This window comes from Amblyomma americanum, chromosome 5 (assembly GCF_052857255.1).
Source record: "Amblyomma americanum isolate KBUSLIRL-KWMA chromosome 5, ASM5285725v1, whole genome shotgun sequence".
Lineage (NCBI taxonomy): Eukaryota > Metazoa > Arthropoda > Arachnida > Ixodida > Ixodidae > Amblyomma > Amblyomma americanum.
The window spans coordinates 111,991,634-112,063,228 of NC_135501.1; the positions used below are offsets into that span (position 1 = coordinate 111,991,634).

The 71,595-nt window shown below is 47.3% G+C and overlaps 2 protein-coding genes and 6 non-coding genes across 8 annotated transcripts; all 8 read left to right on the plus strand.

Moving 5' to 3' along the window:
• Positions 1–11,463: 11,463 nt before the first annotated feature.
• Positions 11,464–12,174, plus strand: LOC144134934 (uncharacterized). Its single transcript, XM_077667734.1, has one exon. The coding sequence runs from the start codon at positions 11,480–11,482 to the stop codon at positions 12,101–12,103; it is 624 nt and encodes a 207-aa protein (XP_077523860.1). The 5' UTR covers positions 11,464–11,479; the 3' UTR covers positions 12,104–12,174.
• Positions 12,175–19,498: 7,324 nt separating this feature from the next.
• Positions 19,499–39,893, plus strand: LOC144134122 (uncharacterized). The gene is made up of 2 exons (XM_077667099.1): positions 19,499–19,728; positions 39,482–39,893. Exons 1-2 carry the CDS (start codon positions 19,499–19,501, stop codon positions 39,891–39,893), a joined length of 642 nt encoding a protein of 213 aa, XP_077523225.1.
• On the plus strand, positions 32,259–32,330 carry TRNAP-AGG (transfer RNA proline (anticodon AGG)). Its single transcript has one exon. It is a non-coding gene; the product is annotated as a tRNA-Pro (tRNA).
• On the plus strand, positions 32,403–32,474 carry TRNAP-AGG (transfer RNA proline (anticodon AGG)). Its single transcript has one exon. It is a non-coding gene; the product is annotated as a tRNA-Pro (tRNA).
• Positions 32,548–32,619, plus strand: TRNAP-AGG (transfer RNA proline (anticodon AGG)). The gene has a single exon. It is a non-coding gene; the product is annotated as a tRNA-Pro (tRNA).
• TRNAP-AGG (transfer RNA proline (anticodon AGG)) lies at positions 32,691–32,762 on the plus strand. The gene has a single exon. It is a non-coding gene; the product is annotated as a tRNA-Pro (tRNA).
• On the plus strand, positions 32,834–32,905 carry TRNAP-AGG (transfer RNA proline (anticodon AGG)). Its single transcript has one exon. It is a non-coding gene; the product is annotated as a tRNA-Pro (tRNA).
• Positions 32,978–33,049, plus strand: TRNAP-AGG (transfer RNA proline (anticodon AGG)). Its single transcript has one exon. It is a non-coding gene; the product is annotated as a tRNA-Pro (tRNA).
• Positions 39,894–71,595: the final 31,702 nt, after the last annotated feature.

The following is a 71,595-nucleotide window of genomic DNA, read 5'->3' on the forward strand; positions in this document are numbered from 1 at the left end:
GTTCTCATCGTGCAGGTGAGAAAATATTTCGGATATTGCATACACTCAAGTTACCCTTTTCTGCTAGGGCTGCCGTGCCCACCGTTTTGTATCCTGGTTCTTGATGTCGCCTTGGCATTTAAATTGCTGCTATGAGGTGGTGACATTGAAAATAACCCGGGTCGTGATCTATCCCAAATTTCAAAACAGCTTAAGGATATTGCAGTTTATATCAAAGATATTAAATAAAAACGCTTGGTAGACATAGAGAACAAGCTTGACCTCCTCACAGTCCTAGAAAGCAAAGTTGAATCCTGTCAACAAGAAATAGCTTGCATGAACCAAGTCATAGACACACTTCAACAAAAGATTGACGACCTAGAAAACCGCAGTAGGCGATCCAACCTAATTATCAATGGCCTACCAGAAAAAGAAGATGAAACTAGCCAGTTGTTAGAGCAAACTGTGAACAAAGTCTTTATTGAAGGCACTATAGAGCTAGAAAAGGTTGCAATCGAGCGTATACATAGGTTCAGGAAACCCGCTGCAGACAAAACTCGACCGGTAATAATGAAGTTACTTGAATACAGACAAAAATTTGCAATCATAAGTCAAGGATTCAAACTCAAAACAAGACTATTCAATTGGTGAAGACTTCTCTAAAAGAATACGTGACATACGGAAGAAACTTTGGGATAGTGCAAAATAAAATCGCGAAAAAAAGGAGAAAGTATCCCTTCGTTATGACAAGCTTTACATCAACAAACGCGCATATACTTGGGATGAAGAAAAGAACGAGAAAGTACCGATGCAAAAAAAACGACCCAGAAACAAGCCGCCGAATAACCCGTCAAACCACACAAGCTGCGCACTATCAAAAAATTGAGATTGATAAATGTAAATTCCCGCAGTGTTCTAAATAAAACGGAAGACTTAGAAAGCCTTCTAGTCGACTACGATCCCGATATTGTGGCCACCATGGAAACATGGCTGTCACCTGCTATATTCGATCACGAAATTGCCCCGCCAAACTGCACAATCATCCGGAAAGACCGGCCTTCACGAGGTGGAGGCGTGGCCTTACTGATAAAAAATTCTCTTCACTTTGTCCTTCTTCCTGAGGTGGACAACGCTGAAGCAGTTTTCTGAAAACTATTGTGCGATGGGATTTCGGTTATAACTGGTTGCGTTTATCGAAGCCCTTCCTCTGACAGTGCATGTCTTTCAGCAATTCAACAATATATGCGGCGTCATGTCCATCAATACAGGATTAATCTTGCGGGAGACTTTAACCTTGCCGATATAGACTGGCCCACAATGCACTGCACATCAGAAGCTTCAAAAGCGCTAATAGACATAATGCTAAATTTTAACCTTCATCAACTTGTCACTAGTCCAACTCGCATTCAAGGCTCAGCAAAAAATATCCTCGACCTCATATTTCTTAGTGACCACTTTCCTATAGGTGAAGCAAAAATGTAAATTATTGAAGGGATAGCTGACCACAGTATACCTATGTGCACACTCCAGCTCGATCGTTCCATTACTAGCCCGTCTACGGTAGGAAGTTTTTTCAACTTTCATAGGGCAGATGACGCCAGCATACTAACTCATCTGTCGCATGAATTCAATTCCTTCTTGAAAAAAGCTTCTCAAGAATCTACTGACGTAAATACTTTATGACTACATATTAAAAGAATCGTCCTGCACTGTGTAACACGTTTCATCCCAATGATAAAAAAAACAGCAGCTTAAGAATCCGTGGATTACACGTGAAGTCGTTCATGCTAAACGGCGCGTAAAACGGCTTCGTAGGGATAACAAGATCAGCCAAAAATTATCCACAACTTCAAACAAAAGCTAAACAACAGTTCAAACAAAAGCTAAAGGAATAGAAGCAATACTACTACACTGTCACTTTACCTAGCTTCTTGAGGAACAGCCCACAAAGATTCTGGAAACATCTGCGCAGTACCCAGCCAACGACAACCAAGCTAACCAAAGAGGAGAAAATTACAATGGCCAAGCAATACAACAATTTCTTCCAGTCAGTTTTCACGAAAGACAACGGTTCACTCCCCCCTCTCCCGCCACCCCGTGCCTCGGTGCTTGATCCCTTAACAATAACAGATGCCGGAATTCACAGTCTTCTCCTCAACATTGACCCTAAAAAAGCAAACGGTCCCGACGAAATTCCAAAGGAATTCCTAAAAAAATACGCTGAGTGGGGCAGTAGCTATCTAGGACAGATCTTCCGAAAGTCACTATCAACTGCTAATCTGCCACATGATTGGAAAAAGGCGAAAATAGTGCCGATCCACAAGAAAGGAGACAAAAATAATGTTGCTAATTTCAAACCTATATCGCTCACCAGCACTTCATGCAAAATACCAGAGCATATCATTTTAAAACACATAACAGAGTTTCTAGAACGCGAAAATATACTCTCGCCCCACCAGAATGGTTTTCGATCAGGCTTATCAACCATCACTCAACTAACAGAGGTAGTCCATGACCTTGCTTTTTGTGTTAATAATCGTTCTCAAATTGACATGATTTTACTTCATTTTTCTAAACCCTTTGATTGCGTAAGTCACGTCAAGCTCATCGCAAAACTGGAACAAGCTATTGAGAAGGGAGAAGTTTCTGCTTGGATTACAGATTTTTTAACAAACCGCTCTCAGCTTGTTTTGTTCGATCATACGCCATCTGATATCGTACCTGTCACATCTGGAATACCACAAGGCTCAGTTCTTGGGCCACTGCTATTTATTATATTTATTAAAGATATAGCCAATATTATAGGGTGCAAAATTAAACTCTTTGCTGATGATTGTGTGATATATAAAAAAATTAACAGCCATAGCGACCATCTTGCTATTTCTGGTTCTCTTAACACGCTAGCCGAGTGGTGCTCCAAGTGGCAAATGTTTATTAATGTAAATAAATCAGCGTCAATGACGATAACAAGAAAAAACAGCCATCTCACTTCACCTATACAGTTAATAACATGCCTCTTTCGAAGGTCGATCAACATAAATACTTAGGCATAACATTTACATCAAACCTCAAATTGGAAACGCACATAACTAATATTACAACTACTGCACTGCAAAAGCTATTTTATCTAATAATACGCCTAAAGCTCGCTCCAATGTATATTAAGCTTCTCGCGTACAAAACATTTGTAAGACCTATTTTAGTATACGCCAACACAATTTGGTTTCCTTTCACAGCAACTAACATAGCTAAACTTGAAGGCGCACAAAGAAAAGCCGTAAGGTTCATTCACAGCAAATACCGTCCTACTGACTCACCTTCGCGTCTCTTAGCCTGTTCAGGCCTTAATACACTATCGACGAGAGCAAAACAAGCTCGAATGAAGTTCCTTTTTCAAATTCTGCATCGTCAGTATAAAAGGGATACCACCTAGTACATTTCATATTCGCAAGCTAGAAAAAGAGGGCATCAACACGAGCATATGCCAACTGAGTATTTTATCTCTAACGACACATGCAGGTACTCATTTTTTCCTCGCGTGATCAGAGAATGGAATGAACTTAGCTCATCATTAACAAAGACAAATTCATTATCCGGGTTTGTTTCACAGTTACAGTTAATCACAAAAGATTATTAAGATCTTCTAATGTTTGTTCCCGTTTCTATTTTAAGTAGCACTCTGAATAAGTAGAACTGAAATGCAGTTGCTTCTTTAAACTTTCCCGTTTTTTGCTTATGACTATGACGTGCACCGCTGTTGTCATTATATTCAACGTTGTTTTCTAATGTATGTTTCTATTACCTTATCGCTTGTATTTTGATGAATTATGTCGTTTCTTCGTGATTTGTGTCACTCACACGTATACTTGTACACGTGCCAGAAATCATTGTTCATGCCCTTCTGCTAGGCTCTCGGCTGAGAGCGGCAGTATTGTAAAATAAATAATAAATGAATATATTATAAGGTTTCATAATTACAATCAATATACCCGCAGATCTTCCGTCGGCAGGCTGGATTTTATTTTTTGCTATTAACGTTTTTGCCGTCGCCAAAAACTTTCCCCATCGGTTTTCTATGGCAGTCTTAATTGCGCGATGCCAATGATGGAAACATTCTAACAGGGACATTTTGCTACACTTCGGAAGAATGGACGGTTACCTTCAGTATTTTTTATAACAATACCTTACAATATTACAATATTCAAACTTTTTGTCCAATAATGTTGGACATGGCAGTGTCCGACTGTAATGCGTTTTTGCATGCATTGTCACTTTGTACTCACGCAGGGTCAAGTTAATTCTTCCAGGCAGGGTCAAGTTTATTTTATTTCATTTCATTTTTGAAAGGGGTGTTTTGCAATATTTATGGGTGAATTCCCTCATCCCTCCTTTCACGCCAACTATATTTGAGGCATTCAAAAAGTCTCCTTGGTGTGTCCTGTACTGGTTCACCTGCTGACACCAAGTGCTGACTCCTCCTGACCTACATCACCAGCAGAGGTGTGGCTGGCCTTACGGACTGTTCATGCAGCTGCTGATAGCGTGATGTGGCAGGAGCTACACCTGACGAGGCGGCACTAACTGCGCGACGAAAGTCGGCGGGGAAACGCAAAATTAGTGATTTTGCACATCAAGCCACGCCTCTTGACATCAGAGTGACAACTTGCCGAATATTGAACACCCTTTGCGATATAGCACATATTTTGAAAACGAAAACCATCGTTCACAAGCGGCATTTTCTCATTCTTGTTAGAGAAAGGAGTGGGGCAATGCCTATTTATCAGTACCAGAGGGAGGTTGTTGAAAGGACTCAACAGAGTAGCTTTCCAGTGAATCCAAAATTCCCACTGACATTAGCGCGTCACGGTTACATCCCTTACCAGAGCTCGTCTCTTGCTTATCCACAATAAATACTCGCTCTATCCCCTTTTCTGTTCAGAGCAGGGGCGCGAACGCGAAGAGCACGTCAAGAAGGTACAATGGTGTAATAGAATGCACCACTGTACCCTTCTGACAACTGACCTTCGCACTCGACCTCGAAAGCTGGTGGTAAAATCGACGGGGCTTCAGGTTCAAGCAGATTAATAGGCATAGCACTCCCTCCTTTTCTAAAAAGAATACAACGGACGGCGCCTGGCCAATCTTCTCTCGCTCTAACCCCTACTGTTGGCAGAGCAGGAAGTGAAAGTGCTGACTGTGAATGAAGAATTTCGGTTTCAAATTTTTTCTCTTTAAGTAAGCTTTCCTGCAATTCTGCAGGCTTTGCGAATGCGCAGGACGTTACTGGAAATAGTTCCGTGTTTACAACAGATATTGGTCAGCTTACCTGACGGCGCTGGCCATAAGGAACGTGAAATAAAGCAGGTGGATGTGTTGTACCATGTCGTCGGGGCCGGCGCAATGTGCTTCTGTAACTGAAGAACGAAACATCCCTTAAAGGAGACCCTCCAGCCAATGGCGCCGTTCTGTCTTTCCCCTCTCCCCCTTTACTGATCCTTTTGGATCTACTAGCGGAAAATCACAAAGGGGTGGCTGATGATCGGAGAATAACCACGTCTTCAATCAGACTAACCACGGTGTCAAGTAACTCAATCGACCCCATTGGCTGGAGGATCTCCTGTGAGGGGCATCTGCGGCCTCGTCCTTGGGTTGTATCCGACTGCAGTTACTTAACGCGTGTGCTTCACTACTCTTCTTGTAATTATTTTCCTAGAAATTTTGGTTCACAGTATCCTCATCACAAAAGGTTCACTTAATTGAGTGCACAGTTCTAAGCTGCATCGCCGGGCACAATGTCGGCCGGCCATCAGCGAGCCTCCACAGGCGTGACGAAAAACTTTGAAATCTGGTAGAAAAACCCGACCAGCGGATATATTTTTCTCGCTGGAGCTTGATATTCACCCGATTTGAAAGAAATATAACCAAGGTAACCCGTAGTAATGCGCTACACTCGAGACTAATCAAAAAATACGTAAGCGGATATAAAGCGTCAGGCCGTGAACTACGGCGTTGTCGTCGATCGATACACGGGCCGTCATTACGCCAGTCTTCTCTAACTTGCGAGCTTTAGCGAAGCCTCCAGCAAATAACTCGCTAGGACTGTGGTGAAACATATGGATGCAAGCAGTCGAGCAACAACCATGGGCGTGGGGAACACGAGGAGCACTTCCTTACGAGTTGACACTCCTGCATATTTGTTTCTTCAGGTGATACCGAGCCTTGGACTATGATCTGTTCACCGGATAGCCCTGTTCAACTTTTCTAGTCGAGAAAATTGGGGATATTACGGTTTCCCCAAAGGAAATATCTTTCTTCAAAGGGGCCCCCCTCCCTCTCCCGTTAAATCTGTCTCTTATGTAAGTACATATACTCCAAGTTAAGAGCTACCCTGTCATAATTATCGCAAAGGGTTTAAGTGTTTCAAAAAGCAGGAAACAATATTTCATTATTTACATTTACTGATTCTGGTTTCCTGACAACAGATAAAAACTCAGGGGGGGGGGGGGGGCATTTTGTTTGGCTAAATTGAGGGGAGGCGAAAGTCTTTAGCGCGGTGTTGCTGCTTGTGTCGCTACGGTGTGGTGAGAATGTTAAGACTACAAAGAGTGTTTAGACGCCATCCTTCAGATCGGCATTCAGGAAGCGTCTGGATTGGGACGCGACAGCGTGTTGCAGCGGTGCTAACGAGTTCACGGAACGCCATTGCCCGTTCGGCGCGACGCCTTGCCCGTTGGACAACTTAAGGAAAGGAAATGACGCCTGTCTCACATAGCTCGATGGACACCCGAACCGTGCCATTGGCAACTAAAATGAAATGAAAATTCGTTTTAAGGAAAGTAAATGACACCTGTCTCACATATCTCGGTGGACACCCGAACCGCGTTTGATTGACAGCTATAGTGACAGATTTCGCGGGCAGACGGACGGACGGACGGACAGAAGGACAACGTTGAGCCAATAAAGGCTTTCGCCTTAATAAAGCAGAATAGTGCTAGAAAGCAAGCAAACGTTGCTTCCGCAAGCTGAAGCATCTATAATAAACAGATTTGTGTTTATTGCCCTCAAAGTTTGAAACAAAGCGTGGTGTTCTTACAACTGTACATGCGAGGAGTGATCTGACTATATTAGAAAATACATGCGCGTCGTCTGAGTGCTTCCCACACTGGTGGAGTGGGATCTATCAATCAACATCTTTTGTTGGGAGGCTTTCACGTTAGGTGGTTCAAATTATTATGTTTAATTAAGGCTAAGGAGCTAATAAAGTAAGCCCATCTGTTTAACGCTATTGGCATTCCATAGTGGGAACTCTTCAATCATAAATAAGTGCAAACAGTTTCGGGGCTGGCTTCGACGGAAGAATGTATGGGGGGGGGGGGGGGGGGGGCGAACGCCCTCCAGCCTCGCTGGTTCCCTTGTTCAGGAGCTCCTGATTCAAATAACATCTTTCTTTCCAGGAGCCTCTTTGGCTCACGCTGTGCACATGTTGCTCATGTTGAAGTGCACATGTTGTAGTGTGTACATGTTGGAGTTGCACATGTTGGAGTGTGCGCAGGTGCGCCGTGCCAGCGACCGCAGTGCGATCCTGAGCATCTGCTTGCCGCCCGCTGCAACGCAGCGCATATTTCGCAGAAGCATTTTCTCATGTTGAACAAATTCCATTAGACTGTTATAACTACAAACGCTAAGACAGTTTTAACCAGAAGATCTTCCAGAGAATTCCGTTTTGTTGGGTGGGGAAACTGTCCGAAACATCCTGAGCTGGCTCGTTGGTCTAGGGATATGATTCTCGCTTCGGGTGCGAGAGGTCCCCAGTTCAAATTTTGGACGAGCCTGGGACTGCGTAAACAAGCGCGCGTCTGCCGTGAGAAAGCGAGCGTGTTACGTGATACCCACCAGAAGCCTGCGTGCTGCGGCGCCTCTATTTAGGACACTGCAAACGCTGGTGCTCGAGCGAGGCCCTCTGGCGCTCTCGCTTCCACGGTCAGCGTGCAGCCCGAAGCGCGCCAGAAATGAATCCAGGCATCACATTTGTGCCAACAACAGAACTAGGCAGCGCACATCTTAATCTAACTTGGCAGACTGTGCGTAAAAAAAAAGGATCGCTTGTGTCACGAAAAAACATAAACCTATTAACGAGCTGTCGCGCAAAAGAGATGCAACAGGCTGAGACCGCCATCCTGCACCCTTCTGAACAAATTTGTTCGACAACACCTTTCCCATTGCGATGCCCATATAATGGTGGCCCACACTCTTTGTAGCTTTTGCACATTCAGCAGCGAGCAGTGCAGTACCTGCATCAAATACCATAACATACTTACAAAAAAATATTACACACTGCGGCCCTGGCGAAGAAAGAAAGGGGAACTCCCTTCCACCTGTCTGCTTTTTCTCGCGTTTCGTGCAGCTGGCTTAACCAGAGGACGTCATTGTTTTGTAGAATTCCAGACGGACACTCAGGTACCTCGCTGGGGTGTTCACCCACGTTACGCCAGCAAATGTGTCTGGGGTTGTCGGCCATTCTCTATGCCGGAATCCCAGGCATTTATCCCAGTTAATTAAACTGCCCGTGAGATCCTAGACACACTACTTCAACCGTTGCTGTAATAATTCCTTGGTCGATGCAGCATACGGCAACATCATCGGCATATGCTAAGATCTTTACTTCAGAAGCCTGCAGTTGAAACCCGCGAATCGAATCATTCTGAATAATAGCCAAACACAGTGTTTCAATGTAAACACAAAATAAAAGTGGACTAGTGGGCAACCCTGGCGTAACAGGACGCTGCACAGCAATGGGGGCCCCCAATGACTTGTTTACGATAAGCTGCGTGGTGCAATTCTTGTACGCCATGGCCACTCCCTCTTTGATAATCGAGCCGACATTAATATGATCAAGAATATCGAACAAAATAACATGCCGGACACAGTCAAAGGCCTCCTTTAGGTCGAGCTGCAGCACAGCGACACAAGCTTTCATGATGTCACAGCACTCAAGCACGCACCGCGTCTTATGTATATTACTCACAATAGATCTGCCCCTGATTCCACATGTCTGGTGGCAGCCTACTAGGTCTTTAATCAACGTTTGAAGTCTGCTCGCTAAAACTTTCACTAAACTTTTTGTAGTCAACGTTGGTTAAATTTACTTTTCTGTAATATGTCACGAGTCTAAGTTTTTCTGCGGTATCAGTCTAAGGTATAAGAACAGTGTGTGATGTACTATAGGACTGTGGTAAAACTTAGAATTGGTACGCCTCATTGAACATTTCCGTGAGCACTGCAGACAGCTTTTCTTCGAAAAACTTATAAAACGAGGCGGACAGGCCATCGGGCCCAGGCGACTTTCCGTTGTTTAAGCTTTCAATTGCTAGGCACACTTCACCTTCAATTACTGGTCGCTCCAAGAATTCTCCTATCTGATCGTCCAATCGCGGCATGTGGCCAAGAAATATATTTTTAAATCCGTCCAAGTTGGCATGATGAAACGCAAATAGCTCCTGATAATGCTCAGAAAACTCGCGCCCAATGCCCTCATTATCATTCACCACAACGCCCTTTCGTTCTATCTCGACTATGTGGTTTCGTCGGGCGTTTGTCTTTTCAAACCCTAAAGCCCGCTACGTAGATACATCGCCTGCTTTCAGTGAATTTGTTCGTGCACGCACCTGCGCACCTCGATAGCGCTCTTCCTCGAAGAACTGCAGTTTTTTCAAGGAGGTAGTGACTAGTGTACGATTCTTGTCGGTTCGTTTTTCGATTGATTATTACTCTTCAGTGAAAAGAACAACAATGTATGTACAAAGATGTGTGTGACAGCGTTTTTCCAGAACTATTGTACAGAGCCATGCATAAAAGAGAACCCAGTCAGAATGTTTTAAAAAAGGGTAAAAATAATGCAGGTGACGCCTGGAATGAAATCCTTTTTCTTCAAGCTACACACTCAAACACTACTAGTAAAGATATTCCTGGAGCAACGGGGCTTTTTCTTACGGTGGGGAGCTGGCTGTATGATATGCAAGCAGTCCGAAACTATAGATCATGTTTTTCTACATTAATGGGAAGGATTGTAGTTTTGGGATGTTCTGCAGAGAACGGTCAAAAAAGATTTCCCGCTGGACCCACACGGCATAAGATACCTAGCAATAAATAATGAAGACGGGGTACCGTTCGACCTCATAATGATGGCCGGACTCCACTCAGTATGGTGCTCCCGCATGGCCGGTTTCCATTGTGATCCGAATGCGAGGCCCACACGGATGTATTTTCGCAAGAGTATATCCAGATTTGTTGAAGTGCAGAAATCGCTTGAGTGTGTACCACAGTGGCTGCCGAGAGTAGAAGCGTTAACAGCGAAGAAGGAATTTTAATGAGACAACTTCAGTACAAAGCTGACTGCTACTGCATTTTTGTTTTCCTTTTTTTAGTTTTCTGTTTCTGTGTATTGTCCTGTATTAGTGCGCACTGTCGGAGACCGGCAATAAAGAAGAAAAAACGAATCCCGCTAATAAACACGGTGTGCTCCGCACGATAGTCGATCCGCAATTTTTCCTTTCGACGACGGCACGTCGAAACAGAAGCCGTGTTTTTCTTTTACGTGTAAAAAGGAATAAAACAAAAAAACGGTCCGCAGGGTTCATGCTTACTAAGTAGAGCAGCATTCTACTTCCGGCCACCGAGCGTTACGGACGTGTGTAGAATTGGTTCCGCTGGAGCGGCGATATCGGCCCTTGCCGGCCGCGGTAACGGGACCGAGGGAAACGACGATGCAGCAGCGGCAGCAGCAGCGGCAACGAGGCAGCAGCGGCAGCAACCAGCGCACACGTCTCCTGAATTACTGCTCCACGTATTTGCAGGCTACCCGACGCCTGTCATCTGTACGCGACAAGGTGCCGAGCCCGTCCACTGAGCATGGTGCCCGACATCTGTACGGGGCAAGCTGCCGAGCCAGAGGTGCACGACGAATAACATCGATCTCGGACAGCGTTCGAGAATCCTGCATAACGCCGAGCCTCACGGTGAAAAGCACGAACAATCGTCAGCGGTATCACCGACACCGTCCGGCGAATTTTCAGCAAGGGGCGTTTCCTTGGCATTGGCAGCAGTGGCAGCAACCAGCGCACACGTCTCCTGAATTACTGCTCCACGTATTTGCAGGTTGGTCGTTTTTTCGATAGTTCTTCTTGTTCCTGCCGCTGCTGCCAAGGCTACCGTTGAGTGTCACGCAATTATGTTACGCTGTTGCGCATGTCGACCACCTGTTGATGACAGCTGTCAATCACTGTGCTGCTCAGAGTGTGAATTTACGTACCATGTCGGATCATGTTCAGGCGTTTCGGAAGAAACGTTCATTTCGAAACGAGCAAAGGCTTGGAAGGCCTGGAGGTGCGAAACATGTAAGGGCAGCCGTAAAGCTGAGGATACACTGCACGGGCAGCAGTTCGGTAGAGAACTAATCACTAGGCTGTTTTCAATGGAAAGTAAAATTGACTCCCTTCTGGCCATGTCCAGCAAGCTTGAGTCGCTTGAGTCATCCGTCAGCCTGCTCTCAGATAAATTCGATGAGTTTCAAACACGTCTTCTAGCCCAAGAAAAGTCGACAAAGGATGTCACGAAGCGTGTAGAGCGGCTTGAGAAAGCTGAATGGGCCTGTGAAATTGCGCAGCTCAATAAGGACGTTGACAGTCTAGAATGGCGCAGTCGTCGACTGAACATCGAAATCCATGGTCTACCAGAGACGGAAAACGAGGACTTACTAAAGAAAGTGAATGAAATAGGCACAAAACTGGAACTTGATGAGGTGTGCTCGAGTGACATAACAGCCCTGCACAGGCTTCCCGCGAAGCCGGGCAAAACACGGGGCGTAATTGTTCGTTTCGCAAAGCAGGAGGTTCGTGATGCCTGGCTAGCAAAAAGGCAGGCGCTACGTGATGACAACACCGGAAAGTACATGTGTGAAAATATGACTCGGTACACTCGCACTCTTCTGACAGTTGCCAAAGAATGGGCTAAGGAATCCGGCTACGCGTTCGTTTGGCACGTGAATGGAAAGGTGCTTGTACGGAAACAAGCCGGTGCACGAGCAGTTGTCATCCGCGATAAGGATGACCTCGCCAATCTGAGGTGATAGCGCAGGCAATTGTATTTTCAAGCAAACGCGATGCCATTCATGTCCAATTTTGCTCACCATAGTGAGCAACTCAAGGATAAGCAGAAGTTTTCTTTTTCATTTAAACGCCCAAAGTTTGCGAAATAAATTTGATGAGGTTACTTTGTTTTTATCAGATTTAAACCACGAGTTTGACTTTATTTGCTTTAGTGAGACGTGGTTCACATCTGACGACTGTTTTCTCTTGCCGGGATTTGATTGTGTGTCAGCGTGCCGTTCATCAAAGCGCGGAGGAGGTGTTGCTCTGTATGTGCGTTGCCAACTACCGTATCAAATTCTAGCAAACTATAACATTGTGAATGAAAATTTTGAGTGCGTCATTATTCACTGTTATAATATACTACTTGCTCTTGTGTACCGACCGCCATCTGGGTGTTTAAAGCAATTCATGCAGTTTGCAGAAGAAATATTTGAACGTAGCCTCGAGCTCAACCTCGAATGTGTCTTTGTTGGGGATTTCAATATAAATGCTTCTCCAAATAATATTATTTTTTTGCATTTCCAAGAGCTCTTTGAGTCGTATGGTTTTTCAAATGTGATTAATGATCCTACTCGCGTCACGTCAAATTCTGAAACAATAATTGACCTGTGCATTACAAGCTTCTGCCCCGATGAAGTTAAATCAGGTACAATTATATGCGATCTTACTGATCATTTACCCATTTACTGTCTGATACCTTCGAAGCAAAAACGCTCTTTTCTGGAGAAAGAAATATTGATTAGAGATTACTCGGAAAGAAACATGTCAAAGTTTAAAGAACTCATTATGCAACAGGACTGGGATAGCGTTACAAAGGAAAAGGATTCTAATAACGCTTATAAGGCATTCTTGATGTTTTTTTATTTCTGCGTACAATGAATCCTTCGGTTTTAAAACTCTTAAGAGACACAAGAGAGCAAGAAAGCCCTGGATCTCGCACGACCTGTATAACAGAATAAAAAACCGCAACATCCTTTTTCAAAAGTTTTTAGACACACGAAGTGAAGACGATCTCCGCGCACTTAAGAAAGCGAGAAATAAATTGAATGCTGATATTAAGAAAGCAAAGAGATCATACTATGTGAACAAGTTTTCCTATATTGCAGGAAATCCTCGTCTGGTATGGCAAGCGGTCAGAGACATCACGTGTAAATCGAACTCCCCAAAGCGGGTTTCTTATCACAGCGAATCTATGAGTGAAGAAGAGGTTGCAAACCTGTTCAACGAACATTTTATTAACGTGGGTGCTTCCTCAAATGACTGCGCTGCGATACCATGCGAGGAATTCGTCAAAGCACATTGTGAAAATACTGTATTTTTGTCCCCAACTGATGAATATGAAATACTGGACGTCATTTTGGGTTTAAAGAACCATTGCGCCTCTGGAGCTGACGATATTAAACCCGGTCCACTAAAAGCCGTGGCAGAAATAGTTAATAGTCCACTCACTCATATTCTGAACCTTATTCTTTCCACCGCAGTGTTCCCAGACGCAATGAAGTTAGCTCGTGTGGCTGTTATACACAAGGGCGGTTCCACTAACGATATGAACAATTACAGACCAATCTCGGTGCTCCCTATCTTTGCGAAGGTAGCGGAAAATATTATACATAAAAGACTAGTAAGCTTTCTGAGTGTAAATAACATAATAGCAAGTGAACAATTCGGCTTTAGAAAAAATAAGTCCTCCGAAATGGCCCTTCTTGAAGTGAAAGAACATATACTCGAAAACATTGAAAGGAAAATATTTACCCTCGGAATATTTCTGGATTTTAGAAAGGCCTTCGACTGTGTCCAACATGACGTGCTTTTAAGGAAGTTGCCACCGTATGGATTTTGCGGCAACGCATGGTCTTTAATAAAAAGCTACTTAACATCTAGAGCCCAGTTCACATGTATAAATGGCGCAAAATCCGACAGCAGACTTGTAAAACAGGGCGTACCTCAAGGGTCATTACTTGGTCCGACACTATTTTTACTATATATAAACGACATTGTAAACATAATAAATAACACTAAGTTAATTTTATATCCAGATGACACGAATGTGTTTTTCTCGGGCGCTGACGTTGTGGACGTGTTTCATCAGGCCAATGAATGGTTAACTGGACTGAACTTATGGCTTCTTTCGAACAGACTCCAATTAAACACAAGTAAAACTAAATACATACTGTTTAGACCGAGGGGAACCCATTCACCCACGAACTTGCACTTAAAATTTCATAACGTTACTATCGAACGATCGACTAGTTAGATTTTTGGGGGTAATATTCCAGGAGAACATTTCATGGACGCCTCACGTTGACGTACTGCGTAGGGACCTTGGGCGAGCCGTGGGAATTTTAAACAAGATAAGATACCATGTTCCGTCTGCTGTAAAAAAGCAAATCTACTATGCGCTTTTACATTCACGCTTCTGTTACTGTTTCCTAGTATGGGCTGCAACGACTAAGACAAATTTGGATTGTCTTTTCTCTTTGCAAAAGCGAGCAGTGAGAGCAATAGGCAATTTAGATCTTTCGGAGGACACTGCACCTCATTTTAAAAGTAATAAAATAATGCCCATTCACAAACTCCATAAACACAAACTGGCCCCGGAAATTTCGCGTCTTCACCAAACAGATATAACATTTCAAACTAAATATCATGCCCAACCTGGTCCTTATTATCTACGACAAAACTTAATACCAAGGCCCCGTTCGCGTACAACATACGGTGATCAAAAACTAAGTTATTTGATTCCGGATTTCCTCAATGCGCATCCTGAATTAGCTGAGATACTGTTTACTGCCACCAAGGTGCAACGACTGAGAAGAACACTTAGAGACATTTTCTTAAATGAAAACTAAATACCATGCTGTGCTGATAATTTCGTTCGCCTTCACTCCGGATCTTTACCTTCACTGTGATGACTGTTTTTCATAACACCACGCTACTGATCCAACTTATTGTTTCTTATGTACCTGTATTTTTGTGTTTTTCATGCCCTTTCATATCATGCAGTATTGATGTTTCTTTTGCTTTGTAATTATTGTGCTTATGTTATGTTGTTTCCGCCGCAGCCAAGGGGGGCGCGGCCCCGTCAGGCATGTTCTATTGCCTTTTGTCGCGTCCCCCAAGGCATTTCTGTAACGGAATGTCTTCAATAAAGAAAAAGAAAGAAAGAAAAGAAAGAAAGGTGACCTTGCGGCAGCTGCCTAGCGGGCGTATGGTTTTAAACACACTTTTTCTTCATGGTGATGTTCATGTTAGGCCCTTTCGGGTCGAGGATTTTCGTGATGCGCTGGCCCAGACCGGTACGCTCTCTGACGTGGTGGCTTTGGGGGCGTACCAAATCAACCACGTTTGGGCTGTGACGTTCAAGAGCGCTGAAGGAGCCAAGAGGCTGCTCCCTTTCAAGGAACTGAAATTGAAAGGACGGCGATGTCTTATCATTGATCCGGAAGACAAACAGGTCAAGCTGCGCCTCCACTGGATGCTGGAGGGAGTGGCCGTTCGGTGAGAATGTAAAGTGTCCCGCTGTTCGAAATGCAGGCGTTACGACCACTCCGACAGCGACTGCATCCGTACATACGCAATGGCAACCGGGCTGGCAATGGAAGTCGACACGAGAGAGCACATTAAGGACGTCGCCGAGACAGAAGAGGCGGCAAAGGGAACTGACGTGACGGCGATACCGGCGGTGACGACGGAGTCTTCTGGGCGCCCGAGCGGCGACGGAAACGCGTCCAGCGGCGCAGGGAAGGCACCGGAGATTGTAGTTCCTGCTCGAAAAAAATGAGGGGTCATCCAGCGACGGGACTAGCCATCCAGCTAAAAACGTCGATTAGCAAGGAAGAGATGGACCAGAGCGGCGCCCGTGTGATGAACGTCACCACCCCAGCCAAGCGACCTCACGCCCTGACCGACAACGAAAGGGACAAGCACCCAGCTGCCGGCGTTGAGGAGCCGCCAGCAAAAACAGCCCAGTCCAGGCGATCCACACTCAGGCCAACGCCCAACTTTTCGGCAGGCAAGCGGGTCGCCGAGAAGGCGCCCCCACCGCCTCCGCTGCAAAGCCAGGCATCCGCGCCTGACGGCTCCGATGGTGGCAACGGCGTCTAGCTTCGTGATAGACGCGGGAGTTAAGCACGGTGCTCTCGGCGTATTCATACGTTTTAAACATGGCTTCTGCACCCTTTTTGACTTTTGCAACGCTTAATGTCAGAGGTTTTGCCGCTAAGATGAAGCAGAACCAAGTGCACCGCATTTTCACAGATCACAGCATTGATCTGTTTGCTTTTCAAGAGACTTAAGTTGAAGGAGAACAAGACACCGAGAACATCGTGCAACGTTTCACGTCTAATGTTATACGGTCGTGAGCCATGCCATCGGCACATCTGCCGGATGCATTGTGTTTATGAAAAAGCTGCCAGGCCTCGAGGTGCAGGCGTACTCATCGTGCCCTTCGGTTCGTTGTGTGGTAGTGGATTTTGTTTACGCCTGCTCTGAATGGCGCCTAATTTGCGTATACGCACCTAACGTGGGTGAGGATAGGGTAGCTTTTTTGAGAGCATTCAGAAGTTCTTAAGCACTGAAAAACAGCTGATTTTGTTAGGGGACTTTAATTGTGCCTTGAGCGCGGCTGACAAAACCAGCCCGTGGTCCCACCGCGATGAAAGTACCGAACTTCTGCGTCGCTTGATCGATAAGTTTGCATTGGAGGACGTGAGTGAGTGTGTGCTATACAAGCGCGGCATGATGTTCACGCACTTCCAACGGAGTAGCCATGCCCGCCTTGATAGAATATATGTATCGGTCGACCTATCGTCAAAGTGTCACAGCAATGATGTTGTTCCTGCAACTTTCTCGGACCACTGCTTGGTTAAATGTAGTATAGGCCCGGTAAAAACTCTTTCCAGTGGGACCTCTAGAAATTCCACAATAACCTTCTGAATGAATAAATTTCCACTGGGATTTGTAGCGCAGGACATTAATAAAATAATGGTTGATGGCAGTGTATGTGACCTTGTGGCAGGAACAGAGCAGCACGAGACGAAGGGACAGGCGGGACTGCTGCGCTGTTCGTGCTGAGCTGTTCCTGCTTAAGATCATGCACCAACCAGCCAATTTTTTCACCTTGCTAATGTATGTGACGGTGTATTGCCGGAACCCATGTACAGGGCAATATGCTCCGGAGGCCTAGGCAGAGATGTCCTGAAACGGGTTAAAAAAAATTCAGGTGCCACCGGGAACAAAAAATTTCTTCTTCATGCTTCACACTGGCACTCTGTCTGTAAAATATTTCCAAGAAAAAAAATTAGGTTTTACTTACTTTTGGGATCCCACTGCTTTATCTATAAAGAACCAGAAACAATTGATCACGTTTTCTTGCACTGTTGGGAATTAATGGGTATATTTTTGGGACGTCCTTCAAAGGACTATCAAAATAGAATTACCATTCCATCTATATGGACTAAGAGCACTTGCTGCTGAGCTAGTTGGTTTTGGTTCATAATTAAATAGTTTTTAGGCGCAAAAAAAGGACAAGACACATAGGGTAGGTGACAGGACGAAGCGTCATTTTTTTTCTAATCTGGTTAGTAAGGGTGCTCAACCCCAGACCATCACACAAGGCCATCGCGGCCGATTTCAGTTTTGTAGATTTTTTAGATATTGGAACGAAATTCTTTCTAACCGCTTGAGTTGCTCTCGCTGAGTAGTCATCGTCCGAGAACTACAAATCCGCCCTCCTTATCAGCTTGTAGTAGACGCAGTTGATTTCTTCTGCAGTACGACACAATGGCTTCCGTCGACATTCCCTTGTTTCTTGTGGTGTCCGAATAACCCGACTTTAGAAGGGATTCAACGCCTTCCAGCAGGCATTTTTCTCGCACCTCTGCTGTGGCTTTTCTTGCAATTTGTCGGTTGATGGCTAATAGGTTTTGAGACGGCACTTTTGGCTCCACTGCGTACTTCAGTCCTTTTTCCAAAACAGATTTCATCTTCTCTGGCAGATGTGCATCACCCATTATCACCAATCCTTCTCCACCTTTCATCTTCTTGTCCTTTCTTACTTCCCTCAGCAAACAGTTGAGCATGCACGTCCACTGTTGCTCAGTCATCCTTGAGGCCAACTTGGTGATGGATCGAAAGGCGCTTCGTCCTGTCACCTACCCTATGTGTCTTGTTCTTTTTTTGCGCCTAAAAACTATTTAATTATGAACCATCCATATGGAATCCGATTCCTACCGGCAGCAAAAGAAGATGGCATACCGTTTGATTTAGTAATGCTCGCGGGCCTCCATAGCTGATGGCGCTCCCAAATGGCAGGCTTTCACGATTGTATTTTCGTGAGACCATGCACTAGTTTATCGAGGGGCTGAAAACACAAGCATCTCCCCCTGAGTGGCTGGCAAAGCTCGAACCTTTGACGTAACTCGGGGAATTTTATATTGACGAGGCCCGCCCTCTGTGTGTTCTAGGCTACCTATTTGTAGTTTGTTTTTCTACGCTTGTATGCTTTTGTTGTACTCAGTCAAAGCCCGGCAATAAAGAAAAAATACTAACTAAAGCCGACATTCAACATGACGTCTGTTGCGATTAAAGTAGTCCGCAAAAGAGCAGAGAGTTGCTCTACCAGTGTATAGTGCAAGTGCGCGGCATTATAAAGATGCTCCCAACATTCAGCGTTGTTTTTTTCTGTAATTGCAAAGCAGTTCTAAGTGTAAAAGAAGTGGCCCCAGGATATCTACCCCGTAGGCTGCTATTTTTACACGGAGTTCCAAGAGATCGAATTATTGTTTTTCCGAAGATTTGTTTCCCGTCTGCGGAAAGTTACTCATGTTAATACTTCAACGAACAGTCTCTTCTTTTTCTTGTTGCCGCACAAGAAAAAAAAAGCATAATGTAAGGACTTGAGGTTTAGCGTTTCAAGCGTGTAAAGCATTCAACCCGAGGCACTGAAACTGACGTCGCGGCCCTCCTGAGCTGGCTCGTTGGTCTGGGGGTATGATTCTCGCTGCGTGTGCGAGAGGTCCCGTGTTCAAATCCCGGTCGAACCCGAGAATTTTTTCCTTTAGCCACCAAATACATCCCATGACACGGAAAGGCCAGAGATTCGACTTCCGGCCACCGAGCGTGACGGACGTGTTTCGATGGACTCCGTCGGAGCGGTTTCAGCGGCCCAGTCGGGCCGCGGTAACACGTTTTTTGCTGCTACTGCCGAAAATTATAAGGTTATTCTGCCCAATATGCCATCCGGACGCATCGTCACCAACACCGTTTTCATGCACGGCGATCCAGGAGCCCGGCCCTATCGTGTTGAAGACTACCGGGACACTTTGGCCAACCTTAGTGCGCTCCCCGACGTTTTGGCGTTGGGGGCGTATCAAATGAACCGCGTGTGGGTTGTGACAATGACAACTGCTGATGCTGCTCAGAAGTTACTTTTGGCCGTCGACGTGAAGGTAAAGGATCGCCCGTGTTTGCTCATTGATCCGAATAACCGAGAGGTTCGCTTAAAGCTACACTGGTTTCTGCATGGCGTTGCCGACGAAGACGTTCGCGTGGCACTGTCGCCCTGCGGGAAGGTGTTGGAAGTGACCCGGGAGAAGTGGCGGGCGCTCGGTGTCACTGAGAAAGGGTCGACGACTCGTACAGTTGGGCCAAAATTGCATGCCGACGTCAAAATAGACGATATTCCACATCAGCTCAAGCTAGCCGGAGAGCTAACTCGTTGTTGTGCCAGGCCGCGCTCCCCTGTGTCTGCGCTGCAAGAGCACCGGGCACATGCGTCGCGACTGCAAAGTGCCGCGCTGTAGTCGTTGTCGTTGTCGTTTCCGCCATGTCGATGCTGATTGCGCAAAGACGTATGCCAGCATAGCCGGACCAGTGCAGGTAAACGACATATCGGACCACCTCATGGACGAGGAAGACTCAGAGGAAACAGCAAGAACGAGCCGTAACCTGCTTACGCAAGGTGCACCGTCGAACGCTAAAGGGGACGCACTCACTGACGGTGGAGATAAGCCCGCAGACAAGCGCCGACATGAAGACGCAGAAGGCGGGAACGAGAAGGATGAGGCAAGCACCGCGGACCACATCCTTCCCGGAGGAGGCGAAAAACAATCCACCGAGCCGGCACCGATGACCGTGATAGACAGCGACAGTATTAGTGCAGCTACAAAGCGTCCTCACGACGCAGGCGAAAATGGGAAGGAGCTTAGTGCCGTTGCTGTGGACGAGCCACCAGCCGAGACGACTGTTGGACTGCGTCCTTCTTTTCGGCCGCTTCCGAACACTTCGGCGGCGCGCAAGACGGCGGAAACGCCTCCTATGCCGCCGTGAGGACCGCCCTGTGCTAACGCACTCCGGATCAAACCGCAGTTGTGAGGTACGCGCCATGCCCCCGGTTTTTTTCCCATCTTGCTATGATGACTATGGACAATTCCATTCGCGTGGAAACTTTAAATGTCCGAGGGCTTGCCTCAAGGAGGAAGCAGAGTTAACTATTAAATGGCGTGCGCTAACAGGACGAACACAGGAAACTTGGAGACAAAGGGAAGAAGCGCAACTTCCAACTTTAATAACAGGAAAGGAAGCCAGACGATCTTTTATATCGGCTAGGGTGCGAGGGTGTGCAATATGAATGACTGAGGCAAACAACTTCAAACAGCGGCAATCAAAACAAAAAAACACGTGGCGTAACAATGCTCACCATGCAGTCCGAAAAGCTGAATGTAACAAAAGGTCACCAAAGAGTGATAACGGTTGATATGAAGTGCAAAAACATGAGCAGAGAAAACGTAAGGAACAACACGAGGCATATGTAAAAGAAGAAACTTAAAAAGGCACATAAAGCGGCGTGTAAATGGCTGCTAAAAAACAGTAAAAACGAAACAACATAGGGGAATGCAGAGTAAGAGAATACTGCTAAAAAACATAAGAACCTAGACGAAACCATCAAAAAAGGATAGTTCCTTTCTAGAAAGAAGAATAGAAGGTGTGCTAACGCACTTGTCTTTTCTTTGGTCAATGTAAAAGGCCTCAATTATTTCTCTTTGTCTTGTCCGGTGCCTTGGGTAGGAACCTTGTTTCGTGGAACTTGGGACGGCAATCTTTACATTGGCTGCAGTGTATAGGAAGGTTACCTCACGTCTTGCTATTCAAGGTCACATTGTGCTTTCGGGCGCGCTCATTGAAACATTTTCCTGTTTGCCCCACGTAAACTCTGCCGCACGTCAAAGGGATCTCGTACACCACATTGACAGTACACTCTGTGCACTTTTTTTGATATTTGATGAGACAGGACTTCTTAACTCGCTTACTGGAAACCATATGGCATAGTTTTGCCAGCTTGCAGGGAGCTGAAAAAACCAGCGGCACCCCGTGTCTGGAAGCAACTTTTTTCAAATTGTGCGAAAAACCATGCAGGTAGGGTACGACCTGCAAAGGTTTCTTTTGAAACTCTCGTTTGTCACCTGGATTCTTCATTTTTTGAAGAAGGCCTTCAGACACGCTGGTTATCAAGTGCGCTGGGTAGCCTGCTGACAGAATACTTCCAATCTGGCACTGGAAACTTTCACCTATCTTATGCGGGCAAGATTTGTCTAGGGCTGATTTTAAACAGAGGGACAATATGCCACGCTTAACTAACTTGTAATGGGAACTATCATAAGCCAAAGTGGCTTTTTTGATCGTGCTTGATACATTCAACATACGTGCTTGTAGGCGAAGGAAAGTTGTAGATCAAGAAACTGTAGACAATTGCTGTGTGCTCTTTCATGCGTAAATTTTAGACCTGTCGACATAGAAATAAAATCATTCAAAATTTTCGTGATAACAGACTCTGGGTCACACCCTGCAGGTGCATCAATAAGCACTAGATAGTCATCCACGTATCTAAAGATACGATAGACTGCATTGTTACACAAGCTGCCCTCAAGTTTCCGGTCGAATGAGGCTAGAAACATTTCGCACAAGACAGGCGCTACTGAAGACCCTATACATATGCCCTGCTTTTGCACGAAAAATTCTTCATCGAATGACACAGCAGTAGAATTTAAATAGAAAAGTAACAGGTCTAAAAAATTGCCTATTGTAATGCCCACTTCATTCTGAAATTTTAATTCGCCATAGCTTTCCAAATGCTCACGAACAGCCGTAAACAACCCTTCATGAGGAACAAAGTAAAAAAGATCTATGTCTACGGAAAATCCACTTCTGGCTGTGAACTTGCCGTCTTCGAGGAACTGCACCACTTCTCTTGAGCTTCGAACACGAAACGAGCCTCTGCTTGTAATTCTGTCCAAATGGCGTCGCAGGTAGTCGCCCACTGCTCTCAGCCACGTATTCCTTTCAGATACAATGGCTCGGAGGGGGCACGCAGGTTTGTGCGTTTTTCCTGTAAGGAAACTCTCTAGGCATCCTCTGTCTGCCGCCTTAACAGCCGTCGCCAGAGACACTAGGTTAATTCGAGCAATGAGTTTTAGTGCGGCACGCTTCTGTTTAGCCGGGCGAAAGTCGACAGGTCGAAAACTTTTGTTGATAGCTTCGGTAGCTTTCTTCTTAAAGACTTCATTTGTCAGGACAACGAAGCCGCCTTCTTTGTACCGTGTAGTCGGACGCTTTCATGAACTCAGCAATCCTTTTGAACGGTGGCCGCCTGGTTGACACCAACCCTAATGACTTTTGGAGGCACTCAAACCCTTCTCCAATGACACGATCTCTGTCCTTGTCCATGGCGAGGTGTCCTACTTTTTGTACCATGGCTACTATGGCTGACCGGTTTGTTCGGGGTTCAAAGCAATGCTTGAGACCTTTTTCCAAAGTGGACTTGACATCGTTAGGCAGATCAACATCACCGAGTGTTGTGACAGAGTTCACGCACTTACTGGGAAGCTTTTTAGGTGGAAGCGCAAGTCTCGTTGTCTGCCACAGGAAGTCGGTAGTTTCTGCTGCGAGCCTCTTGTACCCTTTGGAGAGAGATTCAGCCAGAAAGTTGTCGTTTCCTTCATACAGCAGGATGCGGAGCCAATCGTAGTAGTATCGCACTTGTCTCCAGGCTTCAGACTTGAGAATCTTGCAGATCCTCCTGGCATGACTGCAGGAGGGCTGAAGAGCACCAAAGAACTGTTGAATTTCCCCTGGCACAAGTCTTCGCTTCATGTAAAAGGACAAGGCACAAGAACGGCAGATTGTGGTAGCGATATGGTTCACACACACCGAAGCAGCAGCTTGCCTGGGTTGAAGACTCATAAAAGAACCCGTAGTAGATAATATATGCTGTAGTAGAAGTTTCTGACGGGCTAGTTGGTACATTTCTATTAAATAGCGTGCGCTGACAGGACGAACACAGGAAACTTGGAGACAGAGGAAAGAAGCGCAACTTTGAACTTTATTAGCAGGAAAGGAAGCCAGGCGCTATTTTTCTTTTTTAAATTACACACTGGAACTCTGACTGTCAAACCGTGGATGGCTGAAAGAGGTCTTTTCGTTCTCTGGGGCACTCACTGTACAATCTGCAGAAAGGAGGAGACAATTGAGCATGTGTTCCTTCAATGCTGGGATGCTGCGTTCTTTTGGGATGTGCTCCAGCGCACAATCAAAAAAGAATTTCCTCTCGATGGGTATGGAATTCGCTACTTGCCAATTGAAAGTTATGACGGTACCCCATTTGATTTAATGCTAATTGCCCTACACAGCATTTGGAAATGCAGAATGGCAGCAAGGCACGCCGATCTCGATGCAACGTCGGCACGTCAATATTTTAAGGAAAGCATAAGGAATTTTGTTTAGGAGAAAAAGATGCTGGAATGTATTCCAGAGTGGCTGTCACGTGTTGAATTATTATTGGCGATGAAAGAATTTTAGCCTGAACGTGTCCGCACAAGTTGGGCGGCCGTTGTTTTTAACAAAAGATGTGTTTTAGTGCTTATGTATGAATATGTGTTGTTTTCATGTGGGCCAAAATACCAGCAATAAAGAAAAAAAAACGCTGAATGGGCAGCGCAAGGCGTCGTTCTCAGCTCGTTGGTCTAGGGGTGTGATTCTCGCTTAGGATGCGAAAGGTCCCGGGTTCGAATCCGGACGAGCCCGGGAATTATTTTCTTTTATGCGTTGCATATTGCAATCAGTGCCCTTGGGCGCTGCCGGGCAGCCACCAAACCACGTGACGTGACGTCACGACAGCCGGAAGAAAAGCTTGGCCCCAACTCGCGCGGTCGCGCGCGGCCGCAGCCACCACCTGACTCCCGCTCCTCCCGCTAGGGGCGCTGCGCCGGCGCGTGACGTCACGTAGGAAAAGCTGGGCCCCAACTGGCGCGGTCACGCGCGGCCGCAGCCACCACCTGACTCCCGCTCCTCCCGCTAGGGGCGCTGCGCTATGATTGACGTAGGGAGGTTAGCTTTGGGAGCACATGGCAATACACCAAATCAGGGGGTACAGGGTGATATGGGATGGGCGTCTTTCGAGAGCAGAGAGGCTAGCAGTATGATAGCATTTGAGGAACGATTGAGAAGGATGGAGGAAAAGCGGTGGGCTAGGAAAGTTTTCAGATACCTGTATATAAAGAATGTTGACACGAAATGGAGAAAGCGAACTAGAAAATTGACAAGCAAATATCTGGACAGCAGTAAGGGGGCAAATCAGCAATTATCGGTTAAGAAAAAGGTTAAAGGAACAGAGAGAGCTTTGTGGAAAACAGGGATGCTGACGAAATCGGCACTAGGAACATACCGGACCTTTAAACAGGAAATTGTCAAAGAAAATATCTATGATAATTGTAGGGGAAGTTCTTTGTTGTTTGAGGCCAGGACTGGAGTTTTGCGGACTAAGACGTATAGAGTCAGGTACCAGGAGATAGACACTTTGTGCATTGCGTGCGGAGAGGAGGAGGAAACGGCTGAACACTTGATACTTTTCTGTAAAGGGCTTCACCCTACAGTGGAAGGCAGCGGGGCTGACTTACCCAAGGCATTGGGGTTTAGGGATAGTGAAGGGAAAGTGGATTTTAAGAGGTTAGAAGTAACCAAGCGAAGGTTATCTGATTGGTGGCTAAAAGCAAGACAGGAGTAAAATTTCACAAGACATGGCTAGGTGGCTTGAGCCACCGCCCGATGTAAAGGGTTCAGCCATATCCATCCATCCATCCATCGTCACGGCATATATATAAAAGAGCTGCGATCCTTCGCCGGGACAGTCTTATACCCCTGTCACACGGGCATTTCGAGGGCCCTCGAACCGATAGTCTATCGACTCAAAGGCGATCGAGCGCTGCTACACGGGCAGCTTCAATGGCGATCGAGTCAATAGCCTATCGAGTCAACGGAACAGCACGGAACTTCATCGAGATATGCAACGCATTATTGGCTTAACCAAGCTAAGCCTGGCCATTTTTTAGCTCCTAAATGCACCCCATGACACTGAATGGCCAGCGGAAGGCGTCATCCTCGGCTCGTTGGTCTAGGGGTATGATTCGACTTCCGCGGCCACCGAGCGTGACGGACGTGCGATGATGGGCTCCGTTGGAGCAGCTACAGCGGCCATGACCGGCCGCAGAAACGGCTTTTGCATCGGATCAGGAATATCAGCTGATTCTGCCTACCCTTCCTACAGGAGTGTTAAACACGGTTTTTTTGCACGCTGACGTGTGGGCCCGCACTTATCGGGTCGAAGATTTCAGGGATGCGCTGGCTCAGCTGATGCTGCTCCCCGAGGTTATGGCCTTGGGGCGTATCGCATGAGCCATGTATGGGCTATTACTTTCGCAAGTGCTGAGGCGGTGAAGAAAATTCTTTCTGCCGGCGAACTGAAAGTCAAGGACGGCCGCTGTCTGGTCATCTACCCGGCAAACCAGGACGTCCGTGTCAAGCTACACTGGTTGCTGCACGGCGTGCCCGACGAAGACGTGAGGGTAGCCTTTGCTCCGTACGGCAAGGTGAGCGAAGTCACTAAGGAACGGTGGCGCGTCCAGGGTGTCGACATAAAGGGGTCGACGACGCGCTTGCTTTCACTGAAAATGAATCCTGGCATGAAGCTGGAAGACCTCCCTCACAAAGTCAGGGTTGGTGGTGAGTTGGCTCTCGTGGTTGTACCGGGCAGAGCTCCGATGTGTCTGCACTGCCACGGTACTGGGCACATTCGCCGTGAGTGCAAGGTTCCACGATGCAGCGCCTGTCGTCGCTACGGGCACGAAGAAAGCAGCTGCGTACGCACGTACGCGAGTGCTGCCGTCCCAGTCAACACTGACATCTCGTCCGAACATGGACGAGGCTGACGCGGAAGACGCTGCAGCAGAGGCAGGGGACGGGGTGGAGAAGGATAAATCCTCAGCTGTGTCTCCTCCGAAAACATGCACAAGCGTAGAGGAGCCAGCAGTAAGCGGCAGCAACAGGAAGAGCAGCCCGCAGAAGTTAAGGCGTCAACGGACAAAGTCTTCGGCAGTGGGGCGTCAACTCCCGTCGTTCCCCAAAATGGTGACAGCATGGAAGTGTCACATGCATCAACCAGCAACCAAGCAGGGAAGTGACCGCACGAGCACAGTGCGAATGGAGAGCCCAAAGTGAGCGAAGGAGACGAGCCACCGCAGAAGACTGTGGGTGTGAGGCGACCGACGCTGAAACCGCGGCCGAATTTAAAGGCCGATCAACGAGCGGCGGCTAAGCAGCCGCCTTAGTAGGAGTGAGTGCGCTGTGAGCGGTTTCTGTGGACGTGAGATGGCCTTTTTCGGTGACGGACTGCATGGGCTGATTTTCCAGTCCATAAGAATGAGGCACTTGTGCAGGAGGCGTTGGATTTCCGCCACCGCACTCATCGAGCACCTTAGACTAGGAGAGTCACCCGCACCGTCGCCTTGTGTCCCGAGGTATGCACCATATGGCTCCTGTACCTAAACTAGATGGCTTCTACACCTCTTAGAGCGTTGCGCATTGCAACAATTAACGTCAGGGGACTGGCTTCCAAGAAGCGTCAGTACCAACTAAGCCGGCTGTTCCTTGATAATGACCTGGGCATAATAGCCGCACGGGAGACGAAAGTCGAAAGACAGGAACAGACGGACCTTTTACGACACGCTACAATGTTTGTGTGTGCCATTCTTCTAGCACATCGGGCGGTTGTGCTGCATTTATTAGGAATTCTTTGGGGATTTTCGAGCAGAATTTAACTGCGTGTCAAACTGGCCGTATGGTTGTAGTTGATTTTTTTATTGCAATTTGCTATGGAGGGTCATATGCGTGTATCAAATAAGTACGCGGGGGACACCACAAGGCGCGGTGCTATACCCCCTATTCTTTAATTTGGTGATGCTCCATCTCCCGAATGGTATCGAAGGAATACGGCATGCGGTGTATGCCGATGGTATCCCGATCTGGGCCACAGAGGGAAACTTCAGGCGCATGGAGGAATGCCTGCAAACAGTCGCTCAAATAGTGGATCGCTAGGCAGGGCACTGTGGTCTCCAATGCGCACCCAACAAGTCTGAATTTATGCACTTTAGGGCATCCCCTAAGGACACTACCCAGATACATCTCTCCTTAACAAGTGGCCCCATACACGAGGCCAAAGAGATTCCAATACTCGGGCTCTTCATCCATAACCGAAGAAGAGTAGACACAACTTTGCACAAACTCCGCAAAGTTGGAAACCAAGTAGGCCGTATGGTCCGTCGCGTCTCCAACAAGAGAGGGGGTTTGCGAAGCAGGGATGCCGTGCGGCTGGCCCATGCTTTCGTAATCAGCCGAATCCTCTATTCGGTCCCTTATCTACACTTGCGGAAACACGACGAAGACAAAGTTGAGGTAATACTCCGCAAAATGATGAAGAGGGCACTTGATTTTCCTATATCTACCTCCAATGCGAGACTTCTTGCATTGGTAGTGGTAAACACTTTTCAGGAGCTCAAGGAAGCCCATCTCACAAATCAATACACTAGGCTAGCCCAAACAAAGTCGGGTCGGCACTTGCTAGCCCGCCTTCACATCCAACATGATTTTTACATTCAGGAGCGGGTCCGAGTTCCCGAACACTGGAGACGCGTCGTCAGAGCTCGACCCCTCCCCACTAAGATGGACAAGGAGGATCACAGTGGTCGTCGTCAGGCTAGGGCGGAAGCCTTAGCGCACCACTATGGCAACAAACAGGGTGTCTTTTACGTAGATGTAGCTGGGCCGACCCACGGAGGGGGGGGGGGGGGGGGGTACACGGCCGCGGTCATACATCAAGAAATACAGGTGGATGGGCTCTCCTTTCGAGCCCCAGGCACAACACAACCTGAAGAGGTTGCCATTGCCCTAGCTGCTTCTGATTCTAAATCCAAACACATAAGAACAGACTCGATCGCGTTCGGCATGTCGCAATTATTAGGCTGGCTGGATAACTCCACTAGCTGAACGAATGAATACTAAGGAACTGCAGCCGGGATACCGACCCTACTCCCCGCTGCCTGGTTTGGACTCCGGGCCATCAGGGCCTCGCAGGAAACGAAGCTGCAGACGCGGCGGCCCGAGCACTCATTCACCGGCTGCAGCTGCGGCCCGAGCACTCATTCACCGGGCGTTCCCATTGGCTTCTGAGCACCTGGAACCTGAAGGTAGCTGCTTACCCTCCTTCAAAGCTATCACATCCTATTATAAGGATAGGCATCACCTCTACCCGGCCCCTGCAAAGGGACTGGGGAAAGCAAACGAACGTGTTCTACTCCGATTATTCTCGGACACAATGCTGTGCCCGGCAGTACTAAAACACTCCGATCCCGCGTTCACTGGCAGGTGCGAATACTGTGGGGAGGTGGCTGACACAACATGGTTTGGGCTTTCCAGCGCAACTCAGCTCTCTCCCCCCACCCCAACCCTACCAGAGAGGAATGGGAGGCGGCCCTGCTTGGCTGTTCGGACCGTCAGGCCCAAAGGCTTTGGTCAAGAGGGCTAAGCTGGCGGCTTCGACCAGTGGTGTCCCGGAATAAGGACTCCACCCATTGCGGGGCTCTTTAGAGAGCCTCACCTCTTTCTTTCAATAAAGGCTTTTCACCACCACCACCACCTAACAGGGAGAACGAGCGCAAGGAATTTTTTGAGCGCCTTGAACAATACGTGTGCTGTGAGCGGTTACTTGGGCTTTTGGGTGACTTCGACTGCGTATGTAAAGCAGCGGATAGAATTACAAAAAGACTTCTCCGTGACAAAAGTGCGGAATCGTTGAATTCGATTGTGCAAGAAAATGGTTTAGATGATGTTGCGGAAGTTACTTCGGTAGCGCCGCATTTAACTCACTTCCAGGGTGAAAGTCACGCGAGACTTGACAAAGCGTATGTGTCGCTTGATCTGATTCCTTTGTGCAACAGCTACGAGGTTAAACACATGTCATTTACCGACCACAGCTTAGTTACGTTTACCCTGGGGAAAAAAAGACAAGAAATCTGGTTTCTCGTGGGACCTGTGGAAGTTTAACGCACAGTAACTCGAGGATGAACGCTTTGGCATTAAAGTTAATGAATGCATTAAAGCATTGCTATCAGCAGAGCCTGGGAATTGGGTAATTAGGTGGGAATATTTCAAACAGCAAGAGAAAATAAACGCGATTGAAAGGGCAAGAATTATAAGCCACGATAAACGTGTTAAAGAAAAAGAACTACATTGCCAACTTGACTTGCTCGTAAGCCTGGAAAGTTCCCAGCCGGGAAGATATATGAAAGAAATAAGAGAAACAAAAAGTAAACTTGAGATTATCGAAAAAGACAAGTATACAGCTGCCGTGATACGGGCCCGTGCTGAACGTCTCTGGCTTGACCAAGTACCTACTAAACGCTCACTTAGAGATGAAAAAAGTACGTGACTCAAATTTAAGTAAGACAAATCAGGTACAGATATGAGGTAACGAATGATGGCAAGGTGATTCAGTTAGCATTTGTTGAGCCGTATAGGGAATTGCTTGGGCGCCGACGGCTTGAAGAAGAGGGGTTTACAAACACGTTCTTGTCCCGTATGCCAAAGCTTGGAGACGAAAAAAAAACAAGGGCTGGAGGTACCAATCAGCGTAAGGGAAGTGGGAAGAGCAATCGAAGAGCTGAGTGCCGGAAAATCTCCCGGTCCTGACGGCCTAGGTAGTGAATTTTTATAAGAGGTTCAAAGCCGAACTCACCCAAGCTCTTCACTGCGTCTTCTTCGAAATTTATTAAACAAAGAAAATGCCAACGTCAATTAAAACAGCCCACGTGGTTTTAAGACCCAAGAGTGAGGATCAGGCTAAACTGCTGTCCGTTGGGGCTTATCGGCCGATAAGCCTAACCAAAGTTGACTATAAGGTGTTTATGAATATCCTTGCCAATAGACTGCAAAATGTTATAAAGGACCTTGTAGGACCCCACCAAACGTGCGGTATTAAAGGTCGTACCATTGGAACAAATGTGCACATTGCTAGAACTGTTCTTGAATGATGCGATGCCTTCGGGGGCCGAGTTGCCATGATGCAGCTTGACCTTGCAAGGGCCTTCGATCGAGTGTCGCACGAAATTCTTTTCGCCATTCTAGAATATGCCAACGTAGGCTCTGTGATAATACAAGGTGTACAGATGGCGTACGAAAACTATGTTACCCGAATTATAGTGAACAAACAGCTGACTGAACCTGTGCCTGTGTGTTCCACGGTCAGGCAGGGTTGCCCGCTCTCGCCTCTGCTCTTTGCGATCTACCCTGAGCCTTTTCTGTTATCACTGTTACGCAATGATGGGATCTGCGGTTTCACTCTTCAGTCGGCGCAAGTAAAAGTGCTTGCTTACAGTGATGATATTGCTGTTTCTTGCGCGGATCAAGAAAGCGTTAAAGAAGTTCTGAAAGTTGCGGGGGACTATTGCAAAAAGACTGGGTCCGAAATTAGCTGGGATAAGTGCATCGGATTTTGGCACGGTGATTGGGACAGCACACCTGCCGTGTTTGCTAACATGAAATGAACGACCTCCCCTGCGAAGTACTTGGGGGTACCCTTGGAGCACAATAAAAGCAGCACGGAGTTGTGGGGTGAGATAACGCAGAGTGCAAGGAAAAAAGCGGATGGCTGGAAAGGACGGGACCTTTCTGTTTTCGCGCGCGCAAGTGTGTGCAATGTATTTTTAATAGCCAGAATTTGGTATTTATTGCAGTTCGTGCTCATTACCCGAGCAAACCTGCAGAAGCTGCATAGAGTGTTTGCTGTCTTTATTTGGAGCTCAAATTGGGAGCGAACAAGTCGAGTTAATCTGTTCCTTCCGGTCAGAAGGGGCGGCCTTGGTCTTTCTAATTTGTTTCTGAAGCAAGTTGTCTCAAGATTTTTGTTGCTACGTGATCAAACCGATCCTTTGTTGCGCACAGTGTTGCAGGTACGCTTAGGCAACGTGTTGCCGGAATTTGTTGTGTCCAGTTACCCGGCCACGAATCGTGCTTTAACAGGTTTTTTGAGTGAAGTTGTGGCAGCCTTTCGCACTTAGAGCGCTCACTTTTCTACACAGTATCTATGTGCTGTACCCAGGAAAAAACTGTACAAAGATTTGCTAGATATATTTATACCTGCTACCTTATACCGTTCCCTCTACTGCGGAGGCCCAGGCAAAGATGTGCTAAAGCGAGTTAAGAAGATGCCGGTAAAACGGACTGTCAAATCCTTTTTCTTCAAACTTCATACTAGTACCTTTCCGATGAAAACATGGCTAAACGATAAAAGCATTTTTGTGCCCTGGACCACCGACTGCATACTCTGCAAAAAACCCGAGACCATCGAACATGTGTTTATCGACTGCTGGGACCCGGTTTTCCACTGGAACATCTTGCAAAGAACAATAAAGAAAGAACTACCTGTAACTCCTTATGGCATCCGGTTTCTACCTATAGAAAGTGAGGAACTTCCTTACGACATGTTTATGCTACTGGGCCTCCACAGCATCTGGAAAACGAGAATGGCGGCCAGGCACGCCGACGCAAATGTGCGACCAGTGAGAGAAAACATTATAGAAAGTGCAGTTTACCTTAGATGTTCTCCGCAGTCAACCCCAGCCGCCGGACTGGGTGGCAGTTATGGATGAACTGATTGATATGAGAATGTTTTAACCCATTGTCTCGGCCAAAGTGTGGCTAGAGATTTTTATTTCTGCGTATGTACTGTTCACCGGCAATAAAGAAAAAAAAAGCTCGTTGGTCTAGGGGTCTGATTCTCGCTTAGGATGCGAGAGGTCCCGGGTTCAAATCCCGGACGAGCCCGGGAATCGTTTTTTTATTTAGCCACTAAATGTATCCCATGACACTGAATGGCCAGCGCTAGGCGTCGTCCTCAGCTCGTTGGTCTAAGGGTATGATTCTCGCTTAGGGTGCGAGAGGTCCCGGGTTCAAATCCCGGACGAGCCCGGGAATTGTTTTTTTTCTTTAGCTACTAAATGCATCCCATGACACTGAATGGCCAGAGCAAGGCGTCGCCCTCGGCTCGTTGGTCTAGGGGTATGATTCTCGCTTAGGGTGCGAGAGGTCCCGGGCTCAAATCCCGGACGAGTCCGGGAATTGTTTTTTCTTTAGGCACTATGTGCATCCCGTGACACTGAATGACCAGCGCAAGGCGTCGTCCTCGGCTCGTTGGTCTAGGGGTATGATTCTCGCTTAGGGTGCGAGAGGTCCCGGGTTCAAATCCCGGACGAGCCCGGGAATTGTTTTTTCTTTAGCCACTAAGTGCATCCCGTGACACTGAATGACCAGCGCAAGGCGTCGTCCTCGGCTCGTTGGTCTAGGGGTATGGTTCTCGCTTAGGGTGCGAGAGGTCCCGGGTTCAAATCCCGGACGAGCCCGGGAATTGTTTTTTTCTTTAGCCACTAAATGCATCCCATGACACTGAATGGCCAGCGCAAGGCGTCGTCCTCGGCTTGTTGGTCTAGGGGTATGATTCTCGCTTAGGGTGCGAGAGGTCCCGGGCTCAAATCCCGGACGAGCCCGGGAATTGTTTTTTTTTTCTTTAGCCACTAAATGCATCCCATGACACCGAATGGCCAGCGCAAGGCGTCGTCCTCGGCTCGTTGGTCTAGGTGCATGATTCTCGCTTAGGGTGCGAGAGGTCCCGGTTTCAAATCCCGGACGAACCCGGGGCACCCCATGACACTGAAAGGCCAGCGCAAGGCGTCATCATCGGCTCGTTGGTCTAGGGATTCCACTTCCGGCCGCCGCAGCGTGCGGACGTGTGATGGGAAGCTCTGAGCGCGCTTCGTTATCGGTCAAGCCTGGCCGACGTTTCAGTGAGCGACGCCCACCAGTGGGCTTTCGCTTAGTTTTACCTACGTTGCCTACGGGAAACGCAATGAAGACTACGGTTTTCCTTCACTGCAATATTGCCGGGCGGCCTTATCGCATACAGGATTTGCGCGAGCCATTGGAAACTGCCGGTGTTCTACCATTCGTGGCTGGCATTGGGCCTTTTCAAATGTCGCATGTGTGGATGTTGAAGCTGAAAACTGCGGAAACGTAGGAAAGACTGCTGACAGAAGGAGCACTAGAAGTGAAAAAACGCTATTGTGCAGTCATTTAACCCAACAAACGCGAGTTCGCCTTCAGGGTGCACTGGGTAGGTAGGTAAACTCTTTTATTGCGCCCAAAAACAGGGGACCAGTCATAGGACCGGTTGCGCTGACTCAGAGGAGGTCGGCGGGGATCCTTTGGGATGCCGCGGCCTCCACCGCGCGCTGGATAAGCCAGCGTTGGTCTGCTGGCTTGGAAGTACACAGGAGAGACTCCCACGTCTCTGGGGTGTTTGCGTTGTCTGTGTTGTAATGTGTACAAGTCCACACCATGTGTATGAGTGTGGCCGGAGTTGAGCAGTGTTTACACATGGGGGCTATCTGTTCCGGAAAGATCCTGCTGTATAAGAGGGGGTGTGGGAAGCTGCCAGTTTGTAGTTTGCGCCATTGGACGGCCTCGCGTCTTGTTAGATCGCGGTGTGCGGGAGGATATGTGCACCTTTGGAGTCGGTAGTGCTGGAATATGTCCGTGTAAGTGGTGAGTAGAGAAGCGCGTGGGATATTAGTGTCAGCGGAAGCAGGGTGGCTGATCATACTCTCGGCTCGGCAGCTGAGATCTCGAGCGAGAGTGTGTGCCTGGGCGTTTCCGCTGAGCGACTCGTGGGCTGGAGCCCAAAGAAGTAAGCGAGATGTGGAAGAGGGTGCTGTAGAACGTAGAATGTGTAACGCCTGGCAAGAGATACGGCCAGCATCGTAATTGCGAATAGCCTGTTGAGAGTCACTGATGACGACTTTGGTATTAGGGTCGGCTAGCGCGAGCGCAATGGCAACCTCCTCAGCTGCGGTGACTGTTTCTGCATTGCGAATGCTGCAGGCTGTGTACCAGCTGCGGTGAGGGGCGAGAGCTACCGCCACCATCGCTGGCCTCGATGGATGGTAAGAGGCGTCCGTATACGTGACGTCCGGACGTCCGCTGAAGCGTTTCTCGAACTGACGAGCCCCGTCGGCCCGTCTCTCGGCGTGGTGTTCCGGGTGCATCCGTTTGGGAATGGGAGGAATGCGGAGATTTAGGCGATATTCCGATGTAAGTTCAGCGTAACTTGGGGCCGATCTCGGCGGAGAGATCCCAACTTGCTGCATTACCGCTCGGCCAGCGTGTGTGAGTGAGAGCCGCTCATACTGGGCGGTGAGGGTTGCTTCGATCAGTTCGCTCACGGTATTGGAGATTCCGAGAGCCATGAGCTTATGGGTAGCTGTGGACATGGGAAGACCTAGGGCCGTCTTGTATGCTTTTCGAAGTGACGCGTCTAGCCGTTCGCTTTCGGCACGAGTGAGACGTAAGTAGGGTCCAGAGTAGGTGATGCGGGAGCAGACGAAAGCTTGAACGAGGCGCAGGAGGTTGGACTCTCGCATGCCATGATGCTTGTTGGAGATTCGCTTAAGGAGGCGTCCGATCTGCACAACCGACTGGTCGATGCGTTGGATCGTGATGTTGTTGCTGCCGTTGGCCTGTAGATGCAAGCCCAGGATCCTGATGTTGTCTGTTCGAGGAATCGGGTTTCCTTGCACCTGGAGGTTGATGTCCGGAAGTATCTTTGAAGGGCGTCGTCCCGGGGAAGGAATGATGATATACTCGGACTTTGTCGCCGAGCACGTGAGGCCAACTGTACTTCGATAATCTCCGATCCGTTCGATCGCGGTCTGTAAAGTCTCTTCAATCTGGCCGTCACTGCCGCGCGTGATCCAAAGTGTGAGGTCGTCAGCATAAATGCTGTGATGCAGGTGGGGGATGTCGGCCAGTAGCTTCGGCAGGCCTATCAGTGCGACGTTAATAAGCATCGGCGAAAGTACGGCGCCTTGCGGCGTGCCACGGTTTCCCGGAGAGATGATGGAAGGATCTCCCGTGCCGGCTTTAAGTTGCACTGTGCGGTCGGTGAGAAAGTTTCGGATGTACGCATACATGCGATGTCCGACACCGAGAGCTTGAAGTTGTTGAATAATCGCTTCATAGAGGACGTTGTCGAATGCCTTGGCAACATCGAGGCCGACGATGACTTTCGTGTCTAGTGTACGTCTCATGACTACCTGATGATGGAGAAGAAGCATAATGTCCGGGGCTGCTAAATGAGGGCGGAAGCCGAACATAGTGTCTGGTAGAAGATGGTTGTCTTCAAGGTATCGTGAGAGTCTGGTCTGGATAACGTGTTCCATCAGCTTCCCAACGCAGGACGTGAGAGAGATGGGACGGAGGTTGGCCAAGGTTGGTGGTTTGCCTGGCTTGGGGATGAGGACTAGATTGGCGCATTTCCACTCTTGAGGGATGGTACCGCTGGCCCAACATTCTTGAAAATAGTCGGTAAGAGCATGAATGGATGCGTCGTCTAGATTCCTAAGCATTTTATTTGAAATGCGGTCAGGACCGGCCGCCGAAGTCGTCTTGAGGCGATTGAGTTCTGCTCGGACCTCCGCTAAAGTGATCGGAGCGTCTAGACAGAGATTTTCCGCGCCCTGATAGAAAGGGAGGTTGGTTGTTGGTTCAGGGCGGATGTAGGTATTTATAAGCTCTTGTTTAAGCTCGTCAGACGTGCCAGGATACTGGTGGAAGATTCGCTCGAGCTGTTGGCGTGTTTGGAGCTTGCCTCCTGCTGGGTCGAGTAAATGTCGAAGGAGGTTCCACGTCTTACGAGCGTTTGGAGTGTTATTCATCTGGTCACATATGTTGTGCCAGCTCTGTCGAGTGAGTTCTATTGCATATTTCTCGATATTCGTATGTGCGCGCGCCAGTCTACGTCGGATATTGCGGTCCCATTTCCGAGTGGCAAGTAGAGCTTCGAGCGACTTCTTGCGCTCCCACAGATGGGCGTAGTAGCGGTCGCAGTGTGGGATACTGTCCTCTAACTCAACGGTTTGAGTGGCGTCGGCCACTTGTTTGACAATTTCGGTTGTCCACGCCTTGATATCAGTTATAGCGGGAGGTTTGTCCTGCTGTTTTCTGTGCGTCCGGAAGGAGTCCCAGTCAATCACCTGAGCTGGCCGCGTACATTGCCTGGTGGGCTCGTGTATTACGATTTCGAGTACGAAGTGATCACTCCCAAAGTTTTCGTGAGTGTGACACCAAGTGGCTTTAACTCCGGAGGTCGTAAAGGCCAGATCCGGCGTTGTATCACGATGTCGGCCCGTACCGTGTCTAGTGGGGTAGGACACGTCCGTGATAAGAGTCAGCTGGTTCATATGCCAATCATTCCAAAGGCGTCGACCTTTAGCGGAGTCATAGTGGTAGCCCCAAGCGCGGTGATGCGCATTAAAGTCACCGAGAATGAGGAGGGGTTGCCCCTGCGCCAGCTGCTGGGCTTTGAGGAAAAGCGGACCGAAAATATCCTTATGAGCTCGGGGAGGGCTGTAGACATTAATTATAAACAGACTAGTGCGACGTTTACGGCGAGGGTCGGGGTAATATTTCTAAGAAGACGTATTCGGGGAAAGTTGGATCTAAATTGTGTTGGAGGACAGTGAGGTTACGTTTGACGAGAGTAGCTATTCGAGGTTTTACTCGTTCCGATAGGTATGTACTGTAACCGGCAAGTTTCGTGTTCTTGTCGCATTCCTGGAGAGCTATTAGTTCGGGGCGATCACTCGCGGCGAGGAACTGCTGGAGGACCGGACGCTTACGCGCGAACCCACGACAGTTCCACTGCCAGATGGTGGTGTTACCCGAGCTGCTCGCCATGATTAGGCGGGGATAGTTGTGGGGTTTGAACGGGTGTCGGCGCAGGGGCCGCGGGTACCACGGCAGCGAGGAGTTTGCCCTGTGCTTCTATAGCTTTGTTCAGCATGTCAAATTGTTGCGTGACTTGTGAGCCGATTGTGTGGAGTGAGCGTTCGATGTGTGCTTCTAAAGCCTTGATGCGAGTTTGACTGAGGTTGCAGCTTTCCTCAACTTTGGCAAAACGCGCCTGCCAACCCTCCGCGGGTGAGTCGGTGTCGGACGTTGCTTTGCGTTTTTGTGCGGATTGGTTGGGAGGAGCGATATCCATAGGTACTGATTCATATGATCCCTGCGGATTCGGGGGAGACGAAGGGAGTGTGGCCATTGGCTTTTCGAGAGCCTCTACTCTGAGTATAAGTTGTTGGATGACTGCTTTCAGTTCCATAATCGCTTTGTGTGTGTCTAGAGTAGTGGGAGTCCCTTCCTGCGTACTCACCGGTTCTTGACGTTCCCGTAGATCGGGTAGAGATGGTAGTAGCCCAGGTGGCTGCTGCAAAGGATGAGGAGAGTCCCCTGTCTGCTGGACGACTGCAGGTGGCCCGGGATTGGTCCGGGAGGTCCCCTGAGAACCCATCCGTGGAGCGGGAGACTTGAGCGGTGGAAAAGAGCTCGAGCGGTCTCGGAGCTGCCGCTGCTGGCTATCGGAGCGTTGCCGGTCCCATCGGCTGGTGCGCTGGAGTGTGATCCGCTTGGCGGTCTCTTGGGTCTTGAGTTTCTCTGCCTCAGCATTTCGAATTTTCTCCCACTTCCTGCGCTTGACTTCGTAAGGAATCCTGAAGATTTCCCTGCAGCGACTATCGCCCGTGAAATGTTCTTTGCCGCACAGGCGGCAGATTGGTTTGCACGTGTGGTCGGTGGTAGGATTGGATAGTCCGCAACCTCTACACTTAGTAGTTGTGCTTGCACAAACATCGGCTCGATGACCGAGCTCGCCACAGCGATAGCACACCTCGTACTTCCTCTTGAATAAGTTGCATCTGTGGCGACTATTGCAAAAGTAGACCCAGGTAGGCACTTGGCGCTGAGCGAATGTGATGAGTACTGCGGTGGTGTTCCCGAGCCGCCGAAAGTCCAGAATGGGTGGGTTACGGTTGTCTTGTAACTCTGCTTGGATTGTATTTCGATCCAGTCGGAGGTCGACGCCGCGAATCACACCACGGCTTGAGCTATCATCTGGAGCGCAGTAGACGGATATCTCATACGCCTTGTTGTCAACGGTGATCTCTTTGAGTTGCATCATCCGTTCAGCTCTTTCGACGACTGGGGTGCAGTACGCGAAAGTATTCTGGATCAGGTTAGCTTGTATTAGGTCTTCGTGACGAACAGCGTCCCTGGTGAAGCGAGCAGCAGTGCAAATTGCTTCCAGTAGTTGGTAGGTTGTAATCTTGGAGAGTAGCAGTCCGCCCCGTGGGCGCACAATTAGCTTGAGAGCGTTGCTGGGTAAGCGAGGCTGGTTCGATGCTACAGATTTTTTGGCTAGTAAGCGTCCTCGTTGCCGAGGCGTGAGTTCAGCTTCCGTCTTCGCACGTAGCCCATTGTCGATTTGGAACGCTTGGTTCGGTCCCGCTTTGTCTCCAGGGAAATCTGGCACGGCAGGCCCTGATGTTGTTCGCGCTTCCCGGAGCTTGTTAACTTTAGTCAACCAGTCACTGGCTGCTAATTCTTCTCGAGAAATTGGGATGCCTTCTACGGTGACCCTCATGGCGAACTACGGCGCGCGGCACGGTCCACGGCGCAGCCCAGCTGGCGAACGCTGCTGCGACGCAGGTGGCGAACGCCACTGCGACGCAGAGCTCCGTATTCTTCGGCGCGGCGCAGTAGGCCTAGCGAGGCATCTGGCTTGGTCACGGGGAAAAGTTGACCTAAAATGGTCAAAACTTGTTGTACGTACTTCTGGTTGGTGTCCCTGGATTCCGCTCGTCTTCAGGAAACCGGTGGTATCAACGGAAGTATTGTAGGGTCGCACTGTCTAGGGTAAAAACACGAAATCAGCGGAGCTCACGTAGAGTTCGTCCGTTGTCACTCGCGCTCGCAGCGCCCCCCCCCCCCCCGGTGCACTGGGTGTCCTTCTATGTGTCGAATGAGTCTGTGCAGAAGGCTTTTGAAGACTTCTGAGAAGTGACAGATGTCACTCGTGAGCAGTGGAACAGTCCGGGTCTCGAAGACGCCGAGTCGACAACCCGGCTGGTGCGTACGATTCTGAAGGAGGGGCTCTTTATCGATGAATTACCCCACATGTTCAAGTTTTACGAAGGGGAAGTGTTAGTGGTGGTGCCTGGACGTCCACCAATATGCCTACGGTGCAAGAGAACGGGACATATTCGACGCGACTGCCGCACGCCAAGATGCAGCTTGTGTCGGTCCTTCGGACACGAACGGGAAGGATGCGTCCGCACGTACGCGCCTGTGTCCACGGGTACTGCTCCGCCGCAAGACGACGGAAGCGAGCTGCTTATGGACCAAGAGGAACTGGAGAACGCCGGAGCCCCGCCCCCTCCAGGACTCCGCGACGGCCCTGCTTTCCAGCAGCCGGAGCTGCCTGCTGGCAACGAGAAGTCATAAGGTGACCCCGCTGCAGAAACGACTGGCAAGAAGGCGGATGCTGCTGCGCCGCCAGAAGAGCCGATGAAGGAGGGCACTACAGGCGACCACGACTCCGAGGCGCCGATGGATGCGACAGTCGCTTCCATTAAGCGACGTCGTGACTACGAAAAGGCACCGGCTACGGACCGAGAGCTTCATCGGCTAGAAAGGCATTGGAGAGGTGAGGGAGCCAAGAAAGGCAAATTAGCCTTGTCACGGTCCTCGTCGCTCACTCGCGACGAGAGACCGAAGCAGTGAACGTTATAAGCACTGTTGTTCGGCTGTGTGTACGCTATGGCTTACTTGAAGAAACCGCTAAAGGTTGGCACTCTGAACGTACGAGGACTTGCCTCGAAGCGTAAGCAAGTGCAGTTGAACCGACTGTTCGGCGAGTTAGATATAGATATCGCGGCTGTTCAAGAAACAAAAGTTGAGGATGACCAGCAAACAGATAACATGGTGCTTGGTTTTCGGTCACGATTCAATTTTTGTGTAAGCCATGCGGCTGTTTTGCTGTTTTGTCGGCGGGATGCTGTCTTTTCCTGAGGGAAAACATAGGCATAGTAGATGAGCAAATAACTCTTGCACGGGGGCGGTTTATCGTGTGTGACTTCACATACGAAATACTCGCGGTGAGGGTTGTTGTCCTGTATGCTCCTACGATACAAAAGGAACGCCGCGGATTTTTTGAACAGTTAGGTTCGTTCCTTGAGTGCAGTCGAGTGCTCATATTATTGGGTGATTTCAATTGTGTTTTGGACCCTAAAGATCGTTCAAATGGAAAAAATCTAAAAGACGTGAGTGCTGATTTGTTGAGTGTCCTGAACGAGTGCAGCTTAGAGGACGTAATGGACCTGGCGAAAAGTCATAAGCATGTGCATTTTACGCATTTTCAATGAAGTAGCCACGCACGACTCGACAGAATATACGTGTCGCCGGAGTTGTCGCCTTCCTGTGAGCAGTATGAAGTGAAGCAAGTGTCCTTTAGTGACCACTGTCTAGTTACGGTAACTTTGGGAGGAAGGAAGCGGCGTAAAACAAAAATGAACTGGGATATGTGGAAGCTAAACTCAAGGCTTATAGAAGACGACATATTTTTAAGAAAAGTTATGGAAAGCATGGATATGTTTAATAAAAGTGAAGCAGGATGTATTGAATCTTGGGAACGCTTGAAGCAGGAGGTGAAAATTCATCTCATTGAGCGTTCAAGCATAATAAAGTATGAGGGAAAAAAAGAAAAGAAACTGCGAGAGCTTCTGGCAAATTTAGGGCGCGAAGAGGGACAAACGCCGGGCATGTTCATGCGTGATATAAAGGGCGTCAGAGTTAGGCTAGAAGCTTTAGATGCTCAGTAGTACAGATGATCAGCGATAAGAGCACGCACGGAAAAATGGCTTACTGGCGAAACGCCAACAAAACGCGCGCTCTCAGATGAAAGCGATACACGCGCTCGAACGAGACCTCAGTTATCGAATACAAAGGGCAAATCCTGAGTGATCAAACTGGAATTTCGAGTGCATTCGTGGAACAATACGGTGAGCTGTTTGCAAGCAAAGCACCGAGTGAAGAAGGGTTCCGGGAGAACTTTTTGCCACTTATGCCAATATTAGGAAATGAGATCACTGAAGAACTACAGAAGGAATTAAGTATTGAGGAAATAGTGACAGCAATTGATGAACTGAATGCCGGAAAGTCGCCGGGACCTGACGGTTTGAGTGCGGCCTTTTATAAGAGCTTTAAATATGACCTTGCCATTATGCTTTATAAGCATTTCAAGGAGTGCTTTGAGGTCGGTAGGCTGCCACCTTCGTTTAACAGTGCCCATACGGTCTTAATTCCTAAGACAGATGACCCAGCCAAGCTGGTAAAATTTACAGGATATACACCGATCACGTTAACAAACGTTGATTATAAAATTTTGATGAAAGTGTTAGCTAAGCGATTGCAATACGTCATAAAGGATATTGTAGGACCTCACCAAACGTGTGGAATAAAAACAAGAAGCATATTTAAAAATATTCATGTAGCACGCAGCGTGCTCGAGTGCTGCGATTCTCTAAATAATAAAGTGGCTATGGTTCAAATTGACTTTGAAAAAGCGTTTGATCTCGTGTCCCATGAAATACTCTACTGTTTGTTGGAACATATTGGTATTGGTTCAGTTGTTCTCAAATGGATAAAAATGGTTTATGCATGTTGCTCGACGCGCCTTATGATAAACAAACTGTTATCTGAAATAATTGATGTAAGGGCATCTGTCCGACAAGGATGTCCACTGTCCCCTCTCCTTTTTGCAATTTATTTTGAGCCTTTTTGTAGGATGATAACTGCTAGTGGGCACATCCGATGTTTTAGGTTGGGAGCGTGTGAGGTGAGAATACTGGCATACGCTGATGACGTAGCGCTCTTTTGTGAAGACCGCAAAAGTGTTGTAGAAGCGTTACAAATAACCGAATGGTTTTGCAGGCAAGCTGGTAGCGCTGTAAATTTAGACAAATGCATCGGAGTCTGGCATGGGCAATGGGACTTAGAACCAGAATTTTTCTGCGGGGTCCGATGGACTACAGCTCCCGGAGCTTATTTGGGAGTCCCGCTGGACAAATATGGGGAGAATACCAATTACTGGAATGAAAAAGCGGAAGAAATGCGGGACAGGACGAAAGGGTGGATGGGCCGTAATCTTTCCATTTTCGCGCGTGCAACTGTATGTAACACCTTTCTTGTGACAAGGATCATGTATTTACTCCAGGTATTATATTGTGCACGAAAAAATATTCGAAGTTTCCATCGGGTTTTTTCTGTTTTCATTTGGGCGTCCAATTGGGAACGAATTCGCAGAGATAATCTCTTCCGGAGAGTAAAGGTCGGAGGACTGTCTCTTATGCATCTATATGTACGGCAGGTGGTTTTAAGGTTTCGTTTCTTGCGTGACCAAAATGACGCCTTCCTGTGAACATTCATACAAACCATGCTATCTAGTGCACTTCCAGAATTCATTTTCTCTTCGTGCAATGTTCGGAGGTACACAGTACCTCGCTTCCTGTGAGAGGTGGTCTGGTCGTTCATGTTTTTGCAAGTTCGGTTCTGTCTATAGAGTATTTAGCGAGTGTAACGCCGAAGCCACTATACAAGGATCTTGTTGAACAGTGTTTCCAGCTTCACTGTACAGAACCTTATACTGTGAAGGCCCTGGAAAAGACGTTCTCAGGCGAGTTAAGAAGACTGTTGCACTTGGCGTCAAAACATTCTTTTTCAAATTGCGTACAGGATCCCTACCAGTAAAAACATGGCTAGAGGAGAAAAGCCTTTTTGTTCCTTGGGGCTCAAACTGTCTCTTGTGTAGAAAGCCAGAGACGGCAGAACAAGTGTTCCTGGATTGTTGGGATGCGGTGTTCTACTGGGATATTTCGCAACGAACCCTAAAAAAGACTTGCCATTGACACCGCGCGGAATTCGGTACCTGACCACTGAAAGAGATGTTGCACAGTATGACCAGATTATGTTATTGGGTCTTCACAGCATTTAGGGGAGTAGATTGTCTTTTAGACACTATATGACTTGGATGCATGATCGGTATGTGATTATTTTGTCGAACATATGTATAAATTAAGAGAAGTCCTGAAGCAGCAGGACTATGCGGATGATGTATTGAGTCTGATGGACCAACTTGTTGTAATGGAAGTCCATTAGACACGGTTGTCTGGCAAAGGGCATGGCAACTACGATACTTTACTCATATGTATATCCATGCAATAAAGAAAAAAAAGCTCGTTGGTCTGGTGGTATGATTCTCGCTTAGGGTGCGACACGTCCCGGGTTCCGGTCCCGGACGAGCCCGTCTTTTTTTTTGCTTTAGCCACCAAATGCATCCCATGACACTGAATGGCCAGCGCAAGGCGTCGTCCTCGGCTCGTTGGTCTAGGGGTACGATTGTCGCTTATATTCGAATTCCGCGGCCACCGAGCGTGACGGGCGTGCGATGACGGGCTCCGTTGGAGCAGCTACAGCGGCCATGTCAGGCCGCGGAAACAGGATTTTTGCAGCGTACAATGATTATCAGGTCGTATTGCCGAGTTTGCCAACAGGGCGTTTTGTAGAATACACTGTTTTTTTGCACGGTGATATCAGGGCCCGCCCATTCAGGGTTGAAGATTTCCGCGACGCGCTCGCTCCGCTTTCGCTCATGCCTGAAGTTATCGCCTTGGGGGCGTACCGCATGAACCATGTGTGGGCCGTGACCTTTAAGGACGCCGACGCTATGAAGAAAATCGTCAGCGCGGGTGACCTGCAAGTGAAAAACGCCCGGTGTCTTGTCATTGATCCTGCCAATCGAGATGTCCGGATGAAGCTTCACTGGCTACTTCACAGCGTACCGGACGACGATGTGCGGCTCGCCTTCGCAGCATTCGGGAAGGTGACCGTCATTTCAACAGAGAGGTGGTGAGCACAGGGCGTGTCCGACAAAATCTCAACAACGACGCTTGTGACCCATAAGTTGAATGCCGGTGTCCAGCTGGATGACCTTCCGCACCAGGTGAGCGTCAGCGGCGAGTTGGCTCTTGTGGTTGTGCCCGGCAGGGCTCCGCTTCGCCTGCGCTGCCACGGCACAGAGAAAGCCTTCACCCTACAGTGGAAAGCATCGGGGCTGATTTATCCAAGGCATTGGGGTTTAACGACAGTGAAGGGAAAGTAAATTTTAAGCGGGTAGAAGTAACCAAGCGAAGGTTATCTGATTGGTGGCTAAAATCAAGACAAGAGTCAAATTTCATAAGTCATGGCTAGGCGGCTTGAGCCACCGCGCGATTTGAAGGGTTCAGCCTTATCCATCCATCCATAGACGGTGACGGCAGTGTGTTCGCTTATTGTCCTCATACGTGCAGAAAGCTGGTTGACTCTCAAGACACCTGCGGACGGCTGGATGAAAGAGCACTACATGAACATTTCAGGCGCTGTGAGTTCAGAGGCACCTTCGGCCCATTACAAACATTTCTTGCGAGGCCTCCTACACTAGAACTTGGCGTTAAACTTGATGCAGCGTTTTTTTGTTTAGGGTCACTAAATGTTCGTGGCTTAGGAGCAAGAAGGAAACAAGGGCAGCTCTGTCGCCTTTTGTTTAAAACGATCTTGATTTATATGCCATTCAAGAAACTAAGATCGAGAGCGAGTAGCAAACTGACCGCATGGTGCATTCATTTCGTTCTTTGTATACGACATATATGTTTGCCATTCTGTCGGCACGTCGGCAGACTGCGCTGTTTATATCCGGAAAAGTTTGGGTATTAATGTTGTTTCTGTTCCTGCTTTCGAAAGCGATCGCTTACTTGTTGATTTTTGGTTTTCGAATCCGATTTGGCGTATTGTTTGGGTTTATGCTCCGAATGACGAGATTGAGTGCAGAGCCTTTTTTGAAGGCTTTGAACCGCATCTAAATTGCGTCAAGATTTTAATCCTGCTAGGCGACTTCAATTGCGTTTGTTTTGCTCAGGACCTCGCAAAAGCTTTACGAGTGAGGGATAAGAGCGCTCAGCTCTTTAATTCTTTTGTCAACGACTGTAATATTGAAGACATCGGTAATTTGTACGCTTGCAATGCTCGCCCCAGATATACTCATTTTCAACGCGATAGCCACGGCAGACTGGAGCGAACGTATCTCTCTCTTGAACTTGTTCCACTGTGCACTGGGTATGGCGTTGAGCCCGTAAGTTTCAGTGACCATTGTTTAGCTATTTCAACTTTCGGCACAAAACAAAGGAGACCACAATTTAACTGGAATCTGTGGAAATTCAATGCGAATCGTTTATAAAACGAAAATTTTGTAAAAGTGACCACGAAACAACTTGGAAAACTACTTTCAGCGCAACCTTCCACCTATGCAGTTGAGTGGGAGGAGCTGAAGCAGCAAGTAAAGATTGCGGCGATTGAAAATGCTAGTACATTTCGATGTGCTGAGAAGCAAAAAGAGAAAGAAATCACAAAGCACTTGATTTTTTGCTTAGCATAGATAGCTTTCACTCAGGAATGTACACGAGAGAAATAAGACATGAAACGACAGGTTGAATGCCTTGACACTAAAAGGTACAAGGCAGCCCTGATTCACTTCAGGTCTGAAAAACTCTGGACGGGAAAGACGCCAACAAAGTGAGCGCTGTCCGACGAGAAACGATACGCGAATCAAAAAGAAATACGGCAAATTAATCACGGAGGCATCGTCACTAGTGAACCCGCTGAGGTCAAAAATGTGATTTTAGAACATTATAGAGAATTGCTTGGCCGCAGGCGCGAAGTGAAAAAGGACTTCCAGACTGGATATTTGCCCCAAATGCCAAAGCACGAGGATGAAGTCCAAATACGTCTCGAACAACCCATTACTTTAACGGAAATCGAACATGCAATAGACGAACTGCCAATAGGAAAGTCGCCAGGACCTGATGGCCTAGGCGCTGAATTCTACAAAGCATTTAAGCTCCCAGTCGCCCACATTCTCCTGAGAGTGCTTGTCGAATCATATGAGCGTAAGCGAGTTCCACTGTCATTTACCAGCTCGCACATCGTTTTGATTCCAAAGTCGGACGATGCGGAAAAACTCTTGTTGGTGGGGTCTTCACGCCTGATAAGCGTCACCAACGTGGATTATAAAACGTACAAGAAAGTACCGGCCAAAATGCTACAAAGTGTGATAGCGAACCTAGTTGGGCCGCACCAGACGTGTGGCATTAAAGGCCCTAGCATCGCAACAAACGTACACGTTGTACGGACAGTTTTGGAATGCTGTGACGTGCTTGGTGCCCGTGTGGCAACTATTCAACTGGACCTCGCCAAAGCCTTCGACCGGCTTTCGCATAATGTCCTGTTTCTTTTATTGGAACACTCAAACGTTGGCCGCGTCACATTGTAGGGTGTTCGAATGGCAGATGCGAACTGCACGACGAGAATAAGTGTTAGCTGGGAGCTCACTGGTAGTATTTCCTTGAGATCGTCAGTAAGACAAGGCTGCCCTCTTTCATCCTTATTGTTTGCAGCCTATCTCGAGCCTCTCTGTTTGCCGACCATAAATAACGACCGTACAAGTGGTTTTAGGCTGCAGTCAGCGCATGTGAAGATGCTAGCATACGCAGATGACATCGCGATGTTTTGTTCGAGCAGAGAAAGTGTCCAAGAAGCTACTACCGTTGTGGAAAAATTATTTCATCAGCCAGGCTGCAAAGTGAACTGGAAGAAGAGTGCTAGGTTTTGGCACGTCGACTGGGACGTCACACCTCAGCACTTTTCTCGTTTGCAATGGTCGAACTTGCCAGACTCAGTATCTGGGCGCGCCGCTTGATTCGTGAAAATAATGGAAATAAACGCGAATGAAAATAATTGTTGCCGCCGTCACTCTTTTAATTCCGCGTTTCTCACTAGCATGAATCAAATGCAGCTACACCACATGCTACTACTATTGACGTTAAGTATTAATAGAAAAAGCTGTAGCACCCGTGTGCAGTGTATGGCAGTCTCCAGCTATACTCCCTCATGCATTGGCCGTTGTGAACTTTTGAGCAATGAATACACATGTGCACAGGGCAGAAATAAAGTTCCATTCAAGGTCCGCTTAGCCATTTCGGCGACACCAACGCGAATATCGCGATAATTCAATTCGTCGGCGTGGCTACCGCAAGCCTACTGCGACGCCTGCCGAATGTGTCACTCGTTTTCCCCAGTGAAGTCGCGTGCAGCGCCACCGCACGCCGCCGCGCCCGGTCAACGCCGGCGGGGTCATTCCGAGCCGTGCCTGTGAGCACACTACCCAATATTCTAGTTCACTATAGCAAAGATGCTCACTCACTGTTGTTTCTTGCAAAGCATGTTGCAAAGGGCTGTGAATTCGGCCTGCATGCTCGTGCAGGGTTGCAGAACCATTTTTAAAAATGATCATTTCATGTTACATTTCTGTCGTTTAAGCGTTTCATTAATTACATCATCATCAACCTGATTACGCCCACTGCGGGCAAAGGTCTCTCCAATAGACGCTATCCTTCGCCATGCAGCTGTGGCCTACTCCATGCCTGCAAACTTCTTAATCTCAACCGTCCACCTAACCTTCCGCCGCCCCTGCTACGCTTACTTTCTCTTGGAATCCATTCCGTTACCCTTAAGAACTAGCGGTTACCTTGCCTTCGCATTACATGCCTTGTCAAAGCCCGTTATTTCCTCTTGATCTCGACGACGATGTCATTAACCCGCGTTTGTTCCCTCACCGACTCTTCCCGCTTCCGGTCTCTTAACGTTACACTTATAACTTTTCTTTCCAAGACTCGCTGCGTTGCCCTTAACTTAAGCTGAACCCTTTTCGTCATCCTTCACGTTTCTGCCTCGTAGGTGAGTACCGGTAAGATACAGCTGTTGTTGACTTTTCTTTTGAAGGTATTGGTAAACTCTCATTCATGACCTGAGAGAATTAACCTGCCATATAATTACTTCCCTCTCATGATCCGGATCAACTGTCACTACCCCTAAATAGACGTGCTCCTTTACCACTTCCAGCCCCTCGCTGTCAGTTGTGAACTGCTGTTCCTTTGATAGACTGTTGAACATTACTTTGGTGTTCTGCATGTTAATATTTAGACCCACCGGTCTGCTCAGCCTGTCTACATCACTGATCATGATTTGCAGTTCACCTTCTGAGTGACTCAGCAGAGGCAATGTGATCAGCGAATCGCAGATTATATAGGCATTCTTCATTACCTCTTATCCCTGACTGTTCCCAATTCAGGCCTCGGAATACCTCTTGTAAACAGGCTGTTGGCGAGATCGTGTCTTCTTGCCTGACGCCTTTCCTTATTAGAATTTTATTGGTGATTTTATGGACAACTATAGTAGCTGTTCAGCTGCTATATATTGCTGCTATATTTTGACATACGGCTATTTTACACCCTGCTTCCGCAATGCTTGCATGACTGAGTGAAACGCTTTCTCGTAATCAATGAAGGCTATATATACGGGTTGGTTATATTCGGCGCAATTCTCGATCACCTGACTGATAGTGTGAATTTCATGGGAAAGTTGTTCTAACGTTTATTTGTAACATTACAAAAAAATTAGAAAAAGGACATCAAGAACGTTGAAATCACGTTTGACAAAAACATGGGTGTAACGTTTATGTTTCAGTGCTACTTAGGAATGACGCTCACATTGCTGCATCGATTGTGTGCGTATGCGAGGCAGAACTTAAAAAATGCAAACAAACAAACAACAACAAAAATTAAGCACCCGTATCAACCACTAAACATAAAAATAAACGCTGGTCATGGTCAGTTAAAGTGGAGGCTAAAGTTTTTCTGACACTGCTCAGATGTGATACTACCAGAGCTGGATTAGGGGGAGGAGGGGGGGCGGGGGGCTAAGGGGGCTAAAATGCCATAAAATGCACTAACATCATAAAATGCACTAGAACACAGATGAAAATTACCAACTGTAATTTCAAAACTTTATTTGAAAATATTTTCGTTAAAGGTAAGGCAAGCAAAGACGACACCAAATAGACGTTGCACTATCAAAAACAACAAAAATATAGTTCCTTATCAGCACTCTAAATATCACAAGAACAAACAAGCGACGAACAGCGAAGATTTCCATATATTGAATTACACTGGTCAGCGTTTCATTGACAACGTGGAGGCGACACAACGAACTTATTGGAACTATTCGTGTATAGCGCAAACAGTCCTCTTTTAAAATGGCATCTTTCCGCCTCCAACTTGGCGAAATCAGATATGGTCTGTTCGAAGGATAGATCGCGGAGGAGGTCACTTTCGATGGACATGATAGCAAGCGAGTTCACTTTGTCATCAAGGAGGCTCGAACGAAGGCGATTTTCTATCAGCGACAACTTGGAAAACAATCGTTCGGTCTCACAGTTTGCCACGGGTATGCTTAAGTACATTCGCAAAGCAATAGAAAGATTCGTAAACACATCAATAAGCTTTCTTTCGTGCAGCAACTTTATTATTCCCAGGGGATTCGTGTCCTAGAACACAGAGTTCTGCAGAAAGTTCGCAAACTGAGCGATTTCAGCGGAAAATGCCAGTCCCAAATAATTTTTGTAAGTTTTCGCCAACTTCTCAGCCTGCTGTACCAGAGAGGCTTCGCTCCCAATTCTGCATGTCAGCAATTTTAAGAATCCGATCCTTGCCCAGAATTCAGCGTAGGCAGCCTTTCGCACTCGCAAAGCAGAGTCTAGACTGTCAAGTACAACATTGCAGGTCTCTATCATAAACTTTTTTTCTACCTTGTTACGCACTATCGCTTTTTCCGTCCCGGTGCTTACTCAAGACGATACGTTTGCCCTCATGCTAACATTGATTGGTACTTAGCGTGCGTGCCCTCTCTTCGAAGGTGTCAAAGAGAGGTCGCAAAGAATTAACAAAGCATGCTAGAGAGCTCAGCAGGTCTACAGCAATTGAAATGTCTTGGCCTGGTGTCTGAAATTCTACGCTCGTTTTGGCAAAGCGCTCCAAGATTTCACTCCAGAAAATCGCCATGAATGCAGTCTCTAGTTTCATCATTTTCCTTTCTTGAAGAGAGAGTGCGCTTCGTTCCTAGTTTCACCGTTTTCTTACTCGTTCTTTGATATAGCTTAAAGACAACGCAAGACTGCATTGAAATTTTTCAGAATGGCCTTACGTGATTCAGCGTGTCTTGACCACCTGGCCTCAGAGAGACTTTCAAAACAAGCTGCTGGCCAGTTCCGCCCATGCTGTCCAAAAGATATACCTCCATCGCTTAGGTGAGGCAGCAAAGAAAGCATGCAGTCTCTGAAATACAGTGAAAACATTGACTGCCTTAAGGCAACTATCAACGCTATACGTGCCAACTAAGTTCAGTGAATGACCAGCACACGGGACGTAGACTGCCAATCCGTTCAGGTGTTTGATTTGAGCTTGCAGTCCTTTGTATTTTCCTGACATATTACTCGCATTATCTTAAGCTTGGCCCCTACAATCATCAATTGAGATGGCATTGGTCGTCAAAAGGGACATCACGGTATCGAAAAGATACAAGCCGGTGTGCGATTCGATTGGAACTAATCCAAGAAAGCGTTCGTACACTTTCCTACTAAAATAGTATCGTAAAACAACTGACAGCTGATCAACGTGAGTAAGGTCTGGAGTCGAAACAACAATTAAAGCGAAGCATTTTGCGCGTTTCACTTCGTCAACGAGACGTTCCTTGACAGCCTTTGCCATATGCTCGATAAATTCATCACAAATGGTTTTTGACAGATACGATGGGTGACCTTTTCTTTGTTCCCCGTAGCGATTGATGTGCTCCTCTATAAATGGTTCAAACTTGGCAATGGCATCAAGCACTCTCATATAATTGCCAATTCTCGGTGAACCAAAAATCTCCTCACTGTCCCTAAACGCTAGGTAGAGCTCCGCTAGAAGCTTAACTACAACTACTACGTGCTTCAACACCTCTGTCCAGTACGCGGTCTCAGTGACAAGATGCTTAACCAGCTCCTTGTCAGTTTTGCTGCTCGAGTTAGAGCGGGCGAGCCATGCTGCCAAGCAGTTCCGGTGCTCGACGCTATTTTCATGTGCGCCAACCTTTTCTTCTGCTCTTTTCCAATCAGAAAAGCCGTGCGTGGTGAAAGCACTGGGGTTGCTTGAAATCGAAAATATTTTGCATATGAAACAGTAAACGGAACTTTTGGACTCCGAGTACATTAGCCAGTGTCGCTCGTACGCCTCCCCATTTACAGCCTTTCGCACGAAAAGATGCGGTGGCATATAGCGTTTCTGAGTTTTGTATTGCCTTTCGGAGGACGGAAAATTTTCTGCCGATTTTGAAAATACAATGGTACTTTCTCAAGGCATACACCTCGAAAGCAGTCAGTAATAACGTCCGGCCACTTAGCAGGGTCAGATCGGAGAATCTCACAACGTACCTCTTGCTGCGGGGGTGTCTCTACTTCTCTGTTGCCGCAACAAGAAGCCGTCTCTTTCGTCCTCTCGATGCACACTTTGTGGGTGGGAACATGATTATTTGAAGCCAAACTAACAGGAAATAAGTGAGTGGGTTCTTGGTGTGTTGTTTCCTGTCGTTCATCAGTAGAAGGAGACTCATCGGGGAGGTTTGGCACCTGTTGATAAGCAGTAGTAGAAATCGGGCGTGGCGGACCGGACACCTGGAGCTCTGTGGCAGGGGCCCGGCCGCGTAGCATAGACGTCGCTGACTCAGGAACAGGACAGGGTTCGGTTAGCTTCGGTTGCTCAGAAATATGGACGACCGAGGTTGGGACCGTTTTCACAGGATCCAGACAACCAAGATGAGCCAAACCTTGATTCTTGCCAGGAAACCGTGGTGATGGAGTTTGCAAGTCCTCCACAGAAGCACAGTCGGTAATATATCGGGAGTTTGACACCAACTTTAGGTAGAGCGATCATACTGCTCCGCGGAAGCTGCATTCAGTAGGTACTTCGGCATCTTTGGTAGCTTCTATTCACGCTCTTCTCTTTCTAACTTCGCCTTTTGTTTAGACGCACCACTTTGATGCTTCCGATCAAGCATTTTCGCATGAATGGACGCTAATTGTTCACCGCACCGGGCACTTCGTAAGTCCGACGCGACCGCAAGTGCTTAACGGTGGCAGTCCCGATGAGTGGCACACGTTGCCTGGATGGTCCGTGGCTGGCCGAGAGTGGTGCGTCCCCCGGGAGCTCGTCAGCGGGCGGGCTTATGCAAGCTTAACCGGCGGCTCGGGGCTGAATCGCAGCCCGCGATCAACTTCATTTCATAGAAGCGCGACGCGTCTGTCCGTTACTAGCGCCAAAGCAGTCGTTCACATACGCATAGAGTTCCATGTACAAATTCCCTCCTTCTCCGTACAAACTCACTCCTTCTCCCGTTTCGGTCTTGCCTTCCCATTGGCTAGGAGCAATCGTCTATTCTGGGAAGTTCTCGGTTTTTCTTTCGCCCCGTCGACGCCGAGCGCAAGAACTAAGGGGAGAGCGCGACTCCTAACGCGGGCGAAGTTACGCGCCCTCCGTCGCCTCTGAGTCATCTTTTTCTACTTCTTTCTGGAAAGTTCGGCGGCCAGTCTGACCTACTTTTTCCGTCGAGCGCGCGCGAGGGTGCGCAGCCACCAGGCAGGAATGGGCCCTGGAGACAGGCCTTTGTGTCCAGCTCTCCAACTTCCCCCTTCACTCTTCCACAACCCTAGCCCGAACAGTGAACATTCCATGCCCCACGGCACGCGGACAAAAGCACGTGACGTCTTCTTTCCTTTCCTGCCTAGACTCTGCCATCAGACTCATCATCATCTGCTATCGGACTCATCCTCCCCTGCAAAAATTACCATCACGGTAAAGAAAAGTCGAATGGGAGGCACTGTTGGGTACTGCCGCACGTCTTTTCTGAGGACAGCGGCGGAACAATTTGAGAGCTGGAGGGTGGCGTGGTGGTGACGAGGGGAAAGGGTTATTCAGGCCTTCCTCCCACATTACATGTTTTAGGTGTTTCCCCCTTGCCCCTCATCTCCAGACAGCACTGGACAGACGGGCTGACAAGAAACCACGAAAACTATTTCAAGCAAACGCACCTCGCTTCGTAAGAAAGAGGGCCCGCCGGGGTGGTGCGGGATTCCTGTTTTTGAGGCTCGACAAGCTTTCCCCAAATGATCAGGCAAAACGCATGCTGTTACATTAGGCGGGGGGGGGGGGGTGGGGGGCATCTGGTAGTTCTGGTTTTCTCGCTTCATACATGTCGCTTGAAGTTCCGTTGCCCATGGTTCCATATACTAAGCAGGTTAGAATAAATGGGCCCCTTCTCCTACTGTCCGAGGTGAGGCCCTGGGCTACAGCCCCCTAAGCCCCCACTCCCTTAATCTAGCGCTGAAGGAAACCCATTTATTTGTTCTACGATACTATTTAAATGGGAAAGTGTACGAACGCTTTCTTGGATTAGTTCCAATCGAATCGCACACCGGCATGTCCCTTTTGACGACCAATGGCATCTCAATTGATGATTGTAGGGGCCAAGCTTATGATAATGCGAGTAATATGTCAGGAAAATACAAAGGACTGCAAGCTCAAATCAAACACCTGAACGAATTGGCAGTCTACGTCCCGTGTGCTCGTCATTCACTGAACTGAGTTCGCACGTATAGCGTTGATAGTTGCCTGAAGGAAGTCAATGTTTTCACTGTATTTCAGAGACTGTATGCTTTCTTTGCTGCCTCACCTAAGCGATGGAGGTATATCTTTTTGACAGCATGGGCGGAACTGGCCAGCAGCTTGTTTTGAAAGACTCTCTGAGACCAGGTGGTCAAGACACGCTGAATCATGTAAGGCCATTCTGAAAAATATCAATGCAGTCTTGTGTTGCCTTTAAGCTATATCAAAGAACGAGTAAGAAAACGGTGAAACTAGGAACGAAGCGCACTCACTCTCTCTTCAAGAAAGGAAAATGATGAAACTAGAGACTGCATTCATGGCGATTTTTTGGAGTGAAATCTAGGAGCGCTTTGACAAGTAGCAGTTCAGAAACCACGCCTAGATATTTCAGCTGCTGCAGACCTGCTGAGCTCTCTAGCAGGCTTTGTTAATTCTTTGCGACCTCTCTTTGACACCTTCGAAGAGAGAGCACGCACGCTAAGTACCAATCAATGTTATCAGCATGAGGGCAAACGTATCGTCTTGAGTAAGCACTCGCACGGAAAAAGCGGTAGTGCGCTATAAGGTAGAAAAAAGTTTACCGCAGAGACCTACAATGTTGTACTTGACAGTTATCGCTCTCCTTTGAGAGTGCGAAAGGCTGCCTACACTGAATTCTGGGAAAGGATCGGATTCTTAAAATTGCTGACATGCAGAATTGGGAGCGAAGCCTCTCTGGTACAGCAGGCTGAGAAGTTGGCGAAAACTTGCAAAAATAATTTGGGACTGGCATTTTCCGCTGAAATCGCTCAGTTTGCGAACTTTCTGCAGAACTCTGTGTTCTAGGACACGAATCCCCTGGGAATAATGAAGTTGCTGCACGAAAGAAAGCTTATTGATGTGTTTACGAACCTTTCTATTGCTTTGCGAATGTACTTAAGCATACCCGTGGCAAACTGTGAGACCGAACGATTGTTTTCCAAGTTGTCGCTGATAGAAAATCGCCTTCGTTCGAGCCTCCTTGACGACAAAGTGAACTCGCTTGCTATCATGTCTATTGAAAGTGACCTCCTCCGCGATCTATCCTTCGAACAGACTTTATCTGATTTCGCCAAGGCGTAGGCGCGAAAGATGCCATTTTAAAAGAGGACTGTTAAAGCTATACATGAATAGTTCCAATAAGTTCGTTGTGTCGCCTCCCAGCCTCCACGTTGCCAATTAAACGCTGAGCAGTGTACACTAATTCAAGATATGCAAATCTTTGTTGTTCGTCGCTTGTTTTCTTTTCTTGTGATATTTAGCGTGCTTATAAACAACTCTATTTTTGTTGTTTTTGATATATGCCATGTCTATTTGGTGTCGTCCTTGCTTGTCTTACCTTTAACGAAAATATATTCAGATGTTTTGTAATTACATTTGGTAATTTTCATCTGTATTCTAGTACATTTTATGGTGTTTGTATTGCCTTAAGTATTGTATACACTCAACAAACAGAAAAAGCCCATCAGGACATCTGGAATCTCCCCAGCAGGTGCTCATTTTTCCCGAAGACATCCAAAAACCGTCCCCACAACTAGCCGTGTCCAAAAAGTTGTGCGTCCCAGGGAATGGCCCAAGAAGTTAATGCTCGATTTCTCGGATCTGGCTCAATAAATATATTTCTTCTTTTTCATGCAGACTTCAGACATCTAAGCGCACATATGTGACAAATTTCAGGCGCATGCTTACTTTACAGGTGGTGTAGTACATCAGATGTCCACTCGCGTGAATGCATGCTGGCCCGGCCATTCGGACTTACCTGTTTACATGAAATGTGTTTTAACAAGGTGAAAATTTTTGCTGGTTGGTGCATGATCTTGTGACGGGAGCAGCGCACCATGAGACAAAGAGAGAGGCGGGACACGACACTGATCAACAACCAGATTTTTAATGCACGTTCGTCGAATATATACATCTAGCTCGTATAAGAAGGAAAAAAGAAAAGCATGAAAAACGCATAAGATGTACACGTGCTAAAATATTAAGACATCGCACGCAGATGATCAATTTCTCTGTCACGAAGCGCTATTGAGTATATGAAGACGCATGCGTCGCTCGTTTGTCCGATGTTGAAAGCTTCTTCAATCTCCCTGGTCCGTTGATCAAAATATGACGGCATGACCATTGTGTTGATAAGCTGCGGAGTACATTCATGCTCTCTGCAATACCTTGCTAATTCACTGCTGATGGCGCCCTTTAGGGATCTTTTTTGCTCTGGAAGCCGTTTATTTAAACAGCGCCCTGTTTGACCAATGTAGGTGCGTCCGCATGACAAAGGTATTTCATAAACCCCGCTTTTCCCACATTTCGGACGTTTTTTCCGGTGCTTTTTCTTGCATTAATTTTTTATTTGCTCGCTGTTGACTTTGGCGCACAGGCTTGTTAACTTGTTGGGTGCTGACATTAGCAATTTTACACCAGCTCTTGCGCCTACGTTTCTGAGACTGTGGGAAATGTCATTTATGTAAGGAATGACAGTGTGCGGCTTCCCTTCTTCTGATGTGGTTGTGACATATTTTCTGCCTCTAAGTGCTTGCAAAATCCCTTTTGCGACACTGGATAGCAGTCTCGTCGGGCAACCTGCTGCTTTCAGCCGACGGTTCGGAGTGTCAAAACTGCCTTGAACCTCACGATGACAGGATCTCGTCAATGCGGCTCTCATTGCTGTTTTTTTCTACCCCCGCTTGATTGACTTGGAGTGCGCAGATGTGTAGGGGAGCAGTCCCTTCTAGCTTCGTGGTCCGTACCGCCAGCATATGTGAGCGCCTAGAAAGGCTAGCGTCAAGTCAAGAAATCGCATAACGTTGTTTTCTGTGAGTTCACTTGTTATTTTTAGTCCTAGTTCTTCTAACCCTTAGCAAAGGTAGCAGTGAGAGCCGCATTGACGAAATCCTGTCATCATGAAGTTCAAGGCAGTTTTGACGCCCAGAACAGTCGGCTGAAAGCAGCAGGTTATCCGACGAGACTGCTATCCAGTGTCGCAGAAGGGATTCTGCAAGCACTTAGAGGCAGAAAATATGTCACAACCATATCAGAAGAAAGGAAGCCGCATACGGTCATTCCTTACATAAATGACATTTCCCACAGTCTCAGAAACGTAGGCGCAAGAGCTGGTGTAAAATTGCTCATGTCAGCACCCAACAAGTTAACAAGCCTGTGCGCCAAAGTCAACAGCGAGCAAAGAAAAAATTAATGCAAGAAAAAGCACCGGAAAAAACGTGCGAAATGTGGGAAAAGCGGGGTTTATGAAATACCTCTGTCATGCGGACGCACATACATTGGTCAAACAGGGCGCTGTTTGAATGAAGGCTTCGAGAGCACAAAAGATCCCTAAAGGGCGCCATCAGCAGTGAATTAGCAAAACATTGCAGAGAGCATGAATGTGACCTGCATCTTAGCAACACAATGGTCATCACGTCATATTTTGATCAACGGACCAGGGAGATTGAAGAAGGAATTATGTGGGCACGCCGAGGTGCGCAGGAAAGCTGCCGTGAATCCGTAGCTACGAAGTTCACGACAGCCCAGTGATGAGAGCAAGAGCTGCCGCGCGCTGAGGTTTGCGCGCGAGCGACTGGGGGCTGCGCGAATACGTGTTCGCAAGATGGCTCATGTCCAGCGAGGAAGCCGGGCGACCGACGGGAGGCCATTACTACGCCTATGGTAGAAAGCGGCGCAACGAGGACTGCTAATAGTTGGAGATGCCTGCAGGGACCACCGCACCGTGCTGAAGTTGGAAACACTATTGAAGACGGGCACGTTGGTGACCGCCGCTTCCGGCGGTGCGATGAAAAGGCATACCGCCGTCGCCTGCCTGCCTGCCTGCAGCATGGAGCCGACGGCCCAAGAGAGAGATGCGGGGTTAACTGCGCTTCCTTCGGCTGTTCGAACGAAGCTGTTTAATCTCTCAAAACGGCGAGAGCAAGAGCAAAACCTTCTCTCCCCGTAGCCTTTGGCGCGAGGGAGAGTGAAAAGGTAGCGAGGAGTCAATTTGTATTTTTTGTTGAAAAGCATTGGTCCCAAAAACGTTCTCCCCAGTTATCTTTCTGGGACCAAAATGCTATGATTTTTTTTTCTGCCCAACAACCTCCAAAAAAACGTTTCTAGACCATTAGTGCGTGCACTGCCCTTTTTCTTGTGTTTCTGTGTCCTGCCTCTATGGCCTGGCGATTAATGTTGTACTGGGACTGGGACATTCCATCCTTTCTGGGCGCACATGGGGAGGTACGTTGTTTGCTGGGTATCTATTGCATATTTATAAAGTAATGTGTATAACAATTACTGCAGTCTGATGCTTGAATTTTAGTAAAGAATGTTATGGATACAACCATGCGTCTCCTCAATGGATTAAACTTAGTGATGCAAACAAAGCCTAGCTTCAGAAGGATCGACATCTGAGCTGTGTTGTCTTTTCTACGTTCTTGTTCGTATTGAGTGCACTAAACTTTTCCTTAAATAGCTTTTGCTGAAAACAGAATGCAGATTAATCACAAAATGAACGTATGCATTGTGTTTACAACAGCATGCGTTTCAAGCAAGTTTTGTTGTTTTCCTTATAATAATAACAATAATAATAATCCCGTTGATCGCACTTTAGTTATTTTTAATTTGGTGGAAGTAAAATAACACATGGCATATTTCCAGTAGCGTAGCAGGCAACGTGGGGGGGGGGGGGGGGGGGGGGGTCAGTATAGAGAAAAGGGGCCTGCATGCACATTTGCCCAGGGCCCCCATTTCTCTTAACCGGCCCTGGATTCTACTCGGATGATGCAGACCCTCATAAGAAGGGCCGGGATATTTTAAACACAATGTAAAAGATAACTTTGAAACAGATTGCATCCTCTTCACTGGTTGCCTTTCTTGCAATTCATATGCTTATGACTTATTCGCTTTGATTTTTTTATGCTTCCGTTTATTTTACCAGATTTTGCTTAGTTTTTCACTCACTGTTTTAGCCTTGGACCCCTATTTCTTTCCCAGTTCTCTTCTCATCTACTAATCCTTACGTACGGGAGACTCTAAGCACCTACACTGATGCTGGTCTCTCTGGCAACCAAGGTCGAATGGCATGGGTTTGCACGCAAGCCTCCGTCTACTCGGGGGGTCTACACGTGCCACCTTCTATGCAGTATGCTCAGCTGGTCGCAATCTGGGGAGCCATTAGCACCCTCCCAAAAGCCATTATGAAAGCAGTCAGAGTCCTCACTGATTCACACGTGGCTCTCCCCGAAATTATTTACCCTACCTCGGAGAATGCCAAGGCCACAGCCAACCGATATATTTTCCGCAGGCATACACAGGCAGGTGTCAGATCGAAATCATTTGGACACTGGGGCATAAGGGCATGGCTACTGCTACCACAGGTGGGACGATCAGTCTTCCATTACCCCCACCTCTCAGGGCAAACGCTTTTGAGATCCTAAGCTACACAACCTCCTCAGTAGTCACCATGCACTACTTTCGTGCGTCTCTGTACTTCAAGCTGTTTTCGAGGTTCGTTCTAAAACAAATTTTTTAAATTGCTGATAATGCAACATATTGTAGAGCACTCGAGATACCATTTTCTCGCAGCCACATTTAAATGAATGTGCTCCGTCTTGATATGCGTCTAGCATATCAGATGTGGGAAATGCGCACCCATTCCCTGCCACCTGCACTTGATGCCAGCTGCAGCTAACAAAAGCATCCTAAGCTAAACGTGGGCGCAGCTTGCCATTCCACAGCCTGCACTCGGCATGGCACCAAGCTTGATGTGGTGCATGTAAACGATGACTTAGCAGCCGAATGAGATATATGGAGAAATACAATGTGCTGCAGTCGCCTTTTCGTAAACTTCGTTTATGTAGCCGAGTATGAACTAATACAAAAACCATTACTTTGCAAAGGTTGTTACTTTCTGTCAATGTTTCATAAAATTTTGCAAGTTTTTAATGAACTGCTTTCCCGTCAAATTTAATTTCTGTGGTTGTGAATTTGTGGTCCTTAGACGGGAAAATCTTCCAACCACTATAAGATAAACTTCACCTATGAATGCCCATTTCTACCTGAGTATATTCATGACTTCGAACAAAACATGACACAGCACTGCACGGTGGGCAATTAGTTGCCCTGTGATTGCACCCAAGCAGTAATTTGTATGGGGTCTAGGCTGCGCTGTGAGGTTTACAAAAAGTCGTCTCTTTGTTTTCTTTCATATTTTTTTTTTGATGAAGCTGCCTCAGTGGTGCCAGACAGGCCAGCATTGGACAGGCAACGGTAACATCTGCACCGGAAGCACCAAAAAGAAGACAGAGGAGATGCACATCTGCGTACACCGCTCAGATCCTCAAAAGGATTGAAAAACTGCATTCTGAAAGTGACAGATACAGGAAAGTATGGAGCCGGATAAAAAAAACGCATGAGAGAAGGCGAGTAACATATCAGGAGGCCCTAAAAAGCCTGAGCCGCATTTGCTACAAGACCTTTTTTCAGATCAGGCTCTGAAAAAAAAAAAAACAATTCACTCTGAATTTGTTCTTTCACTCCCAGCAATCTTATTGCTTCTTTAGAGAAATGCTTCCTTAGCCGCATGCGAGGATGCTGAGGCGCTGGCTGGAAGACATCCCAATGACACTTGGTATCATTCCAGGTGCCATGAATGCAATAGAATCAGTAACAAAAGAATGGCCACTTCAAGACAAAGCATGCTGTCTTTTATTCAATGAGATAGCCTTGAAAAGAATTTAGATGTATGGTCACTCGCAAGATATTGTTTATTATCTAAGGGGGTTTAATGTCCCAAGGTGACTCAGGCTGTGAGGGATGCTGTAATTGGCTTCGTAGATGATGGGAATACAAGGACTTCTCATATGGCAAACAAAGCTCTTCTTATGGCAGTGTCTGGCATAGTATCAAGAACTTGGATTCAGCCAGTAGCCTTTGCGGCGGCCCACAAAGCATCATCAGCTCTTGCAGTATACAAGCTGCTATTAGACTTAATTCAGTGACTTGAAACAAAAGGTCATTTGGTGACAGCAGTCATCTCTGCTCAGGAGTTGGAACAATGTCAGCCTGTCAATAATGCTCATGCATCCCATCCTTAAGCCATATTTGAATGCACCAACTGAACATCTCAAAAGCAGATTAGTAAAGAAACTAAAGAACAACACATTTTCAGGATGCCCTTCGCTGACATGAGAGTTAAGTATGCCACAAAAGTGTTCAGAAAATATGTGTTTATGGCACTTCTCACTCTCATTACCATTCAGGGGCTTCCTGTTGATGCCAAATTTACAGCAGAGTTCGCGGAAAAGGCAGATCAGCTTTTTGACAGCCTGAACAATTCAACACAGAAAAAGCAGGATAACGAGTTGTGGTACGCATGTGTGAGAGTTCTGAACACCATGTCTTCCTTGAGTCGCCCATAAACAGGATTGCCCATTGGCATTTTGGTTGCCCTTGGGACAAGCAACCACGGTACATCAAAGGTTGGCAGATTACAATCAAAGCCTTTTTCCTGCTTTGGACTGTCTAAAAGAAGATTTTCAATTTACTCATGTTTTAAATTGTTGATTTCTGCTATACCCTTTACAAACATCTTTTGAATTATTCATAGAAAAAAGGCCCTACTGAGACACACAATCTGCATCAATTCGTTGCCACTCTGGAGCATAACTGGACTGGCAAAGTTTTCATGCTTTCTCAAGGAGACTGTGAAGTGACAACAAATGCATTCCTCATCAATTTGGGGGGTGTTTCCGTATTGTTGCCATGAAGCAGCATACTAACCACAAGCTACAGCAGGCTGCAAGGCTCCAATTCATCTGACGTGCAAGGGTCTTCACAACATGCCCCTCGCATAGTATGTGGAAATGTGTACCTTATTGCTGTCACTCTTGTGAAGAGCTTTTGATCCGAGAACTACTGAGTGTACATGTGAGAGAACACTGCTTGCAGCAGATGGTGGCTCTGTCCATGAGCGACACCTTTTCATACTACTCAAGGAGAATGGTGATCCTGAGCACGTTTTCATATTTGCTGCCACAACCTCTGAAGAATGTCTATATTATTAAAGGAATTAGATTCCACCTTCGGACAAAAAATAACGTAGTGTGCAGGGTACCCACATATCGAATGTGTGTAAGAATCTGGTTAAAAGGATGCCAAACCTGCAAGGAATGTTCTGTTCAGTAGACTGAGGTCTGAAGTTTCTTAAATTAATGTGCCACACAAGGCTACATGTGTACACCTCATTTGTCAACATAAGCACAGATACAAAGCCGAAGCAGAAGCTCCCACCAGAAAGAAGCGTAAATATACTGTTATATTCATGATGCATCGTGTTACTAAATTATTAAAATATTTAGTTTATTGCTGCCTACTGCTTATGTGCTCTCTCTTTGTTGAACTATTTATTTGTCATGTTCATAAGTGTTTTGTAGTTGTTCTGTAAGGGGGGTTGTGGCTCTTCTGCTCAGCCACAACACCCTTCTGCTAAGCGTCTTTCACACAAACAGTTCACCACAGTGAGTGACGTGGCTGCTATGCTAGTTTATAATTCTGCTTTGGTTGCACATATACTGTACTTGCTTTCGAGCTTCCTGCGTTACTTCTTTGATGAAATGCAAGGTTACTTTCTGGAACTGTTGTGGGGCATGTTAGTCTGAGCATTGTTATGACCACGGGTTTTGAATTTACTTATTAATGACGAATACTAACAGCTTACAAAAGGTACCAGGGGACCCCGTGTTATATGGCTTCTTTCTCCTTTTGTTCAACAAGCGAATTCCCATACAGTCCCTCAAGAAATACCAGAATTCAATTAATAATGATTAGCTTTATGCTGAAATCAGTCTCTACAAGCAGTTGTAGCATGATTAGTGAAAAAATAAGGTAGTGAAACTTAATGTTAAGACATATACATGGCTTCAGCAGCTCAAAAATCCAAAAAGTACTGCACAGAACCCAAGGGTTTGTTTGTATATAATTCGCCATTCCCTGGTCATGACTGTTGCACTCTATTTTGCTCTTGGGGAAATTAATAGTATCTGGAATCCAGCGCCAGCAAAAACAGGATGGCTGAAGTGTTTCGGCTCTAACAATTAAGAGGGTATAAACATAGATGCAACTTGGTTGTCATGTATGCTAGTGTCGAAAACAGGCATTCTCAAAATATGATAAAGTGCTGCTTATACTGGCTGTTCTAGGAATTTCTTCTGCAAGTTGTAACATTGAGGATTTTACGTCCCCAAGCAACACATGCACTAGGAGGGACGTGGTACTAGTCGCCAGCATGATATATTGGATCCCTTAATATGTGCGGGCACTGTAAAGCACACGGACCACTTGCTATTTACCATTTAGTAAATCACCCGACATCGTGCTAGATGCAATATGCACTAAGAATTAGTGGCTTGTTATCACATTGCACATTATATTTGTTATTTCTCTATGAGCTATTTATCTGCATGCATATTTTGGGTTACCCTCCAGTGTGTCATCACTGCAAACTGAAATAATGACCTCCAATTATTGCTGTGTGCGAGCCATGGCCACAATTGTTCTGCGAATTTCCGAAAATTCGTTTCTCGACCTGCCTTGGCCACATTTTCCTTCCCTTTGCGCCTACATTAAACAAGTAACCAAAATCGGGCGTGGCAGACGAGCCATGCCCTAAAGCGTGCAAGCCTGCAACTCATTAGCCAAGAGGTAAACATCCCCATTGTTAGCAGAGTTAGAAGGTGAACTTTTCTTGGTGTCTGTACATGAAGCTGTATGTAGCACTGCAGGATATTATGTTGTCCTCATCTATTTATGCACTGTGAATTCATCTGCACAAGTTGAAGGTTGAAACTTTTGGCTGGCTCACTTTGTATGTGCATACTCATTGCCACACATTGACCAAGGACTACTTATGCACTGTGAATTCTTCTGCACAAGTTAAAGGTTGAAACTTGTGGCTGGCCCACTTTGTATGTGTATACTCATTGCCACACATTGATATAGTTCAATACATGTGAAGTGTTTTACTTCACTACCATTTACCTGAATCTGTACAATGTTATTGTGTATGCCCATATATTGATTTATGTAGAATTTGGCTATGTATACCATGCTTTTTTTATAGCACTGTACCATTTTGCAGCATACTGGCATTTTCCGATACTGATTCTTTGGAGTGGCAGTCACTGATACCTAGAATCACCACTTTTGTACACCCATTGTGAATACTTACGTATATTATAATAAACTGTCGTTTGCACTGAGTTGTTTACGCTTTTGCTTTACGAGCGAGCGCTGCTATGCAGTCGCACCGCTCGCCACCATGCACCATGCCACCTCAACAGACACGTCGAAACACACGCCGCACATAACGTAAGAGCATAGGAAATCATGCAGGAAAGCAGCGCGGGAGCAGTTAGTGACCAGTATGTACAAAGCTTGAATCCAGCTAGCGCCCGCCAGCACCACAATTGCGCGAGCAACCAGCTAAAGTAAACCAACCGCCTAATTAGATTTTGAGATTGGCTTGCCTGAGCTTGTCTCAATGTGTTTTGAGCAATCTATGCGTTCACCCAATGCCTCCAGAAGAACATGCCTGAAGAACAGTGGCCTAGACCTGAAGCGTCTCCTCGATTTCAATGGGCCTCGAGATCAAGACCTACGGAACTAGAGACCTGCATACTTGGCGGGTCCTATGGGACTGCGTGAAGACGCTCGGTTGACCTGTTTGTTTGCCATTATCATCATCATCGTCTGCTTTTCACAAATGATTTCTCTCATCTCACTGCCTCCCAGTGCATTTATCCTGTCTTATTATTTGGAAACCTAGTAATGAACGATGCAAGTATGACATTTCTTCAAATCCTAGCGATGAATATTGTGTTTGCGCGCATGCATGCGTGAGACTTTCTGGCATCTTTGCTAAGGCATGAATACTCAAAACGTAGACAAATGACAGAACTATTGCATCCTTGCAGTAAAATAATCGACACCATCTTGCTCAACAGGTTAGTTGTAGCGCCATGCCGCCCGTAGGTGCCCTTCCCTAGCGGCAAAAGACATGAACTAGAAGGTGCGTGCTGGAGCAGTGCCAAGTGTGCAGTCTTGCTCGAGATCACCTCGACCCTTTGAGCCTCGACCATCGCATCCTCTAGGAAGATTCCTGCCGTGTGCGCCGAAAACCTGCTGCCCTTACCTTTTCTTTTTCCTCCTTTCCACTTTAGGTAGTAGTATAGTGTACTAGAATTAGGAGTAGTGGGGCGAGTGAAGCTCCGCGCCAGCGGAGCGCGTGAAGCAGGCGGCGCCGAAATCTCGGGCCGCCGCGCGGCGGCGCTGCTGTGCCTTTCACTTGGCAGCCCCCTCGCACTCCGGAGCTCGCTGCGATAGGCGCCGGCTTGTTACACGGGGAGCGTGCTCTGCCTTGGAGTGTATTTTCAGTGTGTCATGCTCTGTTATGTTGTTTAACATAGGTGTGACTTTCTCCAGGGTACAGGTAGGGGCCATCCACTGACCGTACGAGAAACGGAACACTTTGCGCGGAAATCTTAGCACGTGCACTCATCTACGTAGGGTACGCGCGCTGGTTTCAACAAGATCGTCGTGGGCAAGCGTTTTTCCTCCGTACGTTAATTCATGTGCGTGTTGATTTCATCTATGCCGCGCTGTGCAGCCCATGATATTACGAGATGAGCAAACCTCGGCGGAGGAACTATTGTTTTGCACCTGGATGTAGGACCGGCTACAGTGGAGTGAAGGATGCTCCGAAGTTGTCATTATTCGGGGTTCCTGAAGACGAAGCAAGGCGCCGCACATGGCAGCGCAACTTGCACCGTGCGGACAAGCCCCTGGAAATGACAGATGCCGTGTGCGAGCTGCATTTTGAAGAGAAGTACATATTAAGAGACTATGTGCATACCATCAACGGCAAGGAGGTGCGCATACCGCGTGGCAAGCCATCTCTTTCGCCAGATGCAGAACCAACAATTCTGCCCAACCTTCCCGCGTATCTGTCCAAAAAGCCCTCGCGCGAGAGGCCAGCAAGGAAAAGAACGTCTTCGCAAGTGCCCAGCGACCCGTCAGCCAAGAGGCAGTGCACACAAGAGGATATATCACCGATTATACATGGCTTGCACTGACGTCGTAGCTGGGAACCCTTGGATACTGTTCCGCCATGTTGGTGCAGTCGCAGCGGCCGCATTGGCGGCCGTGGTGCACTTGATGCAATTCGCGCGTACGGTGTACTTCGACGGCGTTGCGATGGCTATCTGCGCTGTTGTTGGATGCTCCAACCGCACTTGTTGGGCGAAATCAACAAACACAGACTTTTTTCGTCTTCCAAAGGTCATCGAGCATCAAGGTGACCGTACGAAAGCTTTATGCGCGAAGCGACGGGAGGTGTGGCTGGCTCGTATAAAACGTGCCGATCTCAACACCGAAAGGACGGGCATACGTGTTTGCGGCGCCCACTTCGTAAAAGGTAAGTCCGTTGCATATGTACAATGTTTATTTAGGCGCATGACGTACAAGCATAGCGGAAAATCTCCTTTTAAACAATTTTTTCTTCCATTTTGTAGGCAGACCATCAAAACTGTGGGAGGAGACGGACCCGGACTGGGCCCCTACGCTTTTGCTCGGCTACAGCGCAAAACATGGTGATCCCAGTCGCCACACTCGCGCGGCAAGACGACGGACCCAGAAACGCGCGGCTCAAGCGGAGTGTCAGGCTGAGGAGTCGTCAACAGTGGAGGCTACGAATCCAAATTAACATTGGACACATCTCTGCGAAGGCACACGTCACTGTCGATCTTGTCGCGCTACCGGACCGTCGAAAACGACAACAGCGATGGCTTGATCAGTTAAGGCGGGCCATAAAAACTGCGCGACGCGATAGGCGACACCTAAATTGTTGGTCGGCAAATCTATAGCGAGCGATAACAATCTCTTCACTCGTGACCGTTTCTTTTTTGCGCAATAACTTGTTGGGTTTCCAAACTAAGATAAACCAGCAACGGTTCCTTTCATATGCCCATAAAAATAGAATAACTTGTGATTTAATCTGAAGTCGTCCAGGTTCAGTACTTATGAAGAAATGAATCACTAGCCTGACAGTTTGTAAACAGTTCTTTTTAAAACTTTACTGAGTGATTGCTTGCACTCAGTCACTTGTGGATTTAATAACCGTTATTTCTTTACTCTAATCCTTACAAAGATCAATGCCCTGCGGCTTACCTCTCCAAGTAGAAGCACCTTGTCCCCTTGCAACTGTTTTGCCGACAGTCCCTTCACCCAGCCGCTAGTGAAATAATTATGCGCCTCGGTGGACTTAAACGCCTTCATTTCTTCAAGGGTCAGAAAGCTTGCAGAAAAAACAAGGTAATTGACGATGTCACCGTAACAAATCTCTGGAAATATGTCGACATCGCTTGTGTCCGTTCCCGGCCGCAGCATGAACGGGTCGATATTATCGCAGAGACGCACTTTTTCCGCATACCGAACGCGCTCCGACCCCGTAAGATCTAAGCGGTAGGTAGCGTCTAAAGGCTGCTTACTGAGAAGCGGCGGCATGCCACACAAAAGGCAACAAAATTGCACGTGTTACCACTAGCGAGGAAACGCGTGCGACCCGCACTCCACCGACTCCGCACAGACTGCACCAACATGTCCGCCGCAGCGCGCGCCGCCGGACGTGACGTCACATGCAAACCATGTATTACGTCCCAGAATGACGAAGCAGCGGAGTTATGTGAGCCTAGCGAGAATTATGCGTTTCAGCTGAGCGAAGTCCCTAAACCATCTGAGCTCTGCGCACTGCACAAGTTTTGGAACTACGATGGTGTTGCTTTCGTCCACGGCTCCCTCAATTGTGAAACACGCTATCAGCATAGAGAAATCTGTGTTCATGAACTATGGGGAAAGCCCAAGTACAGTGCTTTGCCGCACGTTTGTTCGCAAGACACTGATTTCCGAAAAGGTTTTAAGCTCACTGAGCGAAGGGGAGCAAGTGATACAAGATGCAGATTCTTTGCAAATTTGTAAAGGCGTGGGTAGACCAGAAGAGTTCGTCGGTGTGCCGCTCACAGAAAGACTCAAGCAGCAGATATCGGATGCAGATGGCCTTTTTGTGAGCACCAAATGCAACGGAACTGTAAATGACAAAGGTGAGCCCTTGCATCAATGCACATTTTTTACTGGTCTAGCCAAATTCTTAATGAGCAACAGAGTTTTACTGATGCATATGTTAAACAATTAGTTAATGAGGTTGAAAATCAATATGGTTTATCTGTTTGTTCATATAAACACAGGTATCCCAATGTCAAGCAGTTATCGCTGTATCTAGAAAAGCCTATTTTTGAAAATTCTGGTTCACCTTCGCTGAAGCAGCCTTTACAGTTCATTGATTAGATCTTACTGCATGTGCGACATATCGCACTATTGCAGCTGCATGCCATTAAAATACAATATAAGGATCAACATAAAAAAACAATTGATAGCGTTGTTGCCAAGCAATGCGTAGAAATATATTTTTCTTTTGAAACTCTCTACAGGCTCAACATGCATTCCATGCAAGTACCTGCGGAAGGCCCTATTGACACGAAAAAGCCATTTGAAGCGGAGGGTACAAAAGTGAACAGCTGCCACAAAGACCACAAAATTTCGACTTTTGAGCCAGAAAAATCGCCGCATTTCAACCAAGCTCCTTGGTATAAGAGCACGCCTGGAGGAAATGAGGGCCAAGAATGCAGTGATTGAAGAAGATGAGCTTGAAAAAAGCATCAGTTGCCTTCCACGAAAACAGCAGGCTAGTGTGCGGCAGTGTTTTCAAGCAACAAAAAGGTCAAGCAGGAGGGGTATGCGCTACAACCAGGAATGGATCCTAGAGTGCATTCTGATGAAGCTCAAAAGTCCCCGTTTGTACGAACACATACGAAAGCATGAGATGCTTGTGCTACCAAGCAAGACTACTATAAAAAAATATATGAGGTCATACCGGTCATCGTTTGGCTTTAGCGCGACGACAATGGATATTCTAAAAAAGAAGACATCGAGCATGTCAAATTTCCAAAGGCATGGGGGTCTACTAGTCGACGAGGTAAAGCTGTCTGAGCACTTCAGCGTAACCTCGTCAGGAGAAGTTCAAGGCTTCGTCGACCTTGGTACTTTTACGAAACCACAGGATAAACACCAACCGTGCGATCATGGTATGGTAATTATGTTTGTGCCCCTTGTAGGAAAATGGAGCCAAATCGTCGGTGTCTTTGCGACAAAAGGAAATGTAAAGGGCGACATTTTATTGAAGATGATGATCGAAGCCGTGATTATTGTTGAGAACGCCGGACTTTTCGTAGATTACATAACCTGCGATGGGGCGGCCTGGAACCGAAAAATGTGGAGGCTTGCAGGGGTTGGCGCATCAGCAAAGAGTGTTACGTGCAAAGTGGATCATCCCGTTGACAAAGAGAGGAAGTTGCATTTCGTTTCGGACTTCCCTCATCTGATTAAGTGCTTACGAAATGGACTCCAGAGGGCTGACTTTACCACCCCTGAAGGAAAGGTAATTCGGCACACTTGAAAATACATATCGCTGTTTGTAATTGAGGAAAGCTGCAATCTTGTTTTTGCATTTCTCTAGGTTTCAATGTGGCCTGTTCGAGAAGCATTCCGACGCGACTGCAGCGTGCGGACACTGAAAGTCATGCCTGGACTCACTGAAGCGCATACAGATCCCAACTGTTTTGAGAAAATGAGGCTTTCGTACGCCTTCCAACTTTTCGGGACAAACGTCCTGAGAGGAATGGCATTTTACAAAAAAGATATTGAAAGGAAATGCGGCTCCATCGAAGCTACGCAAGAATTCTTCACGTAAGATATACTATCCATGAATTACTGATTTGTCAGTCGGCATTAGCCTTGCATACAACGTTTGATTTGTGTTTCTTTTTGTCGTCTTTTCAGGAAGATAAACAAATTGATAACGGCCATGACGTCAAGGTTTCCCGCCGAAGCACTCAGGCCAGCATCTCCAACAGCTGCCATTCTTGTGGACTTTCTGGGCTATCTTGACAAGTGGGAAGCTGGCACCTCTGGAAATCAAGGATTTCTAAGCGATTCCACAGCGACTGGACTTAGAGTTACCCTTGCTAGCACGCTATCATTGCTGCAGTACTTGACAGAGACGCTTCGATTTAAGTACCTAATGACTTCGCGTTTGAGCACAGACCCTGTGGAGCACTTGTTCGGAATAATCCGGCAGTCCAGTGGATGCAATTCCCATCCTTCTCCAGAGCAGTTCCTCATCACTGTGAACTGCCTATCATTTTATAACCTTGCTCGAAGCGTTGACGGGGCCAACGCCACTCCAGAAGCGATAAGTGCCCTCCTGAACGTAAGTGACAAGGACAAAACTATAACCCCAAAGACAGTCGATGAGCTTCTTGCCCAAGGTAAACTAGACCAGGCTGAGACTTCTCTCGTTAAGGTGCCACCTGCAAATGACCAACACTTGCCATTAGTGGTCGAAAAGAGTGACTCAAGACTTATTTATTATATGGCAGGGTACGTGGCCAGAAAATGTGTCTTGAAACTTAACTGTGCGTCTTGCAAAGACATTCTTCTCGTGGAACCAAATGAGGCAGCAGTGCACCATCTCCCATCCGAGTATACAAAACATTGTGACTGGGGTGGACTTTTATACCCCTCGAAAAATTTGTACTGCTTTGTCGCTGAATTGGAAAATTTTACAGAATGCTTCAGCACCGGAGAATTGCACGCCAACAGCATCTCCGACGTGATATCGCTTGTGAGGCAAACATTCATTCATTCTAATGCTGTTGGGTGCAGTGTACACAAGGAAGAGATCAGCATGAAGGTGGTCTCTTTCTATGTCCTTACGCGCTTGCACTTTGTCGTCAAAGGACTGAACAGCGAAAATAGCGCAAAGCGAAAAAGAGCCAAACTTGCTAAGCTGAGCAGGAGTGTGTAAAATTCACGGCAGTCAGTTACACCAATGCAGCTTTGTGTTTTCTTGGAAATATTTGGGAATTATTGCAAATAAAGCCATTTTGTATATATTTCTAGTGCAATGAGACTTTTCACATGCCTATGTGAGCTACAGTGAACGCACGCCAGCCATACGTCACACGGAACGTTTATGACTTTACAAGAGATGACTATCTGCCTTTCTTCCATAAATGTCTGATGTAAGATTAAACCTCGCAGAGCCCGAATAACTTCAGGAGCATACCTGCCTGATCACCAGCTACTCACCGAGCTGCTGCGAGCGAGCGCGCGCTTGCCAGGTGAAGGGAGTGGCAGCGCCATCTGTCGGCGTCGGCGCAAGCAGTTTCAGCCCGCCGCCTTCCCTCGACCCACTACTCCTAATTCTAGTACACTATAGTAGTAGCTAGCGATCCTTGGGCGGCCGCTTGCAACGTATGCGCGCATGCGCACATCACCGCGCGGTCGTGGCGCTCCCACGCCGTAGCAGACGACGTCTCTGCGTCAGACGGCGCCTTCCGCGCGTTTTCAAC

Coding starts and splice junctions, on each gene's coding strand:
- LOC144134934 (XM_077667734.1), top strand. CDS start 11,480: ATGTCCAGCAAGCTTGAGTCGCTTGAGTCATCCGTCAGCCTGCTCTCA.
- LOC144134122 (XM_077667099.1), top strand. CDS start 19,499: ATGAACCGCGTGTGGGTTGTGACAATGACAACTGCTGATGCTGCTCAG. Junction 19,729..39,481: donor ACCCGGGAGAAGTGGCGGGC/GCTCGGTGTCAC, acceptor GCAGTGGAACAG/TCCGGGTCTCGAAGACGCCG.